The sequence below is a fragment of the Mus musculus genome, chromosome 7 (genome assembly GCF_000001635.26).
Source record: "Mus musculus strain C57BL/6J chromosome 7, GRCm38.p6 C57BL/6J".
NCBI classification, from domain to species: Eukaryota; Metazoa; Chordata; class Mammalia; order Rodentia; family Muridae; genus Mus; species Mus musculus.
Genome location: NC_000073.6, coordinates 103062924 through 103135012, shown reverse-complemented (window position 1 = coordinate 103135012; position 72089 = coordinate 103062924). Strand labels below are relative to the sequence as shown.

The 72089-nt window shown below is 39.0% G+C and overlaps 3 protein-coding genes and 1 pseudogene across 3 annotated transcripts; 1 reads left to right on the top strand and 3 right to left on the bottom strand.

The window, feature by feature from the left end:
• Olfr587-ps1 (olfactory receptor 587, pseudogene 1) overlaps positions 1–637 on the bottom strand; it is a 948-nt pseudogene extending 311 nt beyond the window's left edge.
• On the top strand, positions 12231–13184 carry Olfr586 (olfactory receptor 586). The gene has a single exon (NM_147111.1). The coding sequence runs from the start codon at positions 12231–12233 to the stop codon at positions 13182–13184; it is 954 nt and encodes a 317-aa protein (NP_667322.1).
• Positions 13185–36313: 23129 nt separating this feature from the next.
• On the bottom strand, positions 36314–37270 carry Olfr585 (olfactory receptor 585). Its single transcript, NM_147087.2, has one exon. The coding sequence runs from the start codon at positions 37268–37270 to the stop codon at positions 36314–36316; it is 957 nt and encodes a 318-aa protein (NP_667298.2).
• An 11263-nt stretch (positions 37271–48533) lies between these two features.
• Positions 48534–49493, bottom strand: Olfr584 (olfactory receptor 584). The gene has a single exon (NM_147054.1). The coding sequence runs from the start codon at positions 49491–49493 to the stop codon at positions 48534–48536; it is 960 nt and encodes a 319-aa protein (NP_667265.1).
• Positions 49494–72089: the final 22596 nt, after the last annotated feature.

Below are 72089 nucleotides of genomic sequence, written 5' to 3'. Positions count from 1 at the left end.
AATCCACACCTAGTGTAGCAATAACTACACATAGTCCATAGACGCTGTTGATCCTGGCATCAGAGCAGGACAGCCTCAGAACATCTTGGTGTAAGCAGAAGGCATGGGAGAGGGCATTGACCCGGCAATAGTGATAGCGTCTCAGTAGCAAAGGTGTAGGCAGAACAACTCCCATGCTCCGTAGCAAGCAGGCCATACCAATCTTGCCAATCACACTGTTGGTGAGGATGGTAGAATAGTGCAGTGGACGGCAGATTGCTATGAAGCGGTCAAAGGCCATAGCCAGAAGCACTGAGGACTCAAGAAATGTGAATGTGTGGATGAAGAACAACTGAGCCTAGCAAGCACTAGCCTGTATTTCTCGGACATCCAACCACAGCACAGTCAGCATTGTGGGAAGTGTAGACATAGACATACCTAGGTCAGTCAGTGCCAAGATGGAAAGGAAGTAGTACATGGGCTGATGTAGTGAGGACTCTACCCAAATAACAGAGAGAATGGTTACATTACCAATGAAGGCTACTAAATAAGCAAGACAGAAAGGTATTGAGAGCCAAGAATGAACATACTCCAGTCCTGGAAAACCCTTCAGGATAAATATGGGCTCTGTAACATCACTGCTATTCCAGGCAAGCATGGTGAGCCTCAAGTGGCTTGACGGGTTCTTCTTTATTGCTTAGTCAAATTTGTACCAGAACAAACAACACAACCAGGGCAAAAATATACATTCCCTCTATGTTCACCTTGGAAGAAAGAAGAATTTGACAGTGTTTATTATATAAGAAATATTTTCTCAAATTATGGAATATCAAGAGTGTGTGCCCAATAGATATAGTCATCTATGACAAATAACTTGACAGATCTTCATCAGAAACACCAGAAAAATACACAACATAGAAAAATACAGAAAGTTTTACTCTAAAATATAATGATAGAAGTAAAGAAAAATCAGAGTAAAAGCACAGGATTTTCACAAACTTCCTCAGAAATGCTCTGGAGTCAACTGGCAATTGCTGTTAGCCTACAACCATGAAACAGAACTTACCCCGTGACTTCAGCACATGTCTTCAAAGATCTTTATTCCACATCATAGCTTAACACATAAGTCCTTCTGATGTAGCTTTCTGTTTGTTCTCTGACAAAAAAAAATATAAAAGCAACATATTTAACACCATTGTTTATCATGCCTTAAAATATTAAATGAGAGAATGCCAGTTTGCTGTTATTCATTTCTGGGAAAGAAAGGACAAGAGAGAGAGAAAGAGAAAGAGGCAGAGAGACAGAGAGACAGAGAGACAGAGAGTCTACAAGATCAAGCCTAGAACATTGCATGTGCTAAGCAAACAGTGGATGAGCTACACTTTCCAGCACGTATGATATTTTTGATTCACTGTTTCCCCTTTCAGAAGACTGTTTATAACTTTTAAAAGAGTAGTCAATGTAAATATTAAGTGCTGTATTTGCACTTACTGGGAACACAGAGGAAGCTCAGAGATGCATCAACAGCTCAGGGTCTGCCTTATTTCTCCTTATAGACGCTGCCTCTCACTTAGGTAAATCAGCCCTGACCTAAAGGAAAAACTGCTCCAATTGAAACCTTAGCATTCTATAATGTGACTCCAACTGTTCAACAGTGATGCTGTATTATCCTGGTTGTGTTTTGTTTAAACATTATCTGACTATATCTCATTAAAGGTTCATCTTTGTTTTTAATTTTCCCTCTAATCTACCATGTGATAACAAAAGACTTAGGCTACCTGTACTTCCAAAGAAAATTTAAGTTACAGTCTACCCATCTCTCACATGATGAAAATTTCCCATTTTTCCTCATCCTCCGTGGTAGACTGAGTCCTGAGTAAGAAAAGCGTGTTTTCACTGGGCCTGTGGGCTTTACTAATACAATCTTCTCTCCTGCTAAGCAGAGCATTTACTTTCCTTAGCCACAAAGAAAATTATTCTTATTGAAGTCTCTGACATCATTTTCTCACTCAGAACGTTTTCTGTATTTCATTTACCAATTGAGTTTATGAAAACAATCTAGACATTAGCATCAACATATGTATCACATACAACAATTGTACAAAAATGCTCATATACACAGGCAAACATGTACACACACAGAGCTAGTGTTTTAGACACAATGGAAAACGTTTTCTTATTCCATGCCAGGACATTATTCTAGAGACTGCCATATCCAGGGATCCATCCCATAATCAGCCTCCAAAATATTGACACCATTGCATACACTAGCAAGATTGTACTGATAGGACTCTGATATAGCTGTCTCTAGTGAGACTACGCCGGGGCCTAACAAACACATAAGTGGATGCTCACAGTCAGCTATTGGATGGATCACAGGGCTCCCAATGGAGGAGCTAGAGAAAGTACCCAAGGAGCTAAAGAGATCTGCAACCCTATAGGTGCAACAACATCATGAACTAACCAGTACCCCGGAGCTCTTGACTCTAGCTGCATATGTATCAAAAGATGGCCTAGTCAGCCAACACTGGAAAGAGAGGCCCATTGGACTTGCAAACTTTATATGCCCCAGTACAGGGGAATGCCAGGGCCAAAAAGTGGGAGTGGGTGGGTAGGGGGGTGGGGGGGGAGGGTATGGGGGACTTTTGGGATAGCATTGGAAATGTAAATGAGGAAAATACCTAATTAAAAAAAATTTCCTTACTTTAAAAAAATTTTTTCAACCTAATTACAGATCATATTTTCTTCAATTTTCAGCTATTTCTTTAAATAACATGGGTTATGATTTTGTAATTGGCTTGCTCCTGTTCTGAATCTCCTTTTTGCTGATTTTAATGTTTGGAAATTTTTAGTTACAGGGTTGTTCACATACTGAACCAAAGAATATAACAAACATTAATACCCTTCTCTATACTTTAAAATTTTTATGGTTCATGTATTTAAAGCATGCAGCACATTCATATTTTATGTATGTAGATATAAATTATCATTATATACAAGAAAATTATCCTATCACTTTCAGATAACATTTTTTGGATGTATATATGTGTGGTAAGAGCATCTAAGATCTATTCACCAACTAAATTTGTTTAAATCAGTACATTATTTATTAAAGTTCTTAGGCTATTAGATTTCTATTATTATGCAATTTTCATCCTTTGGCCCATTTCTTCCCATTTCATATCCTTGGCTATCAGTGTTAGCTGGCATTGTACTCTGTATAGTTTTGATTTATCGTTCATCCATCTCTCAGTATACTATTTGCCATGCTTTTCACTAGCCTTGATCTCTCTATTGTTGTCCTTTCTAGGCTCGTTTTAATCTATTTTTCAAGTCACTGATTTGGTTGATTTGGGGGGGTTGAGTATAATTAAATTACACTGAGACTGAGAAATGATTGAAAAACACTGGTAGTAATGACCATTGTTAATGATAGAGGCAAAGAGAAAACACTCGTGTCACACAGTAACCTCATTATAATTAAGAGAAAACTACTGAGGACAAGATGCAGTCTTCCCACCATCATAACTGTGGTCCTCAAAAACACTTGTCAAATGGCAATTTTGTTGATATTGCCAAAAAAAATTAGAAATTTAAAAAAAAGAGTGGGACACGATGATGTGTTTCTCATTTCAAAACTGACACCACTTGCCTCAATTACATACAAATGCTTTATAATAAATTTTGTTTCTGGAAGTATATTTTAACACATAAAATGCTAAAACCCTCCCACCATTTATGTGTAATTGAAAAAACTTACCTGAGATTTATGCATAAGACAATTGAATCATCAGGAAATTTTCGTAAGCCGCCAATAGCCCATTTCACAGATGACTAATAATTGTGCTGTTTCTTTCTGATCAAACTTTACTACTGTAGTGAGTCATACTCTCTTTTTAGTATATTTATTTCTGTTTCTTCCTCTTTGATTCTTTTCATTTACTTTTTGAATGTCCCATTTGTCTCACTTTCCTAATGCTATTTCTATTTCTCTCTCTCTCTTATTTTTTTATCTAAACCTATGTCTTTTCAGCATGTGATTCTGTTTTTCTATTTATTCTTTGCCTTTGTCTCTGCATTTTTCCTTGTATTTCTGTTTCAGATCTTGGTACCTTTGGTTTTAACCCTCACCTGAGATGAGTTAAGTCTGCACTGATTGCAGATGCTCTTTGATTCTGGAAGTCTTAGGGCTTCAGATATTTATTCCTCTGCATCTATAAATATTCCTCATCTCTCCTGGGGTAGAACACAGGGGATTGTTTTTAAAATCTGCTAGATATTCAGAAGGGAACTGATGCACACAGTATTTGACCCTCAGTTAGAGAACAGAACTGCAGTCCTCAGAATGGATCCCTACTGCCATCTATGGTTCCCATGCCTTTCTTCATATGCAGTAGTTTGTTTGTTTTTTATATTTTTCAAATAAGCTCAATAAGGTAAGTTCATTAACAGTTTATTTTTTAATTTTTAAATAGAATTTTTAAATATTTATTTTATGTAAAATATAATTATAGAATTTTCCTCCTCCAACTTCTCTCTCCAGCCCTTCCCATGCTCCCCCAATTCTTCCTCAAAAATTGACCTCTTTTTCTTTAATTATTACTGATATACATATACATATACATGTGTGTATATATATATATATATATATATATACAGTCATAAAATGTTCTTTTATTCATACACATAAAATACAGACACAAACAAATATATAAATGCATACTTTTGAGTTCATTTAGTATAGCTTGTATGTGTATTTTTTATATATTTTTAGGTATGACCATTTAGTGTCAGCTAAATAATTAGGGGGCTCACCTGAGAGAAAGTCTCTTTCTCTCTAGTCAGTGTCATTACTTGTCATGCTTCATCTAGGAATGAGGTCTTGTGCTATTTCCCATTAACATGGGCATGTCAATTGGTGTTGGTCACTGTTCAGGTCTTCTTCTTTGGGTAGACATATTGTTGAGATTTCACAATGAAGCTTTCCACCATATCTAGAAGATATAATCCTGCAGAATTCCTGGTTCTCCAGTTATGATAAAGAACAAAAATGCACACAACAAAATAAATGCAGCAGGTTATGTCTATATATACTGTACATACACATCCACTGTGTGTGGCAGGAAGTGAGGGTTTCACTGTCTATGTGTGTACCAAATATAATCAAAGAAAAATCTATCAACTTGAGAGTGCTAAGGGCATAAGAATGTTTCAAAAGGGGATACCTGGGAAAGGCTGAAGTGAGAAAAAGGAACTAATTCTATTTCAGTTAAGAATGTTAATTTTTTTTTAAGTAACCAACCTAGAGAAGGCCAGTGCTAGGCCCCTTGCTGAGCATGTGTTAAGGGGACAAAGGCTCATGTTCACCTTCATGATGCTTAGATCAGATCATGGCCTCTCAGCACATTGTTGGTTTGCTTACATTCTCATCCCAAATCGTTATGGCTCCATAAGTCCCAGAAATACCTTATGATTCATACCAAGATTTAAAGTGTATAATTTTATTAAGAATATATGTGAATATGGAGAAATGTCAGATATAGATTGGATATTTCAATACAAGACCAGGGACTTTGATGTACTAAATTATTCCATTTTTCTAAGTAATTTTAAATGTTTATGCATAGAAATTGCATGCCCTAGACGAGATTCATCCTTAAGTATTTTACATTAATTTTTAATAAGATAAATTATTTTTTCTAATACCTTAATAAATAAGTGTAAAAATAAAGATAGTATATAATAGCTTTTTTTCTGGAAGAAACCCTGTATTGAGGTGCTTTGGGATAGAACTTGGTATATCACCTACATTTATTTCCCTGTCACATAGTCTTGAGTCAATTCTCCAGGGGAGATTCTAGAAAACAAGTCCTACCAAAAACTTTGATGAGGGCTTCTCTTGTCTACATTGAACCTCTAAACCCAAGTTCATGCACCTTTTCTGCAGGAAAAGCAAATTCAATGACCTGTAAATGGCCATTAATAATCCCTAGGGTTTTTCTTCAGCTCCTGACTATGATGAGGGATGGTAATATTGGCACCAAAGATCTCTGCAGCATGGAATGTGACTTCATTATAACTGAATGACTTCAGTTTGTCAGTTCTATTTCCTTCTTACTTACATAGCTTGTTCACTTCAAAGAACACACCCAATCAGCTGTACTCTAATGGTCACTCTGCTGTTCAATACAAAAGGAGTCAAATTAGGGATGAGAGTATCATTATCAAGGTAACAGTAAAAACACTTTTCAAGTCAAAACAATAAAATATATTAATTTATTTGATATGTAAGATAGTTCCACAAACAGAAAATACAATTTATAAAGTATTTTTAAAAGGAAGGCAAGATAGCTATTAAGAATGAGTACAACCATATGCACAAGAATTTCATAAATTCATTCTTTTTAATAGCTGATTAGTACTCCATTGTGTAAATGTACCACATTTTCTGTATCCATTCTTCTGTTGAGAGACATCTGGGCTCTTTCCAGCTCTGGCTATTATAAATAAGGCTGCTATGAACATGGTGGAGCATGTGTCTTTCTTACCAGTTGGAACATCTTCTGGATATATGACCGGGAGAGGTATTGCTGTATCTTCCGGTAGTACTCTGTCCAACTTTCTGAGGAACCGCCAGACTGATTTCCAGAGTGGTTATACAAGCTTGCAATCTCACCAGCAATGGAGGATATCATCCTGAGTGAGGTAACCCAATAACAAAAGAAGTAATTTGATATGCACTTACTGATAAGTGGATATTAGCCCAGAAACTTAGAATACTCAAGATACAATTTGCAAAACACAAGAAAATCAAGAAGGAAGACCAACATGTGGATACTTCATTCCTCCTAGAATAGGGAACAAAATACCCATAGAAGGAGTTACAGAGACAAAGTTTGGAGCTGAGACGAAAGGATGGACCATCCAGAAACCACCCCACCCAGGGATCCATCCCATAGTCAGCCACCAAACGCAGACACTATTGCATATGCCAGCAAGATTTTGCTGAAAGAACCCTGATATAGCTGTCTCTTATGAGGCTATGCCAGTGCCTGGCAAATACAGAACTGGATGCTTACAGTCATCTATTGGATGGAACACAGGGTCCCCAATGAAGGGGCTAAAGAAAGTACCCAAGGAGCTGAAGGGATCTGCAACCCTATAGGTGGAACAACAATATGAACTAACCAGTACTCTCCAGAGCTGTGTCTCTAGCTGCATATGTGGCAGAAGATGGCCTAGTCGACCATCATTGGGAAGAGAGGCCCCTTGGTATTGCAAACTTTATATGCCCCAGTACAGGGGAACACTAAGGCCAAGAAGTGGGAGTGGGTGGGTAGGGGAGCAGGGTGGGGGAGGGTATAAGGGACTTACTTTCAGGATAGCATTTGAAATGTAAATGAAGAAAACATCTAATTAAAATTGAAAAAAAAAAAAAAAAGAATGAGGACATCCTAAGTTTTGCAGGCAAATGGGATGAGAAAATATCATCCTAAGTGAGGTAACTCAGACCCAAAAGGGCATGAATGGTATGTAGTCACTAATAAGTGGATATTTACATAAAAACACAGAATCCCAAACTACAATCCACAGAACTCAAGAAGATTAACAAGCAGAAGTTCCCAAGTGAGGATGCTTCAATTCCACTTGGGAGGGAGAAGAAAGCATTCACGAGGGTATGTGGGGGGGAACAGAAGAAGGGAGGGGAATGGATGGGAAAGGAGGGGGTGGAAGGGGAACATGATCAGGTACTGGGGGGGGGAGAGAATCCTTGAGGGCCAGCAGAATGAATGTTAACAGGCAACCTCGGGAGATGGGAAGTTGGGGGAACCCTCCAGAATGTACCAGAGACCTCGGGAGGTGAGAGACTCTCAGAACTCAAAGGGAGGGGCAATAGATGAAATGCCCAACATTGGGAAAAACTTGCAGAGTCCACCTCCAGTAGAAACACAGGGCATCAAGTGGAGGGGTGGGGATACCATCCCATAGTCAAAAACTCACTCAGAATTGTTCCTGTCTAAAAGAACTGCAGGGACAAAAATGGAAAAGAGATTGAAGAAAAGGAGACCCAGGGACCACCCCAAATTTGGGATCCATCTCTCAAGGAAAGGCTCCAAGGCCTCCTATTACTGATGCTATGGTTTACTTACAGACAGGAGTCTAGCATGGCTGCCCTCAGAGAGGCCCAATAAGCAGCTGACTGAGACAGATGCATATACTTACACCCAACTGACCAATAGACTGAAGTCAGGGACTCCTGTGGCTGAACAGGGAAAGGCTGGAGGAAGTTGAGGAGTAGGGTGACCTCATAGGAACCCGGACCCCTGAGAGATCTCAGACACTGAGCACCAACCAAGCAACATGCACTAGCTGGTACAAAGCTGGGACACATATACAACAGAGGACTGACTGGTCTGGACTCAGTGAAAGAAGATGCACCTAACCCTTGAAAGACTTGAGACCCCAGGGAGTGGGGAGGTCTGGTGGGGATACAGGGATGGGGTGCAGTGGGGTGCAGACATCCTCTTGGAGAAAGGGGAGAGGTAAAAAGGGATGAGGAACTGTTAGAGGGGACCAGGAGAGGAGATAATGACTGGACTGTAAAAACAGATTAAATATAATAATAATAATAATAATAATAATAATAATAATAATAATAATAATAAAGAAATACCACAATGTAGTTTAAAAAAAAAAAAGAAGGCAAGAAAGAAAGCTCAATGATTTAAGGACAGTTATTTAGCAGAGGACCAGAGTTTGCTTAACAGCATAAGCAAGATCACAACCAACAGTAGTTTCAGCTCCTGATAATTTAACTCCATTTTCTGGCCTCAGTAGACACATGTATGGATACATTGGATACATGCATGCATTCATGCACATCAGGACACAGCCAAATGAATGCACATAGCTAAAATAAAATTTAAAAAGCACTCCTACAAACATATAAAATAAAATTGGAAAGTGATGTAAGTAGATTGCCCTTCCAAAGGGGGGGGGGGGCAGCGTTTATTATTTTATAGAGACAGTTACATTAATCAGGAAGGAGAAAAAGTAAATTATCTCAACTATAGTCAACAAACTCAAAAAACAAAACTATCTGGCAAAAGATGGTGTGGCCAGTTCTCCAAAAGGATATAAAAGTACAAGAAAAAAAATTAATTTATTTTGTTAGATGAGCAGGAGTGAGTTTATAGACATTTAAGCATAAACATCCAAATCTTCTGCACACTGGGAATTGAGCTGAACCGCTCTTCAGTGTGCTTTCACCTGCATGAGAGACCAATGGGCATTTCAGTCCCTCTGAGTATAGCGTAGTGCGTCATCATCCCTAGGGCCTTTAATCTACTAAAATGGCTTCAGAGGGGGAAGACATAGAATCAACCTTTCAGAATGTGGTGAACAGTCAATCTGGGGTAGCATTATTCTGATTCATCTCTGTTTAGTCTTGAGGTACAGACCAGGTAAGACACATCTTGTTAAGTGCCTGAAAACCCATGGGTTCCCTCTATAGACAACCATCAGTTAGTAACACTATGGGAAGCACCTTACCTTTATTCAGCTATGTTTTTTGCCATTTAATACTCATTTCCAAGTAAGCTATTGGAGAACATGAAAAACAAAACCCTTATAATACATAGCTGACCCCATTAAGCATCATCCCACTATTAGTATAACAAACACAATAAATGATCTCATCTTTAACTTCAACTTAATGCTGAACGTCATGCTAACTCTACTCTTTGAAAACCTTCAAGGTCTCTTACTGTAATCATTTTTCTTGCATTTCTACAAACTAGAGAATTGAATTTTGAAAGCTCTTCTAAACTACAGATAGACCTAGAAAACCTTCTATGCAACATTCTAGCTTTCTTGGTTTTTTTGTTTTGTTTTGTTTTGGTTTTGGTTTTGGTTTGGTTTTTCGAGACAGTGTTTCTCTGTTTAGCCCTGGCTGTCCTGAAACTCACTCTGTAGACCAGGGTGGCCTCGAACTCAGAAATCCACCTGCCTCTGCCTCCCAAGTGCTGGGATTAAAGGTGTGTGCCACCACGCCCGGCGCATTCTAGCTTTCTTTAGCTTCTCTGAAAGTCATTCTTTTTATAGCAAAACAAAAGATTCTTTCTGGAAATGTAAAGAACATTCTAGTGAGATCCATATTTTTTCACTGTGCTAAACACTGGGTTGTTTGTCATTTATAATGAGCAGAAGTCAAAAAATGAATGAAAATGTTCTTACTCTATTTTTCTAAATTGATTCTTAAACATGTAGTTTTATTGTATTAAGAGAGCTGACATAAACTGAAAGCTACTAGTTGGGCTTGGTGTAGAATGATTTAAACCCAAACCTTTAACAGCATTAAAAGGTTTCAAGGTTAAAAATTAAAAGATCTTGTCAGTCATAACATGCCCCCAAAGAATATCAATATCTAACTAAGCTTAGTATTAACTTTGAGAGTAGAGCTTTCTAAAGAACAACTGAAAGGAAATTTAAAAGACACAAAATCTCTTTTTCTGCAGGAAAGACTGGCAGACTGAGTGGCAAAGTAGCTGAAGGAGTGACGCCTGAGCTGATCTGTACATGAGCCCAGCAGGAGAGGACTCTAAGCAGCAAAAGCCCTACATCCCATTTAATATTTCATTTACCTCCACAAAATAAACATTAAACACTCTTTGAGGGCTCTATCCTGGAGAAAATAAACAAATCAAAATAACAACCAATAACAAAACAAAACTTCTAACGACTCTGTTTAGGCATGTGGACCAAAGAAGCAGATAACATCTCCTGCCTGATCATTTTGCACTGTCTTTTTCAGCTTTCCATAAAACATTTCTCGTTTTTTCTGGTCAGCATTAGAAGTACATCTTGGGAGTTGGAGTATACCAGCCAGGACAAACAATTCTTTATTAGCAACTAAGATACTTAACAGATCTGGTAAGGTAGACAAATATCATTAGTCACAACTAATATTGCTCCTATGTAATTTATTTGAAGAAACAATAATTTCTCATTGTGCAGGTACATTAAAATAGCACGTTGTCCCATAAACAAATTCAAGTAAAAAAAAATAAAAATAAGTTATAAGTAGTGTGAAAGTATACTAATAATTGAATGGAAAATAATGAAGTTATTAGTAAATGTAAGCAGGAATTCATAGTGATTTAAAATAATTCACATTTAGAAGAAAAAAATTGTGAAAGTGATTAATAATTCTGATGCATTAGAAACCAAACACAAATTTTTAAAAAATTAAATATGACAGACAAGTAGTATATACATATACATATATAAAACAGTGAAAGAAAACAGGGAGGAGGGCATACAGGAAGCTGAAGAGGGAGGAAAAGGAAGAGGAATATGTTGCTAACTATATTATAATGCCAAAAATTTAAAAATGAATTTTAAAATGAAACAAAAATTCAACATGAATGAATGGGAAGTTACATTAAAAGCATGTACTGTAATGTTTCAATGAAACTATTTTATACAATTAATCTGCACTAATAAGTAGTATTTAAAAAGAATATACATATATACACATATACATACACATATACATATGAAGCTATCTAACAGGGTTAAATCTAAATATCTAAGAAAATTCAACTAAATAGATATTTCAAAAGAGAGTATTTAATGTGATAATGATTGACAATATCAAAAGTAGTATAACAAATGACTGTTCAGTTAAAAATGTTTAACATAAAAATGAGTTGTACATCTTCAACTAAGTACTGTATATAAAAGTGCAGAATATCCATTTTATGGAGACTATGCTAATCCAGGGTACTAGCAAATAATAACAACAGGAAAGAAAGACAAAGAGACAGTGAATCAACTGAGACCTGCCTATTGGATGATCACTTTTAAAAACTGAATGTGTTTAGAGAAAACAGCAAGCACAGGCTCACTCATGAATCTGTCTCACAAAGTAATGTTAAAGAGATCAGAATAGAGAGAAGTAATGAGCTCCAACCAGAGTGCTCCTTCCTATGAGTAGTAATCATTAAGATTTAGATATTAATTGGTTATACTATGCTTTGATATACATACTGACATGTACTACATATTTGTTTATTGATATGGTTACTTCTGATATGTTTTACCCCATGTTAGGTGCATTTCTAAGAACAATTTCTATCTCTCTTGGTTTGTGAGCATCTTAAAGATTTCAACAGGACAAAGTCAGGCGTTTAAGCCATTTTACTCTCAGTACCATAACACACCTCTTTGGAGCCATCCATCTTGATTCCATGCATACTGGTATGTCCATTTTCAACCTCTCAGTTACTGAAGTTTCTACGTTCCATTTGGTTGGGTTCCCAGGGATGGAATCTGCCCACATTTGGATCTTCATCCCCATATGTCTCCTGTACACTGTTGCCATCCTGGGAAACTGCACTATCCTCTTTTTCATAAAATCGGAGCCTTCTCTGCATGAACCCATGTACTATTTCCTCTCCATGTTGGCTCTCTCTGACCTGGGACTGTCCATTTCCTCTCTTCCTACCATGCTTAAGGTTTTCCTGTTCAATTCTCCAGACATTTCTCCTAACGAGTGTTTTGCCCAGGAGTTTTTTATTCATGAATTCTCAGCTATGGAGTCATCTGTGCTTCTCATTATGTCCTTTGATCGCTATATTGCCATCTGTAACCCTCTGAGATACACTTCCATCCTTACCAGTGCCAGGGTCCTTCAAATCGGGCTTGCTTTTTCTCTCAAGAATGTGCTGTTGATCCTGCCTTTCCCTGTAACTCTAGTGCGTCTAAGATACTGCAAGAAGAATCTCTTGTCACATTCCTATTGCCTTCACCAGGATGTCATGAAACTGGCCTGCTCAGACAACAAGTTCAATGTCATCTATGGCTTATTTGTGGCTCTCACAGGCATCCTTGACATAACCTTCATTTTCATGTCATATGCACTCATCCTGAGAGCAGTGCTGGGCATTGCATCCCAAAGGGAAAGACTCAAGGTCCTCAGTACTTGTGTCTCTCACATCTGTGCTGTGCTCATTTTCTATGTCCCTGTCATCTCCCTTGCTGTCATCTATCGCCTTGCGAGTCGTAGTTCCCCCATATCTAAGATTCTCATGGCTGACATTTTCTTGCTTGTGCCTCCTGTAATGAATCCTATCATATACTGTGTGAAGAGCCAACAGATAAGAAATGTGATTCTAGAGAAACTGTGTCAGAAACAAAGCTGATAATTTGTTCAAGCTCAAGAAAATCTAATCTGTGATGTCAGAAAATCGCACAGAATGAATCAGTTAAGGGCTCATGCTGTATGTTAACTTCTCACATCACCCCTCTATATATTTACCAGTTCAAAGAATCAGCTTTGCACATTTCTTGATTTAATATATAATATTGAGATATTAATGTAAACATCAAATATATCCCTGCTTTTACCAAGTTGGCAATATCTGTCTTGTCACACATGTCTGGGGAATCATTGGAAACTTAGTGAGTGACCTTAGAGGTCTCTGCACTTCCTACTTTGTCACCTCTCTGATACTCCTTCCCACTGTGTCTGCTCCTCTGTCCCCCTTTAGTTATCAATTTTCCCTTCACTTCCCTCTTGTCCTTCCACATGCCACTCTGAGATTCTAACATCATCCATCCCTTTGTGTCTATCTCTGGCACATTTTCCTCCCCTCCTTGGCCCATGAGCTTCCCATCACTGCTGGAATATTAGACTTCTAAACTCACTGAAAACCACAAGAGACTCATGCCTCCCTACAACCAAAATAAATGTGCCCATCTGAGCATGATTGCTTGAAACTAACTACTTATGCACATTGGCTTTGGAAACAATCAGCCTGCTGTTGGATGCTTCCTCAAACATAATTTTAAGTGTAGTTCAAAAACTTCAGCTGATAATGCCTTACAGCCAAAATCTTAAAGTTACTCTCAAAAATCTTAATTAAATAATACAGCAAAGCATGATGGTTTACACCTGTAATCTCAGCACTCAGGAGGAGAGGTCAGGAAGATGAAGATTTCAAGGTCATTTTCACAACATAGTGTCTTAAAAGCTAGCCATGGCTACATGAACTATGTCTCAAAAATCATTTATATAATACATTATATATATTTAATATATTATAATGTATTTATATAATACATTATAATATATTAAACAAATTTCTAATCTATACTTCATTCTTTCATAAGTCAGTAGACTCAATTTGTCACATGTTTTTGTCAGAAAAAATATTAAAAGTATAAAAAAACAAAAACAGTATAAAGTAGAATACATCTGAGATATAACTTTTATATAACCAATAAGTTTTACATTGCTATTTTTTACTCCAAGCTAAAACTAATATTTGTGAGATTTTCATATATATATATATGTGTGTGTGTGTGTGTGTGTGTGTGTGTGTGTTATTTATAAGCAATATTTTATACCTCTGGCTAGCATTACATAATTAATGTAAATACTCTAAATGAATTCTATCCCTATTGATTTAGAAATAATTGAAGTGTCTACACAAATTTAATATTCTGTAACTCACCAAAACAGAGAAACTAATTTAAATGTTTTAGGTAACTAATAAATGAGACTGCCTTAACACAATTGGTTTGAAATAACTGTTGTGCCTACTTAGTTGTCTGCAACAATTAAAATAGGGGCATAGTATTTTTTTTCTATTTAGTTGTCTTATTTATTAGTTGTAAGACAATAATGTACCAAATGGATTGTTTAAAAAGTAATAATCCTACCTAAAGACAAATGTATGGATATAAGATCAGTAAAAGTGATTGCTTAAGTTTATTACTTACCACTAAACATGCACACCAAACTTGATATCAAATCAAAAGCCCATGAACTTTTATTTTGTAATGTTTGTCCTACACATATACATTGTAAAAGCGGTTAATAGAGAATTACCCGGGATTATGGCTAAGTTTAGTGTTATAATTTACATAACTAAAATACTTTCTAAATTATTCTGGGTGTTTTGCAACCTTCAAATTATGCTGTCTTAAATGAACAGGTATTTGATAAATATGTAGAGAAGAACACATTCTACACTTTGTGTACTTTAAGCAACTTACCTTTTTATATAGTAGACCAAACTAAATAGTTGAAATGCATTTATACCTCACTGAAAAGCCATGATAAAAAGATTCACATGTCTCCATCAATTACAAAAGTATCAATAATGAATTTTCTAAGCTATTACAAAACTTTAGTTTGTGATGTTTCCTAATTATCTTTTTCCTATGTTTCTCTGTAAAAGAGTAGTTGTTGATGGTTAACAACTGTAACTATATGCAAAGGGAACTAAGCAAAAAATAGTAGAAATGCTCCGTAAAAACGTATACAAAGGGCCTGTGGGTATATCTCACTTAATGTTGTACTGTGTGGCATGTAAAAGCATGGGTTTGATCCTCTCTGTCTCAGTAACCTAATGTGTTAGTGTGCACTGGGTGGCGCTGCAATCCCACTCAGGAGGAGAAGCTGGAAACTGCATAGCAAATTCAAGGCCAGCATGAGTGGACATAGCCTGCTGCAAACACCAAAAAGAAGGGTGGGGAGAGGGTACAAAAGGGATTCCAGGGATGGTATCTGGGGCTGAGGGGAGAAAAGCAAAAGGGAGAAGAATTGTAATTTTAATATAATTAAAAACATTTTTGAACTCCCTGGGGCCTCCAGTCTCTTGAGGGTTAGAAGTACATCATCTCTGAATGAACACAGACCCAGCAGTCCTCTGCTGTATGTATGTTTGGGGCCTCATATCAGCTGGTGTATGCTGCCTGTTTGGTGGTCCAGAGTTTGAGAGATCTCCGGGTTCCAGATTAATTAAGACTGCTGGTCCTCCTACAGGATCACCTTTCTCCTCAGCTTCTTTCAGCCTTTCCCTAATTCAACAACAGGGATCAGCTGCTTCTGTCCATTGGTTGAGTGCAAATATCTGCATCTGACTTTCAGCTGTTCGTTGGGTCTTTCAGAGGGCAGTCATGATGGATTCCTTTTTGTGAGTGCTCCTTACCCTTAGTAATATTGTCAGGCCTTGGGGTCTCCCCTTGAGCTGGATCCCAGTTTGGGCCTGTCGCTGGACCTTCTTTTCCTCAGGCTCTTTTCCATTTCCATCCCTGCAGTTCTTTCATACAGGAACAATTATGGGTCAGAGTTTTGACTGTGGAATAGCAACTCCATCCCTCACTTGATACCCTGTCTTCCTGCTGGAGGTGGGCTCTATAAGTTCCCTCTCCCTTCAAGATGAAATGTCTGGCATTTCATCTAATATCCTTCCCTTTAAGTCCTGAGAGTCTCTTACCTTCCAGATCTCTGCTGTATTCTGGAGAGTCCCCCACCCCCACCCCGCACAACCTCCTACCTCCATATAGAGGTCAGGTGGGTGGAGAGTGGGGAACATACATGTGGAGACAGGGGGTGGGGAGGAGGTATAGGATGTGTAAGTCAGATGGTGGGTGGGAGGGGGAAATATAGAGCATAAAAAATTAATTTTAAAAATATTGTTAAGCAAGTCATGCTCCAATAAAATTAATAAATGTCAATGGAAAAAAAAACATTTTTGAAGTTAAAAAAAGCATGCAAGGAGAATATAATGTGTCTTAAAAAATGAAAAGAATGAAATATTTAATTTTGTTCAGGGAAGAATAAAATGGAATTTTTTTAAAAAAAAAAAATTATAATGCTTTGGTGTGTTCCAAAACAAGAAAGCAAAAGATTTGAAGGGATTTTTTTTGAAATATAGTAAATCTGTAAAACCAACTTTAGAAAAGAAATTTTAAGTGCTATTAAACTGACTTTATATTCCAATGGCTGACTTGATTAAAATTACCTGTTGGTTTGAAGTTGAGTAAGTTTTCTTTCTGGAAGGATAAGAAAATTCAGACTATGTTAGGGACAGAGAGCAGAGGGGGACTCACTCAAATCTGGAGGTATCATAAGTGAGAATCAAGCTCTTAGATCAGATCACATTCTTGAAAAGCTATTCAAAAATCAATTGATAGAATCAACATAGTGAACATGGCCATTTAACCAAAAGCAATCTACAGATTCAATGCAATTCTCATAAAAATTCCAACACAATTCAACTTCATATGGAAAACAGAAAACAAATCAAAGCGAACAAACCAGGACAGCTAAAACAATCCTCTACAAGAAAAGAACCTCTGGAGGAATCACCATCCCTGAATTCAAGCTGTACTACAGAGCAATAGTGATAAAAACCACATGGGACTGGTATAGAAGCAGACAGGTTCATCAATAAAAGACCCATAAATAAACTCCCACATCTATGGACACTTGAGTTTTGTCAAAAAATTCAAAATTATACAACAGAACAGGGAGAGCATCTTCAACAAATAGCGCTGGTCTAACAGGATATCTGTATGTAGAAAAATGCAAATAGGTCCATCCTGATTACCCTGCAAAAAATTCAAGTCCAATTGAATCAAAAAACTCAACATAAAACCAGATACACTAAATCAAGTAGAGAACGAAGTGGAGAATATCCTTGAACTCGTTAGAACAGGAGACCACTTCCTAAACAGAAAATCCATGGCTCAGGCACTAAGATCTGCTGATTTGTGTGTATTTAATAAATGGGACCTCAGGAAACTGAAAAGCTTATTTATGCAAAGGACACTGTCAACAAGACAAAATGACAGCCTACAGATTCGGAAAATATCTCACCAACCCTACATCTGACAGGAGGCTAATATTCAAAATATATAAAGAATCCAAGAGGTAAGACCCGAACAACCCAAATAACCCAATTAAAAATGGGTACAGAGCTAAATAGGAAAATCCTGCCTCTGACTAGGTCTAACTGAAGACTAATCGGAAACTTTCCTAGTGATGCCTTGGCACTCTATGAAGGGACTGCAACTATCCAGCCACAGTATTTTTATCCTGATTACACTTTATTAAAAGTTCGTATTTATTTTTATTTTTCCCTCTAATATACAACAATCAGCTTAGGCAATAATACCACCTATACTTCCAAAGAGGATTGAGGTTACAATCTGGCATTTCTCACATGATGACAATATCTCTAGTTTTTTCAGAGTCATGTTTTCCCTCATTCTTTGTGTAAGAATCAGCCCTGCTTCTCCAATCCAGTCCTGAATACTGGAACTGCACTTCCTCTGGGCCTGTTGGCTTTATTAAAGCAGTCTGCCCCCCTGGCAAGCAGAGCATTTACTTTTCTTACCTACAAAGAAAATAATTTCTATTAAAAATTCTAGCTTTATTAATTTCCTCACTCAGAAAGTCTTTTATTTTCTGCTTTGCAATTGAGCTTATGAAAATAGTCTAGACATTAGCACCAACATATGTAGCACACACAAATACACAAATGTGTGGGCACACATGCACACACACGAATACACACACACGCACGCACGCGCACACACATATACACAGAGCTAATGTTTTAGACACAATGGGAAATTTTCCCTTATTTCATGCCAAGACACTATCCTATGCAAATTCTTTCAAGTGAATGCAAATAGCATTTTCTTTAGTTTTCAGATGTTTCTATAACTAAGGTGGATCTTGTTTTATGTCTTGCTTCTGCTCTGAGTCGCTTTTATGTTGATTTTAATGTTTGGAAATTTTAGTTGCAGACCTGTCCATATTCTGAACTGAAGAATATGACAGACAGTAATATCCCTCTTTATAGGTGGTATGTGTGTGTGTGTGCAATTATTAGTCAATCAAATTATCCCATCACTTTTCATAAATACCATCCTTTAGAGGATTTTTATTTTATTTTTATTATTTCGCCATCATCATAGCTGTAGTCCTTGAAAACTGTTTTACAATAGCAAATATATCTAAGAATAGCTGAAAAAATATTAGAAGGTACATGATGATGTGTCTCTCATTGTTAACAAATTGACACTACTGCCTAAACTATAATTTACCTTATAATGATTTTGCTTTTGGAAGTATATGTAATGTATAATATATTAAAATTACATTTTTTACAATTAAAACAGCTGAGGTTTATGCATAAGATAACTGTGTCATCGGGAGATTTTAGTAAGCCACCATTAACCATTTTTCAAACAACCAATAGTTGGGTTTGTTTCTTTCTGACTAGATAGACTTTCCTGCTGTAGATAAGCCGTCTTGTCCGTCTGTTTCGTGTGTGTGTGTGTGTGTGTGTGTGTGTGTGTGTGTGTGTGTGTGTGTCTTCCTCTTTGTCTCCTTTCATTTACTATTTGTCTAATTGTCTCTCTTCTGTTTTCTATTGCTGTTCCTATTTTGGTCTTTATATAAACGTAAGTCTTTTCAGCTTGCAATTCTAGATTTTCATTTCTTCTTTGTCTTTGTCTCCACCTTTTCCCCTATATTTCTGTTTCACTTCTTACTATCTTCAGTTTAACCTACACCTGAGATGAGTTAAGTCTGCACTGATTTCAGATGCTTTGATTCAGGGAGATTTAAGTCTTCAGTTAGTCTTCTATCTATATAAATACTTCTCATTTCTCCTGGTGTGGAACATGAGGGATGGTTTCAGACTCTGATAGATTCCAAGGGGGGAAATGCTGCATCAACATTAATGTGAATAGAGTATACAACCAACCCTTAGAATACATTCCTACTGCCATCTATGATTCCTGGTCATTCCTTCACAAGCAATAAGTTTTAACATTAGTAGTATTAGAGAGGTATTCATGATGTGTTTATTTTTTTACTTTTAAATTATATTTTATAAATTTATTTGAATTGTAATTACATAATTTTCTTCATCATCTCATCTTTTCAACCATTTCCTCATTCTTTCACAAAATTTTGGCCTATTTTTCTTAATTATTACTGTTATGTATCTAGGTATACAAACTAAATTAATATATAACTATAACCTGCTGAGTCCATTTATTATGTATATGTTTTAGAGATGATGCTCAGTATTGAATAATGAATTAAGGTCCTCATCCCTAGGGAGGAATACTTTTCATTAATTAATCACTTATTGCTTGTCTATCTTTCTTCATCTAAGTCTGGAGTCTTTTTTTTTTCCATTTTTTTATTAGGTATTTAACTCATTTACATTTCCAATGCTATACCAAAAGTCCCCCATATCCACCCACCCCCACTCCCCTGCCCACCCACTCCCCCTTTTTGGCCCTGGTGTTCCCCTGTACTGGGGCATATAAAGTTTGCAAGACCAATGGGCCTCTCTTTCCAGTGATGGCCGACTAGGCCATCTTTTGATATATATGCAGCTAGAGTCAAGAGCTCCGGGGTACTGGTTAGTTCATAATGTTGTTCCACCTATAGGGTTGCAGATCCCTTTAGCTCCTTGGCTACTTTCTCTAGCTCCTCCATTGGGAGCCCTATGATCCATCCATTAGCTGACTGTGAGCATCCACTTCTGTGTTTGCTAGGCCCCGGCATAGTCTCACAAAAGACAGCTACATCTGGGTCCTTTCAATAAAATCTTGCTAGTGTATGCAATGGTGTCAGAGTTTGGATGCTGATTATGGGGTGGATCCCTGGATATGGCAGTCTCTACATGGTCCATCCTTTCATCTCAGCTCCAAACTTTGGCTCTGTAACTCCTTCCATGGGTGTTTTGTTCCCAAATCTAAGGAGGGGCATAGTGTCCACACTTCAGTCTTCATTCTTCTTGAGTTTCATGTGTTTAACAAATTATATCTTATATCTTGGGTATCCTAGGTTTGGGGCTAATATCCACTTATCAGTGAATACATATTGTGTGAGTTTCTTTGTGAATGTGTTACCTCACTCAGGATGATGCCCTCCAGGTCCATCCATTTGGCTAGGAACTTCATAAATTCATTCTTTTTAATAGCTGAGTAGTACTCCATTGTGTAGATGTACCACATTTTCTGTATCCATTCCTCTGTTGAGGGGCATCTAGGTTCTTTCCAGCTTCTGGCTATTATAAATAAGGCTGCTATGAACATAGTGGAGCATGTGTCCTTCTTACCTGTTGGGGCATCTTCTGGATATATGCCCAGGAGAGGTATTGCTGGATCCTCCGGTAGTACTATGTCCAGTTTTCTGAGGAACCGCCAGACTGATTTCCAGAGTGGTTGTACAAGCCTGCACTCCCACCAACAATGGAGGAGTGTTCCTCTTTCTCCACATCCACGCCAGCATCTGCTGTCACCTGAATTTTTGATCTTAGCCATTCTGACTGGTGTGAGGTGGAATCTCAGGGTTGTTTTGATTTGCATTTCCCTGATGATTAAGGATGTTGAACATTTTTTCAAGTGCTTCTTTGCCATTCGGTATTCGTCAGGTGAGAATTCTTTGTTCAGTTCTGAGCCCCATTTTTTAATGGGGTTATTTGATTTTCTGAAGTCCACCTTCTTGAGTTCTTTATATATGTTGGATATTAGTCCCCTATCTGATTTAGGATAGGTAAAGATCCTTTCCCAATCTGTTGGTGGTCTTTTTGTCTTATTGACGGTGTCTTTTGCCTTGCAGAAACTTTGGAGTTTCATTAGGTCCCATTTGTCAATTCTCGATCTTACAGCACAAGCCATTGCTGTTCTGTTCAGGAATTTTTCCCCTGTGCCCATATCTTCAAGGCTTTTCCCCACTTTCTCCTCTATAAGTTTCAGTGTCTCTGGTTTTATGTGAAGTTCCTTGATCCACTTAGATTTGACCTTAGTACAAGGAGATAAGTATGGATCGATTCGCATTCTTCTACACGATAACAACCAGTTGTGCCAGCACCAATTGTTGAAAATGCTGTCTTTCTTCCACTGGATGGTTTTAGCTCCCTTGTCGAAGATCAAGTAACCATAGGTGTGTGGGTTCATTTCTGGGTCTTCAATTCTATTCCATTGGTCTACTTGTCTGTCTCTATACCAGTACCATGCAGTTTTTATCACAATTGCTCTGTAGTAAAGCTTTAGGTCTGGCATGGTGATTCCGCCAGAAGTTCTTTTATCCTTGAGAAGACTTTTTGCTATCCTAGGTTTTTTGTTATTCCAGACAAATTTGCAAATTGCTCCTTCCAATTCGTTGAAGAATTGAGTTGGAATTTTGATGGGGATTGCATTGAATCTGTAGATTGCTTTTGGCAAGATAGCCATTTTTACAATGTTGATCCTGCCAATCCATGAGCATGGGAGATCTTTCCATCTTCTGAGATCTTCCTTAATTTCTTTCTTCAGAGATTTGAAGTTTTTATCATACAGATCTTTCACTTCCTTAGTTAGAGTCACGCCAAGATATTTTATATTATTTGTGACTATTGAGAAGGGTGTTGTTTCCCGAATTTCTTTCTCAGCCTGTTTATTCTTTGTATAGAGAAAGGCCATTGACTTGTTTGAGTTTATTTTATATCCAGCTACTTCACCGAAGCTGTTTATCAGGTTTAGGAGTTCTCTGGTAGAATTTTTAGGGTCACTTATATATACTATCATATCATCTGCAAAAAGTGATATTTTGACTTCCTCTTTTCCAATTTGTATCCCCTTGATCTCCTGTTGTTGTCGAATTGCTCTGGCTAATACTTCAAGTACTATGTTGAAAAGGTAGGGAGAAAGTGGGCAGCCTTGTCTAGTCCCTGATTTTAGTGGGATTGCTTCCAGCTTCTCTCCATTTACTTTGATGTTGGCTACTGGTTTGCTGTAGATTGCTTTTATCATGTTTAGGTATGGGCCTTGAATTCCTGATCTTTCCAAAACTTTTATCATGAATGGGTGTTGGATCTTGTCAAATGCTTTTTCTGCATCTAACGAGATGATCATGTGGTTTTTGTCTTTGAGTTTGTTTATATAATGGATTACATTGATGGATTTTCGTATATTAAACCATCCCTGCATTCCTGGAATAAAACCTACTTGGTCAGGATGGATGATTGCTTTAATGTGTTCTTGGATTCGGTTAGCAAGAATTTTATTGAGGATTTTTGCATCGATATTCATAAGAGAAATTGGTCTGAAGTTCTCTATCTTTGTTGGATCTTTCTTTTTTTTTTTTTTTTTTAATTAGGTATTTAGCTCATTTACATTTCCAATGCTATACCAAAAGTCCCCCTTACCCACCCACCCCCCACTCCCCTACCCACCCACTCCCCCCCTTTGGCCCTGGCGTTCCCCTGTACTGGGGCACACAAAGTCTGCGTGTCCAATGGGCCTCTCTTTCCAGTGATGGCCGACTAGGCCATCTTTTGATACATATGCAGCTAGAGTCAAGAGCTCAGGGGTACTGGTTAGTTCATAATGTTGTTCCAGCTATAGGGTTGAAGATCCCTTTAGCTCCTTGGGTACTTTCTCTAGCTCCTCCATTGGGAGCCCTGTGATCCATCCATTAGCTGACTGTGAGCATCCACTTCTGTGTTTGCTAGGCCCCGGCATAGTCTCACAAGAGACAGCTACATCTGGGTCCTTTCAGTAAAATCTTGCTAGTGTATGCAATGGTGTCAGCATTTGGAAGCTGATTATGGGGTGGATCCCTGGATATGGCAGTCTCTACATGGTCCATCCTTTCATCTCAGCTCCATACTTTGTTTCTGTAACTCCTTCCATGGGTGTTTTGTTCCCACTTCTAAGGAGGGGCATAGTGTCCACACTTCAGTCTTCATTTTTCTTGAGTTTCATGTGTTTAGGAAATTGTATCTTATATCGTGGGTATCCTAGGTTTTGGGCTAGTATCCACTTATCAGTGAGTACATGTTGTGTGAGTTCCTTTGTGATTGTGTTACCTCACTCAGGATGATGCTCTCCAGGTCCATCCATTTGGCTAGGAATTTCATAAATTCATTCTTTTTAATAGCTGAGTAGTACTCCATTGTGTAGATGTACCACATTTTCTGTATCCATTCCTCTGTTGAGGGGCATCTGGGTTCTTTCCAGTTTCTGGCTATTATAAATAAGGCTGCTATGAACATAGAGGAGCATGTGTCCTTCTTACCAGTTGGGGCTTCTTCTGGATATATGCCCAGGAGAGGTATTGCTGGATCCTCCGGTAGTACTATGTCCAATTTTCTGAGGAACCGCCAGACTGATTTCCAGAGTGGTTGTACAAGCCTGCAATCCCACCAACAATGGAGGAGTGTTCCTCTTTCTCCACATCCTCGCCAGCATCTGCTGTCACCTGAATTTTTGATCTTAGCCATTCTGACTGGTGTGAGGTGGAATCTCAGGGTTGTTTTGATTTGCATTTCCCTGATGATTAAGGATGTTGAACATTTTTTCAGGTGCTTCTCTGCCATTCGGTATTCCTCAGGTGAGAATTCTTTGTTCAGTTCTGAGCCCCATTTTTTAAGGGGGTTATTTGATTTTCTGAGGTCCACCTTCTTGAGTTCTTTATATATGTTGGATATTAGTCCCCTATCTGATTTAGGATAGGTAAAGATCCTTTCCCAGTCTGTTGGTGGTCTTTTTGTCTTATAGACAGTGTCTTTTGCCTTGCAGAAACTTTGGAGTTTCATTAGGTCCCATTTGTCAATTCTCGATCTTACAGCACAAGCCATTGCTGTTCTGTTCAGGAATTTTTCCCCTGTGCCCATATCTTCAAGGCTTTTCCCCACTTTCTCCTCTATAAGTTTCAGTGTCTCTGGTTTTATGTGAAGTTCCTTGATCCACTTAGATTTGACCTTAGTACAAGGAGATAAGTATGGATCGATTCGCATTCTTCTACATGATAACAACCAGTTGTTTCAGCACCAATTGTTGAAAATGCTGTCTTTCTTCCACTGGATGGTTTTGGCTCCCTTGTCGAAGATCAAGTGACCATAGGTGTGTGGGTTCATTTCTGGGTCTTCAATTCTATTCCATTGGTCCACTTGTCTGTCTCTATACCAGTACCATGCAGTTTTTATCACAATTGCTCTGTAGTAAAGCTTTAGGTCAGGCATGGTGATTCCACCAGAGGTTCTTTTATCCTTGAGAAGAGTTTTTGCTATCCTCGGTTTTTTGTTATTCCAGATGAATTTGCAAATTGCTCCTTCTAATTCGTTGAAGAATTGAGTTGGAATTTTAATGGGGATTGCATTGAATCTGTAGATTGCTTTTGGCAAGATAGCCATTTTTACAATGTTGGTCCTGCCAATCCATGAGCATGGGAGATCTTTCCATCTTCTGAGATCTTCTTTAATTTCTTTCTTCAGGGACTTGAAGTTTTTATCATACAGATCTTTCACTTCCTTCGTTAGAGTCACGCCGAGATATTTTATATTATTTGTGACTATTGAGAAGGGTGTTGTTTCCCTAATTTCTTTCTCAGCCTGTTTATTCTTTGTGTAGAGAAAGGCCATTGACTTGTTTGAGTTAATTTTATATCCAGCTACTTCACCGAAGCTGTTTATCAGGTTTAGGAGTTCTCTGTTGGAATTTTTAGGGTCACTTATATATACTATCATATCATCTGCAAAAAGTGATATTTTGACTTCCTCTTTTCCAATTTGTATCCCCTTGATCTCCTTTTGTTGTCGAATTGCTCTGGCTAATACTTCAAGTACTATGTTGAAAAGGTAGGGAGAAAGTGGGCAGCCTTGTCTAGTCCCTGATTTTAGTGGGATTGCTTCCAGCTTCTCTCCATTTACTTTGATGTTGGCTACTGGTTTGCTGTAGATTGCTTTTATCATGTTTAGGTATTGGCCTTGAATTCCTGATCTTTCCAGAACTTTTATCATGAATGGGTGTTGGATCTTGTCAAATGCTTTTTCTGCATCTAACGAGATGATCATGTGGTTTTTGTCTTTGAGTTTGTTTATATAATGGATTACATTGATGGATTTTCGTATATTAAACCATCCCTGCATCCCTGGAATAAAACCTACTTGGTCAGGATGGATGATTGCTTTAATGTGTTCTTGGATTCGGTTAGCGAGAATTTTATTAAGAATTTTTGCATCGATGTTCATAAGAGAAATTGGTCTGAAGTTCTCTATCTTTGTTGGATCTTTCTGTGGTTTAGGTATCAGAGTAATAGTGGCTTCATAAAATGAGTTGGGTAGAATACCTTCTACTTCTATCTTGTGAAAAAGTTTGTGCAGAACTGGAGTTAGATCTTCTTTGAAGGTCTGATAGAACTCTGCACTAAACCCGTCTGGTCCTGGGCTTTTTTTGGCTGGGAGACTATTAATAACTGCTTCTATTTCTTTAGGGGATATGGGACTGTTTAGAAGGTCAACTTGATCCTGATTCAACTTTGGTACCTGGTATCTGTCCAGAAATTTGTCCATTTCGTCCAGGTTTTCCAGTTTTGTTGAGTATAGCCTTTTGTAGAAGGATCTGATGGTGTTTTGGATTTCTTCAGGATCTGTTGTTATGTCTCCCTTTTCATTTCTGATTTTGTTAATTAGCATTTTGTCCCTGTGCCCTTTAGTGAGTCTAGCTAAGGGTTTATCTATCTTGTTGATTTTCTCAAAGAACCAACTCCTCGTTTGGTTAATTCTTTGAATAGTTCTTCTTGTTTCCACTTGGTTGATTTCACCCCTGAGTTTGATTATTTCCTGCCGTCTACTCCTCTTGGGTGAATTTGCTTCCTTTTTTTCTAGAGTTTTTAGATGTGTTGTCAAGCTGCTAGTATGTGCTCTCTCCCGTTTTTTCTTGAAGGCACTCATAGCTATGAGTTTCCCTCTTAGAAATGCTTTCATTGTGTCCCAAAGGTTTGGGTACGTTGTGGCTTCATTTTCATTAAACTCTAAAAAGTCTTTAATTTCTTTCTTTATTCCTTCCTTGACCAAGGTATCATTGAGAAGAGTGTTGTTCAGTTTCCATGTGAATGTTGGCTTTCTGTTATTTATTTTGTTATTGAAGATCAGCCTTAGTGCATGGTGATCTGATAGGATACATGGGACAATTTCAATATTTTTGAATCTGTTGAGGCCTGATTTGTGACCTATTATGTGGTCAATTTTGGAGAAGGTACCATGAGGTGCTGAGAAGATGGTATATCCTTTTGTTTTAGGATAAAATGTTCTGTAGATATCTGTCAGATCCATTTGTTTCATCACTTCTGTTAGTTTCAGTGTGTCCCTGTTTAGTTTCTGTTTCCATGATCTGTCCATTGGTGAAAGTGGTGTGTTGAAGTCTCCCACTATTATTGTGTGAGGCGCAATGTGTGCTTTGAGCTTTACTAAAGTTTCTTTAGTGAATGTGGCTGCTCTTGTATTTGGAGCATAGATATTCAGAATTGAGAGTTCCTCTTGGAGGATTTTACCTTTGATGAGAATGAAGTGTCCCTCCTTGTCTTTTTTGATGACTTTGGGTTGGAAGTCAATCTTATCAGATATTCGGATGGCTACTCCTGCTTGTTTCTTCATACCATTTGCTTGGAAAATTGTTTTCCAGCCTTTCATTCTGAGGTAGTGTCTATCTTTTTCTTTGAGATGAGTTTCCTGTAAGCAGCAAAATGTTGGGTCTTGTTTGTGTAGCCAGTTTGTTAGTCTATGTCTTTTTATTGGCGAGTTGAGACCATTGATGTTAAGAGATATTAAGGAAAAGTAATTGTTGCTTCCTGTTATTTTAGTTGTTAAAGGTGGCATTCTGTTCTTGTGGCTGTCTTCTTTTAGGTTTGTTGAGGGATTACCTTCTTGTTTTTTCTAGGGCGTTGTTCCCGTTCTTGTATTGGTTTTTTTTCTGTTATTATCCTTTGAAGGGCTGGATTCGTGGAGAGATAATGCGTGAATTTGGTTTTGTCGTGGAATACTTTGGTTTCTCCCTCTATGATAATTGAGAGTTTGGCTGGGTATAGTAGCCTGGGCTGCAGTTTGTGTTCTCTTAGTGTCTGTATAACATCTGTCCAGGCTCTTCTGGCTTTCATAGTCTCTGGTGAAAAATCTGGTGTAATTCTGATAGGCTTGCCTTTATATGTTACTTGACCTTTTTCCCTTACTGCTTTTAGTATTCTATCTTTATTTAGTGCATTTGATGTTCTGATTATTATGTGTCGGGAGGAATTTCTTTTCTGGTCCAGTCTATTTGGAGTTCTGTAGGCTTCTTGTATGTTCATATGCATCTCATTCTTTAGATTTGGGAAGTTTTCTTCAATAATTTTGTTGAAGATGTTTGCTGGACCTTTGAGTTGAAAATCTTCATTCTCATCCACTCCTATTATCCGTACGTTTGGTCTTCTTATTGTGTCCTGGATTTCCTGGATATTTTGAGTTAGGATCTTTTTGCATTTTCCATTTTCTTTGATTGTTGTGCCGATGTTCTCTATGGAATCTTCTGCACCTGAGATTCTCTCTTCCATCTCTTGTATTCTGTTGCTGATGCTCAAATCTGTGGTTCCAGATTTCTTTCCTAGGGTTTCTATCTCTAGTGTTGCCTCGCTTTGAGTTTTCTTTATTGTGTCTACTTCCCTTTTTAGGTCTAGTATGGTTTTGTTCATTTCCATCACCTGTTTGTATGTTTTTTCCTCTTTTTCTGTAAGGACTTCTACCTGTTTGATTGTGTTTTCCTGTTTTTCTTTAAGGACTTGTAACTCTTTAGCAGTGTTCTCCTGTATTTCTTTAAGTGATTTATTAAAGTCCTTCTTGATGTCCTCTACCATCATCATGAGATATGCTTTTAAATCTAGGTCTAGGTTCTCAGGTGTGTTGGGGTTCCCTGGACTGGGCGAAGTGGGTGTGCTGGGTTCTGGTGATGGTGAGTGGTCTTGGTTCCTGTTAGTAAGATTCCTCCGTTTACCTTTCGCCATCTGGTAATCTCTGGAGTTAGTAGTTATAGTTGACTCTGTTTAGAGATTGTTCTTCTGGTGATTCTGTTACCGTCTATCAGCAGACCTGGGAGACAGATTCTCTCCTCTGAGTTTCAGTGCTCAGAGCACTCTCTGCTGGCAAGCTCTCTTACAGGGAAGGTGCGCAGATATCTTGTATTTGGACCTCCTACTGGCCGAAGAAGAAGGCCCAAAACAGGACCTTTCTCAGACAGTGTGTTGCTTTGGCAGTTCCCAGGTGGTACAGACTCTCACCTAAGCAGACTAAATTCCTAAGTTCCTTGGAGTCCCGGGACCACGATGGCGACCGCTGCTGCTGTGGCTTAGGCCGCCTCCCCAGCCGGGTGGGCACCTGTCCTCCGGTCCGGAAGGTGGCCGGCTGTCCCCGGCCCACACAGGGTGCTGCCTCAGCGCCTCTGTGCTTCTGCCTGTTTCAGAAGCTGTCAGGTTCTCTGGCGCACCCTCTCACCTGTTCAGACTAATTTCCTAAGTTCGGCGGGTCCCGGACCAAGATGGCGACCGCTGCTGCTGTGGCTTAGGCCGCCTCCCCAGCTGGGTGGGCACCTGTCCTCCGGTCCGGAAGGTGGCCGGCTGTCCCCGGCCCACACAGGGTGCTGCCTCAGCGCCTCTGTGCTTCCGCCTGTTCCAGAAGCTGTCAGGTTCTCTGGCGCACCCTCTCACCTGTTCAGACTAATTTCCTAAGTTCGGCAGGTCCCGGACCAAGATGGCGACCGCTGCTGCTGTGGCTTAGGCCGCCTCCCCAGCTGGGTGGGCACCTGTCCTCCGGTCCGGAAGGTGGCCGGCTGTCCCCGGCCCACACAGGGTGCTGCCTCAGCGCCTCTGTGCTTCTGCCTGTTCCAGAAGCTGTCAGGTTCTCTGGCGCACCCTCTCACCTGTTCAGACTAATTTCCTAAGTTCGGTGGGTCTCGGACCAAGATGGCGACCGCTGCTGCTGTGGCTTAGGCCGCCTCCCCAGCCGGGCGGGCACCTGTCCTCCGGTCCGGAAGGTGGCCGGCTGTCCCCGGCCCACAAAGGGTGCTGCCTCAGCGCCTCTGTGCTTCCGCCTGTTCCAGAAGCTGTCAGGTTCTCTGGCGCACCCTCTCACCTGTTCAGACTAATTTCCTAAGTTTGGCGGGTCCCGGACCAAGATGGCGACCGCTGCTGCTGTGGCTTAGGCCGCCTCCCCAGCTGGGTGGGCACCTGTCCTCCGGTCCGGAAGGTGGCCGGCTGTCCCCGGCCCACACAGGGTGCTGCCTCAGCGCCTCTGTGCTTCTGCCTGTTCCAGAAGCTGTCAGGTTCTCTGGCGCACCCTCTCACCTGTTCAGACTAATTTCCTAAGTTCGGCGGGTCTCGGACCAAGATCTTGTTGGATCTTTCTGTGGTTTAGGTATCAGAGTAATAGTGGCTTCATAAAATGAGTTGGGTAGAGTACCTTCTACTTCTATTTTGTGAAATAGTTTGTGCAGAATTGGAATTAGATCTTCTTTGAAGGTCTGATAGAACTCTGCACTAAACCCATCTGGTCCTGGGCTTGTTTTGGTTGGGAGACTATTAATAACTGCTTCTATTTCTTTAGGTGATATGGGACTGTTTAGATGGTCAACTTGATCCTGATTCAACTTTGGTACCTGGTATCTGTCCAGAAATTTGTCCATTTCATCCAGGTTTTCCAGTTTTGTTGAGTATAGCCTTTTGTAGAAGGATCTGATGGTGTTTTGGATTTCTTCAGGATCTGTTGTTATGTCTCCCTTTTCATTTCTGATTTTGTTAATTAGGATTTTGTCCCTGTGCCCTTTAGTGAGTCTAGCTAAGGGTTTATCTATCTTGTTGATTTTCTCAAAGAACCAACTCCTCGTTTGGTTAATTCTTTGAATAGTTCTTCTTGTTTCCACTTGGTTGATTTCACCCCTGAGTTTGATTATTTCCTGCCGTCTACTCCTCTTGGGTGAATTTGCTTCCTTTTTTTCTAGGGCATTTAGATGTGTTGTCAAGCTGCTAGTATGTGCTGTCTCCCGTTTCTTCTTGGAGGCACTCAGAGCTATGAGTTTCCCTCTTAGAAATGCTTTCATTGTGTCCCATAGGTTTGGTTACGTTGTGGCTTCATTTTCATTAAACTCTAAAAAGTCTTTAATATCTTTCTTTATTCCTTCCTTGACCAAGGTATCATTGAGAAGAGTGTTATTCAGTTTCCACGTGAATGTTGGCTTTCCATTATTTATGTTGTTATTGAAGATCAGTCTTAGGCCATGGTGGTCTGATAGGATACATGGGACAATTTCAATATTTTTGTATCTATTGAGGCCTGTTTTGTGACCAATTATATGGTCAATTTTGGAGAAGGTCCCGTGAGGTGCTGAGAAGAAGGTATATCCTTTTGTTTTAGGATAAAATGTTCTGTAGATATCTGTCAGGTCCATTTGTTTCATAACTTCTGTTAGTTTCACTGTGTCCCTGTTTAGTTTCTGTTTCCACGATCTGTCCTTTGAAGAAAGTGGTATGTTGAAGTCTCCCACTATTATTGTGTGAGGTGCAATGTATGCTTTGAGCTTTACTAAAGTGTCTCTAATGAATGTGGCTGCCCTTGCATTTGGTGCGTAGATATTCAGAATTGAGAGTTCCTCTTGGAGGATTTTACCTTTGATGAGTATGAAGTGTCCCTCCTTGTCTTTTTTGATAACTTTGGGTTGGAAGTCGATTTTATCCGATATTAAAATGGCTACTCCAGCTTGTTTCTTCAGTCCATTTGCTTGGAAAATTGTTTTCCAGCCTTTCACTCTGAGGTAGTGTCTGTCTTTTTCCCTGAGATGGGTTTCCTGTAAGCAGCAGAATGTTGGGTCCTGTTTGTGAAGCCAGTCTGTTAGTCTATGTCTTTTTATTGGCGAATTGAGTCCATTGATATTAAGAGATATTAAGGAAAAGTAATTGTTGCTTCCTTTTATTTTTTTTCTTAGAGTTGGCATTCTGTTCTTGTGGCTGTCTTCTTTTTGGTTTGTTGAATGATTACTTTCTTAGTTGTTCTAGGGCGTGATTTCTGTCCTTGTATTGCTTCTTTTCTGTTATTATCCTTTGAAGGGCTGGATTCGTGGAAAGATATTGTGTGAATTTGGTTTTGTCGTGGAATACTTTGGTTTCTTCATCTATGGTAATTGAGAGTTTGGCCGGGTATAGTAGCCTGGGCTGGCATTTGTGTTCTCTTAGTGTCTGTATCACATCTGTCCAGGCTCTTCTGGCTTTCATAGTCTCTGGTGAAAAGTCTGGTGTAATTCTGATAGGCCTTCCTTTATATGTTACTTGACCTTTCTCCCTTACTGCTTTTAATATTCTATCTTTATTTAGTGCATTTGTTGTTCTGATTATTATGTGTCAGGAGGAATTTCTTTTCTGGTCCAGTCTATTTGGAGTTCTGTAGGCTTCTTGTATGATCATGGGCATCTCTTTTTTTATGTTTGGGAAGTTTTCTTCTATTATTTTGTTGAAGATATTAGCTGGCCCTTTAAGTTGAAAATCTTCATTCTCATCAATTCCTATTATCCGTAGGTTTGGTCTTCTCATTGTGTCCTGGATAACCTGGATGTTTTGAGTTAGGATCCTTTTGCATTTTGTATTTTCTTTGACTGTTGTGTCGATGTTCTCTATGGAATCTTCTGCACCTGAGATTCTCTCTTCCATTTCTTGTATTCTTTTGCTGATGCTCGCATCTATGGTTCCAGATCTCTTTCCTAGGGTTTCTATCTCCAGCGTTGCCTCGCTTTGGGTTTTCTTTATTGTGTCTACTTCCCCTTTTAGTTCTAGTATGGTTTTGTTCATTTCCATCACCTGTTTGGATGTGTTTTCCTGTTTTTCTTTAATGATTTCTACCTGTTTGGCTGTGTTTTCCTGCTTTTCTTTAAGGGCCTGTAACTCTTTAGCAGTGTTCTCCTGTAATTCTTTAAGTGACTTATGAAAGTCCTTCTTGATGTCCTCCATCATCATCATGAGAAATGTTTTTAAATCTGGGTCTAGATTTTCGGTTGTGTTGGGGTGCCCAGGACTAGGTGGGGTGGGAGTGCTGCGTTCTGATGATGGTGAGTGGTCTTGATTTCTGTTAGTAGGATTCTTACGTTTGCCTTTCGCCATCTGGTAATCTCTGAAGCTAGCTGTTTTAGTTGTCACTGTTAAGAGCTTGTTCTTCAGGTGACTCTGTTAGCCTCTATGAGCAGACCTGGAGGGTAGCACTCTCCTTAGTTTCAGTGGGCAGAGTATTCTCTGCAGGCAAGCTCTCTTCTTGCAAGGCAGGTACCCAGATATCTGGTGTTCGAACCAGACTCCTGGCAGAAGTTGTGTTCCACTCACTAGAGGTCTTTGGATCACGTGTGGAATCCTGTGTGGGCCCTTGCGGGTGTCAGGCGACTCAGCTGGCAAGGTAGCCCGGGGCTCGAGTGGAGTGGAAGGGGTTTGTGCCCCAGATCAAGCCCGGGTAGCCTGCTTCCCTATGTACTGCAGTCTCAAGTTCCGCGTGATTGGATTGGGGCAGGCGCTGTGTTCCACTCCCCAGAGGTCTCAGGGTCCCGTGGGGAGTCCCGTGTGGGCCCTTGCGGGTGTTGGGCAAGACTCTGCTGGCAAGGTAGCCCGGGGCTCGAGTCTCGAGTCGAGCGGAAGGGACTTGTGCCCCAGATCAGGCCCGGGTAGCCTGCTTCCCTATGTACTGCAGTCTCAAGTTCTGCGTGATTGGATTGGGGCAGGCGCTGTGTTCCACTCACCAGAGGTCTTAGGATCCCGTGGGGAGTCCCGTGTGGGCCCTTGCGGGTGTTGGGCAAGACTCTGCTGGCAAGGAAGCCCGGGGCTCGAGTCTCGAGTCGAGGGGAAGGGACTTGTGCCCCAGATCAGGCCCGGGTAGCCTGCTTCCCTATGTACCGCAGTCTCAAGTTCCGCAAGATTGGATTGGGGCAGGCGCTGTGTTCCACTCATCAGAGGTCTTAGGGTCCCGTGGGGAGTCCCGTGTGGGCCCTTGCGGGTGTTGGGCAAGACTCTGCTGGCAATGAAGCCCGGGGCTCGAGTCGAGGGGAAGGGACTTGTGCCCCAGATCAGGCCCGGGTAGCCTGCTTCCCTATGTACCGCAGTCTCAAGTTCCGTGCGATTGGATTGGGGCAGGCGCTGTGTTCCACTCACCAGAGGTCTTAGGGTCCCGTGGGGAGTCCTGTGTGGGCCCTTGCGGGTGTTGGGCAAGACTCTGCTGTCAAGGTAGCCCGGGGCTGGGGCTCGAGTCTCGAGTCGAGGGGAAGGGACTTGTGCCCCAGATCAGGCCCGGGTAGACTGCTTCCCTATGTACCGCAGTCTCAAGTTCCGCGCGATTGGATTGGGGCAGGCGCTGTGTTCCACTCACCAGAGGTCTTAGGATCCCGTGGGGAGTCCCGTGTGGGCCCTTGCGGGTGTTGGGCAAGACTCTGCTGGCAAGGAAGCCCGGGGCTCGAGTCGAGCGGAAGGGACTTGTGTCGTCTGGAGTCTTTGTATAGATATAGGTCTTCATCTAGAAGTCCTCACTGGGATGCCAATTGGTGTTGATCGTTATTCAGGTCTTGTTTGGGGAGACATACTTTTGAGATTTACAGTAGGTCCCTCATCCTATCTAGAAGATATAAAATTGCAGAAGAATTCCTGAACCTCTGACTCTAATAAAGAACCAAGATACACAAAACAACAAAACAGACTTATAAAGTTGTATCTCTCTGTATCTCTGTCTCTGTCTCCATCTCTGTCACCCTCTTCCTCTTCCTCTCCCACTCTCCCTCTCTCCCTCCCCCTCCTCCTCTGCCCCCTCCCCCCCCCCATTCCCTCTGGTTCTCACTCTGTGTATAACAAATATAATAAAAGAAAAAAATGTTCATCATCCTTAATCATCAGGGAAATGCAAATCAAAACAACCCTGAGATTCCACCTCACACCAGTAAGAATGGCTAAGATCAAAAATCCAGGTGACAGCAGATGCTGGCTAGGATGTGGAGAAAGAGGAACACTCCTCCATTGCTGGTGGGATTGCAAGCTTGTACAACCACTCTGGAAATCAGTCTGGCGGTTCCTCAGAAAATTGGACATAGTACTACCGGAAGATACAGCAATACCTCTCCTGGGCATATACTCAGAAGATGTTCCAACTGGTAAGAAGGACACATGCTCTACTATGTTCATAGTAGCCCTATTTATAATAGCCAGAAGCTGGAAAGAACCCAGATGTCCCTCAACAGAGGAATGGATACAGAAAATGTGGTATATTTACACAATGGAGTACTACTCAGCTATTAAAAACAATGAATTTATGAAATTCTTAGGCAAAAGGATGTATCTGGAGGATATCGTCCTGAGTGAGGCAACCCAATCACAAAAGAAGTCACTTGATATACACTCACTGATAAGTGGATATTAGCCCAGAAACTTAGAATACCCAAGATACAATTTGCAAAACATAAAAAAATCAAGAAGAAGGAAGACCAACATGTGGATACTTCATTCGTCCCTAAGATAGGGAACAGAATACCCATGGAAGGAGTTACAGAGACAAAGTTTGGAGCTAAGACAAAAGGATGGACCATCCAGAGACTACCCCACCCAGGAATCCATCCCATAATCAGCCACCAAAAGCAGACACTATTGCACATGCCAGCAAGATTTTGCTGAAAGGACCATGATGTAGCTGTCACGTGTGAGGCTATGCCAGTGCCTGGCAAATACAGAAGTGGATGCTTACAGTCATCTATTGGATGGAACACAGAGCCCCCAATGAAGGAGCTAGAGAAAGTACCCAAGGAGCTGAACGGGTCCGCAGCCCTATAGGTGGAACAACAATATGAACTAACCAGTACCCCCAGAGCTCATGTCTCTAGTTGCATATGTAACAGAAGATGACCTAGTCAGCCATCATTGGGAAGAGGGGCCCCTAGGTCTTGCAAACTTTATATGCCCCAGTACAGGCAAATGCCAGGGCAAAGAAGTGGGAGTGGGTGGGTAGGAGAGCAGGGCAGGGGGAGTATATAGGGGACTTTTGGGATAGCATTTGTAATGTAAATGAAGAAAATATCTAATAAAAAAATTGGAAAAAAAAGGAAAAAAAAGAACAATGGCTCATGTTTACCATCATGATGCTTATTTCAGATCACGAACTTTCATCACATTCTTCTTCTTGTAATTATTTTATTAGTTGAATTAATATCCAAATTACTTTTTTAAAATTTTATAAGACATTTATATATTCATATAACATGAAATTTTGTGAAGTAACATCAGTATGTTAATTTTGCTTTGATTTTTCCTATAATGACAATAACATACATTGTATTAAATTCTTAATGAATCATTGTTCATCATATAAGCTATATATTAAAGAATATAAATTTCTTAATCAGCCATTAAGAAACAAAGCAACCTCTGTTCTAAGATTTCCTCCATTTACTTGCTGGTCTCATCTGTACCCGGGTTCCACTTCATTTATCAAATAAAGAAATAAATATCCCTAATGTCCAAAACTTTCTTTTGACTATTACTTGCCTGAACCATTTATTCTTATCATGAATATCCTGCATTGTCTCTGAACACAACAAGCTAAGTAGTTTTGAAAAGGCTGTGAAACATTGAAAACTGAGGCATAGATTCATGGTGATGCACACTTTACTCCTTGCCATGGAGGATCTGTCCTGAGAGCATTCAGCAGAAACTCTGTGTTCATTTTGCAAAGAGCAAACTAAGAATAGCCTTTCTTATTTGCTTTGTTTTCACACTGTAGATGATGGGGTTGAGCACAGGGGGCAAAAGAAGATAAACATTGGCCATCATTGTATGGACTACCTTGGGCACTGACCGACCATAGCGATGCACCAGAGACAGGCTAAACATAGGGATGTAGAAAACTGCAACTGCTGCAATGTGGGACACACAAGTGCTGAAGGCCTTGTGTCGTTCTTCAGATGAGGCAATATTGAGGACAGAACGAATGATCAGAATATAAGATAAGACAATGCAGGGAATATCTAGCCCTGTCGTCAGAATGAGATCAACTAGTCCACAGATGTTATTTGCCCGAGTGTCTGAACATGCTAACTTAATCACATCTGGATAACAGTAGGAGTGGGAGAGGGTATTCCTTTTACAGAAAGAGACAGGCTTAAGGAGCAGAAGTAGTGGAATTATTAAAAGTAGAGTGCGCATTATCACTAGGAAACCTATCTGAATGATTCTAGAATTAGTAAGAATCATAGTATATCTAAGAGGTTTGCAGATCGCTACATAACGATCAAAAGCCATAGCCACTAACACTCCAGATTCTGTACATGTGAACCCATGGAGAAAAAACATCTGAACAATGCATAAATCTAGACTGATTTCATTTGCCTGAAACCACAGGATTCTCAAGGTGGTTGACATTGTAGAAAAAGTCAAACCCAGGTCAGTGGCAGAGAGCACGGAGAGGAAATAGTACATAGGTTCATGCAGGCTATGCTGGGTCACAATGATGAAGAGGATCATGCTGTTGCCAGAGAGGGCAGTGGCATAAAGACAACAGAAAGGGATGGAGATCCAGCCGTGAGCAGACTCTAGTCCAGGAATGCCAGTCAACAAGAAGGTTGATAATTTCGATGTGAAGTTGCTTAGGAATTCTGTGTTGTCCTGCATTTGTAGCATTTGCCTTTACTGTGCTCACATCCTAAGAAGTAACCAAAGAAATGTTGTTATAACTGTACTGTTATAAAAAATATTTAAATGGTTTTCTGATTAGTAAAACTACTCTAGGATATAAATTCCATTGTTCAGAAAACTAAAATTTATTAATTTAGCAATTAAAATTAGGAACATTTAGAATATACAATGCTTTCATCCTTAAACTAAGAGACTATAATCACATAATCTTATACTTTATATATTACTTTTATATTTATAGACTTCTAAATTCCACAAGATTTTGTGCATAAATGGTGACTTCTAGAAATGCAAACAATAAAAACCTTTCAATGTGGGAGACTCAGTTCTTGGAACACAGAATAAGCACATTTAATTTTTAATTTGCCAGGCTTAAAGTGAGCAGGAGAAACCTTCTCAAAGACTGTTTCTCTGGATTGGTCCTGCTGGTGTGACTCTCCACACATAGAATTCTAGAAGCAATCACTTTGATCCCAAATTATGGGTGAATAGCAAAAGAGAGTTGCTTATTGAAAGGAAAATAAGGAAGCCAGCATATTGTAGAAATTTATGGGAAAGATTATATTTCCTAAACCATGGGAAGTCTGAATGGTTTATGAGAACTATAAAAAAAATGAGAGTACTGTATTCCCCTATGTTTGACAACAGTGCTGAACTACTTGAGCAGCCAACTCTAGTAAGCGTTGAAACATTCAGTGTATTTCAGAGTAGTTGATCTTGGGAAATGCAGGTATACTTGCTAACTGAAACAATCAGTGGGGTGCATTGGAGATCTTGTGGTGCTGCTATAGTTTGTTTCATTTTCAGAAACTTAGCAATTATGGCAGACAGAGATAGTATAATGAAAGGATGAGTGTTTTGCAAAAGGGAGGATTTAGATAAATATACAAATTATAGATACAGTTAACAGTCATGAACTTTAGATAATGAATGAGAGGATGTAGTTGATATATAAAGGTTTGACAGCATCTGGTTATTGAGCTCAGCACAGGAGAGTAATTAGATCTCCGAAAGATGAGGTTTAGCAATTTTATTGACAGTAGGTTGTGTCAAGTAGTAGCCTGATAGAAAATTATTCCTGGGAAAGTTTTACTCAATAACTATAATTCTCTCAGGAAATTATGAAGAATAGATTTTGGTTTTGATTCAGTAGTATCGAAATAGTTTTATTTTGACTTAAGGACAAGATAGAAGATACAGTTAGACAGAAAGATGATTTTACTGCCATGTTTAGAATTTATTCAATTAAAATTATAAATTACATAATTAATTTCTAGAATGACTAAAAATATTACTTACCTTGTTTAGGTTTTCAGGCAAATTTGCTTTGTGTTAATAAATAACATATAATCAACTTTGAATTATCCATGTTTTCTTGCTATTTCTTCTTTATAGTTAAATCACTAAATTCGTGAGTTTCAACTGTATCTGAGAGGAATCATTACAATACACAGCCACAAACTGTTTGGTAGTATTATATGGGAATCCAAAGATATGGTAGAATATAGAATTACTTGAAAATTCTGTAAGCTTGTTTGAATATTTATGTGTAGGTAATAAACATATACAAAGACAACACAGTGAGCATTGTTATCTATCTTACCAGGGCTTTGTGGAAACAGGAACTTTTTATGTCTTTACTAGCAGAGACAGAACAGGCTATCATGCTGGAACTTATGGAGTTTTTAGTATTGAACTGTGGGATTATATGCAAGATCTGGATCTCTCTGGGGAAATTGACAAAGAACAAACAACATATTTAAAGATGTGAGGCATTACCACTGAATCCAAGAAGGCTCTAAGCTACCAACTCCAGTGAACTGTAGTACCTAGGAGTCCTGAATAATAAACAAAGGAAACCAGAGCATTCACAAACAGTTGGCTCTCTATATTGATGTACTGTTTCTGTGAATTCTGTCACACTCGTTGTGAGTTTATATTTACACTGCTTTGTCTGAAAAACACCTTTTCTGGTCTTTATCCATCATCACATCTGCCTCAGTGGTATTTCCACACTCTCTTCTGTTATAATCCCAGTCTTGTGTGGAAGGATGAAATATGGATGTTGCATTTAGGACTTAGTACTCTATTTTCTCTTATTCTCTGATCACAAATGGGTCTCTGTTCTAATTGCAATCCACTACAAGTTGAAACTTCTGTTATGATGATAAATGCATTAATCTATGGGTATAGCAAAAAAATATTAGGAATCATTTTAATTATATGCTTACTTAGCATAATAATTGTATGTTCTTCTGTAGGACCTATACAATACCTAGCCATAGGTTCTTCCTTCCAATAATGCTGCCAGGCCTGAGTTCTATCTACTGGAGAGACCCTTACATATGATCAAAAAGCAGTCAGTTACTCCCATAACACTGAACCACTATTGTATCAGTGAGCATAGCTGTCAAGGTATCATTGTTGTTGCTCATAAAGTACACAGAAGAGTAAGATTGTGACTAGAATCCTCTAGATCAATAAAAGCTAGCCAGGAAGAATGAAGCTTTAAGATCAGCACTCAATGATTTCTCTATGTTTCATGACTCATATATGTGGTATCTTCAGCAACAGAGCATGATAAATTACAAGTGTACAAAATTGTGGTGTGCAATATGATACTTTAAGACATGAATATAAAGTGTGAGATCAAGGCAATTAGTATATACATTACCTCAAATATTCTCAATGTAAAAACTTTTCTTCTATGCGTTTTGATGTTTGATGTTTTGTGACTAAATAATAAGGATAAAATGTAAGAATAACTTGACTCTATAAATAATGACCATGAAATCATTCATATGCCTACTCTTTGAAACTGTATACCTAATTAAATACAAGTGCACCTATTTCTCAAAGGTATATACTGTACAAAGCAAATACAGATAAAAAAATCAAAACAACTGGAATTATATCCTGAGTAACAGTTTTTCACTTAGAGAGAAAGAGTTATAAGAGGCCTATAACAGTGCCCTACTGTCCAGCCTCTAGGCCTTTACTTACTGTTAGCCATATAATTAAGAAAAACTATTTATAAACATTTTATCAATCTGTTTCCTAAGCAAATTGGTTGCTACAATGCATTGTTGTCAAATCTCAACTGATCTTGGGATGTAGATAGGATCTTATTGAATAGTTCATTTTATATGTTATTCTAAGGGAAGAATGAGAAAGAAATGGACACTCTAGCTCTTTGTGGTCACAAAGAAAGTAATCTTTAATAGAGTAAAATAGCTATCAATAGAACACAGGGCATGAGAAAAGTCTAAGAAAATAAAATGGAGGTTAACCCTCCTGTAATCTCTGAGCTCATTAGTGTTCCATCACAGTGACTAATATATGAAGAAAAAACAACCTTTGAAGAGGAGGATTTATTTGGCTCATACTTAGCAAGTTTTACTGCTGAGGACCTTGAGTGAAGCTGAAATATAGCATGAGCATCTGGTGGAGAATAGCATCTTACCAAATGGTGAACAGAAAGCAGAGATGAAAGATGGGAAGAGACCATAGAAGGTCACTGCAAGAACAGTATTCCAGTGACTGATTTCATCTAGCCCTGTTCTGCCTCCAAAGTATCACTAATAACTGGAGAACAGATCTTGGACACGGGTCTTGAGGGAGACATTTTATATTCCACTATATCTGCGAGGGGTGATCTCTGACTGAGCTGGGACTGTTTGCTTGCTGATTCCCATGGGCCAATTGACTCATGGTCTGTTTCATCACAGCAATATAAAATTATATGTGGTGTTATTATAACAATTTTTTTTATTTTAACATCTTAAAATTTCTACTGAACTGATATAACAGAATTTTAAAAATGGAGTAATTATCTATCTTGTTGATTCTCTTAAAGGACCAGGTTTTGGTTTTGTGTCTTTGTATTGTTCTCTTTGTTTCTATTTGGTTGATCTTACCCTGAGTTTTGGATTCTTTCCTGCCCTCTACTCCTCTTGTGTGAGTTTCTTTTTTTTTTCTAGAGCTCTCAGGTGTGCTGGTAAGTTGCTAGCGTAAGATATCTCCAGTTCCTTTACCAGGACACTTACTGCTATGAATTTTCCTCTTAGCACTACTTTCATTGTGTCTCATAAGTTTGGGTATGATGTGTCAACACTTTCACTAAATTCCAGGAAGTCTTTAATTTCTTCTTTATTTCTTCCCTGACCAAGCTATCATTGAGTAGAAAGTTGTTCAGTTTCTACATAAATGTGGACTTTCTGATTTTTTTGTTGTTGTTATTGAAGACCAGCCTTAGGCCATAGTGATCTGATAGGATACATGGGATTATTTAATCATCTTGTATCAGTTGAGGGTTGTTTTGTGATCAATTATGTCATCAATTTTGGAGATGGTAGCATGAGGTGCTAAGAAGATAGTGTGTTCATTTGTTTTAGGGTGAAATGTTCTGTAGATACCTGTTAAGTCCATTTGGTTCATAACCTCTATTAGTTTCACTGTATCTCTGTTTTTGTTTCAATAACCTGTCCATTGGTGAGAGTGGGGTGTTGAAGTATCCCACCATTATTTTGTGTGGTTCAATACATGTATTAAATTTTAGTAAGATTTCTATTATGTATGTGGGTGCCCTTGCATTTGAGGCATAGATGTTCAGAACTGAGATTTTTCTCTTGGTGGATTTTCCCATTGATAAATATAAAGTGTCCTTCCTCATAACGCTTGATAACTTTTGGTTGTAAGTCTATTTTATTGGATATTCAGATGGCAACTCCAGCTTGTTTTTTGGAACTATTGGCTTGGAAGACTTTTTCAATCCTTTTACTCTGAGATTATGTCTGTCTTTGTTATTGAAATGTGTTTCTTGTATGCAGCAAGATTCTGGATATTGTTTTTGTATCCAGTCTCTTACCCCAAGGCAAACTAACTAAAGGGCCTAGAGGAAGTATTCAAATTAACACAATCAGAAATGAAAAGGGAGACATAACAACAGAAACTGAGGAAATTAAAAAAAAAATCATCAGATCCTACTACAAAAGCATATACTCAAATAAAACTGGAAAATCTAGGTACAATGGATGATTTTTTTTAGACAGATACCACATAGCAAAGTTAAATCAAGAGCAGGTAAACTATCTAAACTGGCCCATATACCATAAGGAAATAGAAGAAGTCATTAAAAACTTCTCAATCAACCCAGGGCTAGATGGATTTAGTGTAGAATTCTACCAGACCTTCAAAGAAGATCTGATACCAATATTCCTCAAAGGAGTCCATGAAATAGAAACAGAAAGAACACTACCTAATTCATTCTATGAAGCCACAATTACTCTGATACCTAAACCAAAGACCCAACAAAAAAAGAGAACTTCAGACCAGTCTCGCTTATGAATATCTATGCAAAAATACTCAATAAAATTCTTGCAAAACAAATGCAAGAACACATCAAAAGCATCATTCACTACAATTAAGTAGGCTTCATCCCAGGTATGGAAGGTTGGTTTAATATACGAAAATCCATTAACATAATTCACTATATAAACAAACTCAAAGAAAAAAATCACATGGTCATCGCCTTAGATGCAGAAAAAGCATTTTACAAAATACAACACCCCCTTCATGTTAAAAGTATTGGCAAGATCAGGAATTCAAGGCTCATACCTAAACATAATAAAGCAATTTACCACAAACCAATAGTCAATATCAAGTTAAATGGAGAGATACTTGAAGGAATCCCACTAAAATTGGGAACAAGGATGCCCATTTTCCCCATATCTATTCAATATAGTACTCAAAGTTCTTGCTAGAACAATAAGACAACAAAAAGAAATCAAGGGGATACAAATTGGCAAAGAGTAAAAAAGATATCACTATTTTCATATGATGTGATAATATACATAAATGACCCCAAAAATTCTACCAGAAAACTTCTCCAGCTGATAAACTACTTCAGCAAAGTGGCTGAATATAAAATTATCTCAAATAAATCAGTAGCCTTCCTTTATACAAATGATAAACAGGTTAAGAAATTAGGGAAGCAACTCCCTTTATAATAGCCACAAATAAAAAATATCATGGGGTAACTCTAACCAAACAAGTGAAAGATCTGCATGACAATAACTTCAAGTCTCTCAGGAAAAGAAATTGTCTTTCCACACTGTTGCTTATGGTATTGAGATTTTTTTTTTGAGAACTTTCCTTATGATAACATTATCAACTTTTATTTTTTCATTCTCATTAGTCAAGGACCAACCAAGTATAAATGAGAAAATTCATCACACTTAACTTGTTAAGTTTCATTCAAAGACACTTCTGCATATTGCCTAGTAGTAAGTTCTCATGGGACCCTTGGAGATGAAAGCTCAGGGATCCATAGCATGAAACAGGGTCTTAGTCTTAGTACTGTGTTTTAATGCATTTGCTTTATCATAATCTTACTACACAGAGGACTTTCTTAGGACAATGTATAGAAGAATTCAGTGTATATTTTGCAAGGACTATATTAACACATTTACTTTGATTCTAAAATGAACATTATGAAGTTTGTCTATATCTAGTTTAGTCTAGTAGAAATATTTATAAGCCATGAATCCAGATTGATTTATAAAGAATAGGCATTTCACATGTGGCACTTCTAGGTGAAAGTTTGTCACAGTAAATGTTGCATTAACCATTGTAAAATTTTGCACCATAAACATCAGTTACAACCAGAGTAAGAAATCAGTTTTTCACTCTGTCTTTGGGCAGGTCTGAATATACCTTCCATTTATACACACAGTTAAATCGAAAGGTACTAGAAAAAAATCAATAAACTCAAATTAATAAACTCAAAACATCAAAATAGGAGAGGAGAGTATGATGTGTTCATTTAAGTCACACACACACAGAGAAAGAGAGAGAGAGAAAGGGAGAGAGAGAGAGAGAGAGAGAGAGAGAGAGAGAGAGCATGATGTGTCAGAATCCTTGATCTGGGGTCAGATCTATCTCAGGTTTTTTCTTCCCCCTTCTAGAAGCCAAGGTTTCAGAAGAATTCTGATAAAAAAAAATTCTATCAGAATGTCTCTTCTGGCCTCATTTGAGATTTCCTGGTTGAAACAGAAAGGGATCTCTCCATATCCTGTAAGCTAAATACAAGCTCCTCAGAACAGAGCCACTGTATTGGGCTCTGCTGAAACTTTTTCTGAAATCATATTCCTATTCTTCTAGAAATCTCATGGTTCATGTCTATCCAAATACCAAGTACTCTATTTCACACCTCTTTCCCACTAGTATATATGTGATGAATTAAAACTACTTTTTATAAGACCCAGAACAGTCACAATTTCTTTTTTTAAAATAACATTTCTTGGTTTCAATTATAACTTTTCACTCATTTTTATCCTATGTCCAAAGTTGTCAGGAGCCATAATAAGACAAGCTAATAACTAGCAGGTGATCTTCCTGAGATGGTCTGTTTTGGATTACAATATAACCTGCAACAGGTTCGCTCCTATTGAGCTAGGCCATAAGAGAATCCATTTTAGGAATGATTCCTGCTATTAATATGCTTTTCCTGTCATTATTACACATATAACAATAACTAAGCATTAGCCCACCCCTTTGGAGCAGATCTCTGCAGATTACTGTCTTGTACTGATGCTATATAGACAAATAGATGACTTCTTAAGTCTTAATGGTGAGTCCTGTAAGAATTCCTAAAATTATATCAGTGATTATTATGTCCTTTTATAGTGGTACTGCTATTAGGTCCTTTTCCGATAGTCAAAACTTCATCGAGAACTCTGACAGTCTCCCAGGTGTCACCAGTTAATTGCTCTTAGATAGTAACTAGACTTTCTCCTACTCAGAGAACATTCCAAGAGGTTGTAAAACAATTAACCAATGATCATAAAAAGGGAACTAACAATTTATTATAGGTGTAGGATAGAAGATAAAATATTGACTTGGTTTATCGATTCAAAACTTCACTAATAACTTAGTTATGGTTGTAAACCTTCAATGATCCTGTGGAGCTGTGTGACAGGTGATGGGTGTTTAACCAGATAATTACTCCTAATGGATATGCATGTAAACATTCTCTGTTGTAAATTTCTATTTCAATCTATGATTTGATTTTTTGCGTGAACTTGTGTTGAACTTTTTAACATGTGATCATGTATCCCGAAAGAGGTGCAAGTAGTGAGAACAAAGGAGAGGCAGATAGAGGAGAATTTTTTCTTTCCCTCAGGAGAATTTTCTCCCTTTCCCTACTTAGAATTTTTCTCTTTCTGCATTTAGGATCTTTCTGCCTTCCTCCTTAGATAGCTTTCTTAGGAAACTTCTTAGAAGGTAAAACAAAATACTCATGGGAACAAACACAGAAGCAAAATGTAGAGCAGAGACAGAAGGAAAGGCCATTCAGAGGCTGCCACACCTGGGGATCCATCCCATATACAGTCAACAAATGCAGACACTATTATGGATGCCAAGCAGGGCATGATGACAAGAGCCTATTGCTGTCTCCTGAGAAGCTCTGCCAGAGTCTGACAGAGGAGAATGTTCACAGCCAACCATTGGACTGAGCACAGGTTCCCCAAAGGAGGAATTAGAGGAAGGACTAAAGGAGCTGAAGGCATTTGCAACCCCATAGGAAGAACAATAACATGAAAAACCAGACCCTCCCATCCCCCAAGAGCTCTCAGGGACTAAACCACCAATCAAAGAGTACACATGGAGGGATCCATGGCTCTAGCTGCAGCAAAGGATGGTCTTGTCAGGCATCAATGGCAGAAGAGGCCCTTGGTACTGTGAAGGCTTAATGCACCAGTGTAGGGGAATGTGAGGGCGGGGAGGCAGGAGTGGGTAGGCGAGTGGGAGAATATCCTCATATAATCACTTTTTGAATTGTCCCTTTTTCTTTCTGTGACTTCCAACTAGCAGGCTGAAAGTTAGAGCCTCACAGTTCTTGTTGAGGTAGAACGAAGGCCACATCACTTAATCTCCCACTGTTAGGCTGCAGGTGTGAATGGCTAAGCCAGCAGCCTTTTACCTTCAGAAAGTGCAAGAACGTTTTTAGGAGTTTAAAAAAGTTATCATCAACATTTCAGTATAGTTGGAGAATGCTAGAATGTCCAGAGACCTTCAGACTTTAAAGCCACACCAAAGTCCTATTCTGTGCCCTGCCACTACCCTCTCCATGCATGGAGGCTCTTGGCGAAAAGTCCCTGTGGAAAAGGGATCACCTGTGTTGCATTTTTCTCATTTTTCATACCTTTTTATCTTGACTAGATGATAAAAATCTGAGCGCAATGAATGGTTTTATATCCCACATGTTTGTGAATAATCAACACATTCTCACTGTCCAGTATAATACTCTTGCTTTTGAATAGCCACCCTGACATTTCGGGCCAGTTCTCTGTCTCCTAGTCTTCCATATAATGAGAGAAATAATACGTTAAAATTCCACATTTTGTGGGAGGATTTTTTTATTCAAGTCATATTTTCATCATCATAACAAGTTACCTGAGACACAACTACAGAGGAAGAAAGTCCCAATTTGGCAAGTGGATACAGTGGTCAGGACCTGCTCACCTGGCTCTGTTGTTTTGAGCCAACTCATCATGGCAGGAGTGTCTGCTGGAGGCCTGGCCATTTCATGCCAGTTGGGAGAAAAGAGACATAGTGAGCTGGGATCCACCATGCCTCCTCAAATCACCTCAGTAATAGAGCATTCTTCTTTGGGTCCCATCAGCTTCCATTGCCTTCCTGTACTACCAAAGCCTTATACTAAGTGTCCTTCATTAGTACACACAATTTATCTTGCCCTTAATTCATATCAAAATTGCACATATATCAGAATGTCTTTTTGTAATTTATTAGTAGTAAAATATTTTACCTATTACTATTAGTAAAATAGTATATCTCTTTTGTATACCTATGAGACCAGGTCATTTAAGCCTTATCTCAATAATCTTTTATAACAAAATTAAACTTCAGCAACTAAAGTTTTAAAAAATACTATTGTGAAAAACAAAACAAAACAAAACAAAACAAAAAAACAAGAAGACCCTAAGCTTTATTTACCACAGTGGGTATTCCTAGCATTTAGGTGTCTTTATTAAATAAGCTGTAATTTTGTCTGAAATTATTTTCCTATTTTTCTAGAACTCTCATGTTACATGTCTATGCCAATGCCAAGTGCTCTATTTCACTCCTCAGTTAATAGTATGGAGAATGATGGGAACTAAATTTATTTTCTTTAAAACTTAACAGCATATCAATAATTCACCATATCAATAATTCACCATATCAATAATTCACCACATCTTTACTACAAATAAAACAGCACCTGGTGTCCAATCACATTTCGTCATTGGTTTCATTTATTTTCTTCTCAGCTTCCTTCCCACTTTCATTTTCTTCTCTCCTCAGTCTTCCCTTTCTTCCATTTCCCCTTCCTTTCCTTCTTCTCACTCCCTCTAACCTTCCCCTCTACTTTCATTTTATTTTATTGGGATAAAATGTTTCTATGTATTCTAGGCAGGTCTCAAATTCACAGTACTCCCACCTCGGATTCCCTGTTGCTATGATTCTTGTCACATGCCATGACACTCACTTCCTATAGGATGACAGGTATAAATTCTGTTGATTATTAGATATTGATTTAAAACTAATATTAAACAAATATCCATTTATAAAATAATATTTTCTGATAGAAATTCCAGATTGAAGAAATATGTATATTTTAACTGCTTGATGAAATGTCTAGATTCATTTTAAATTGTGTGACCTTCAACTTAACTCATGACAATTAGGCAAAATATTAACTGATCCATGAGAAGTCTCCAGAGTTTGAAGTCAACAACAGATTAAGGGGTAAAATTCTCATATGAATAAAGAGACAGAGAAAAGAAACAATTATGACAATAACTAAAATTATATTTCACCAAACAAATCCACAGTGGATTTGTCCTTTTTAAATACTTATTTTACTAAACAGATCAAATTCAAATTGACCTATTGTCAATTTGACCAAAGAACTGAAGATTTAATAAATAAATTTTGTTAATAAATAGTCTTTCCTTTCAGGAGGAATATATCAGTTAAACCTGTATTATGTAACATAGCTCTCAGATCTCTTGATATGGATACCATGAAGTTAAATCTTTATTGTTCTAGAAGGTTTTTAGCCTGTAAGCTAGCTGTTCTCACAGGGATGACTTTGTGATGTTAGGTAAAAAGCCTGTGAAGTGTTTCTGACCTGTGGTGATGTCAGTGTGGGTAAATCAAGACAGGATATGCTGTGGTCCCTGGATCATGAACCTTTTACACAAAACCCTCGGGTAACCCTGTCTCTGATCTGTTTGGTTCTAACTCCATATATGATGGGATTGAGCATAGGAGGAACTAGAAGATAGACATTGGCAAACATGATGTGAACAACTCGGGGCACATGGTGACCAAAGCGGTGGGTGAGGAAGGTGAAAAGGGCTGGGATATATAAGGTTAATATGACACCAATATGAGAAGCACATGTACCAAAAGCCTTGAGGCGAGCTTCACCTGAGGGCAACCTCAGCACAGCTCTCAGAATCATCACATAAGATACACTGATGACAATTATGTCAAAGCCAACAACAGAGAAAGCCACAAAGAGTCCATATCCACGATTGACTCTGGTATCAGCACATACCAACTTAAGCACAGCCATGTGCTCACAGTAGGACTGGGGAATGATCTTGTTGGGGCAGAAGGGCATCCTGGAGACCATGAAACAGAAGGGGCTCACCCACAGCAGCCCTCTCACCATCACAACAGCACCTAGTTTGATGACTGCAGATGTGGTGAGGATGCTGGAATGTCGGAGTGGGAAGCAGATAGCCACATAACGGTCCAAGGCCATGGTCATGAGCACCCCAGACTCCACAGAAGAAAAGGCATGTATGAAGAACACCTGGATGAGGCAGGCATGATATTCAATCTTATGATCATGAAACCAGAGTATAGCCAGCATTTTGGGTTGTGTGGAGGAGGACAGGACAAGGTCAGTGGTAGCCAGCATGGCCAGAAAGAGATACATGGGCTCATGTAGGGTGTGGTCAATTCGGATTATGTGAAGGATGGTGATGTTTCCAGTCACTGCCACAATATACATGACACAGAATGGAAAGGCAACCCAGAATTGGTAATTCTCCAGTCCTGGGATTCCAAGCAAGATGAAAAATGTAGAGTGGGAAGAGCTGTTCCTTGAAGCCAACATGAGAGAATACATCATATTTCCTTTGTGGTGAAGTTACTCTGCTTTCTGAGGATTATAACATCCAAGGCATGGATGATTATTTACACTTGTGTAATTTTACAACTTTATTCAATATTAAATTGTAGTAAAAACCACCCTTTATAATAAACATTTTGTAACAAATATGATAGTACTTTTTTAGTATTTATAATATTTAAAATATTAGAACATGTCAGGATTGGGGGCAATTATTTCCTAAAGAAAATATTTTCCTAGAGGTAGAATCTGTTGAGTGAAAACAAGTAAGACAAAGAAGTTACAATCAACTTTGTCATTTTCTCTTTAGCAAATTACTTGGTCTTCCTTTCAAACAGTTCCATTCATCTCTGTGTCATGTCATTTGAGCAACTGTAGTTCATGATAGGAAGGAAGAATGAAATAAGGGACCATAGTAATTTATTTTCATATTTAGCACAGTTACCATCTTGGTTCTAGCTTAGAGAAAATGACATAGTGTATTTATTGAAAATCTTAGACCATGAACACCTTATGCTTTGTGAGGGATCCACTCTTCTTAAATCAGGGCCCTTTTCTTGTGTATTGTAACAGTAGACACAGACAGCTTGTTGGTGCCTGTCTGCAGCTATATTCTGAAACAGATTTGTTTATACAAACTCAACCTGGCCTTGATTTGCAGATTACAAATTATTCAGGGATGTCACAGATGATAAATTACACAAGAAGATGGCTTTGAACCTGACACTCTGTTTAGCACATCTCTTCTTGATAAATAGAAGTTGAGTAAACGTATAGTGAGTGAAATATCAAGTAAAGTCCATTATTCAGATGTAACAGACCCACTAAGTGTTTCTCAATATCATCTACTGAACTTTGATCATAGAATCCCCTCATTTCTACGTGAGCTATGCTAATTAGATTTAAGGCTATTTCTTATGCTAGAAATTAGGGAGGAATTTACTGAGTGCCAGCTTTTGTATGTTCTTGCTTAATGCACTTGTTTTTTTCACATCTGAGCTCTCCAAGGAATACAACTTGTCACACACACACACACACACACACAGAGAGAGAGAGAGAGAGAGAGAGAGAGAGAGAGAGAGAGAGAGAGAGAGAGAGAGAAAGAGAGAGACTTAAGACATAGGTGACAGATTAATTGCTTCTTACCAAACATCTTTTCTCTTTGTCCTTGCTATCTTGTGCTAGTGTTTGAGAGCCTCACTTTTCACCTCTTTCATTATAGCAAACCTCAGGTGAAAACAGTATCCTCACTGTCTCCCTTAACAAATGTTTGCACACTAAAGAATTTTATTTAATAGGTGTCTAGTATTCTAAAAGTTCATTTCAAGATCAAACAGTCCTCATATCTTCCTTAGTCCCCTTCATCTATAATGGCTGAGAGCAATAGGGCTCAGATTTTAGGAGTCTTCTCTACACCACAAAGCTTACCAACCGTCCTAGCTCACCATGAGATTGCCCAAGTACTCCTGTGAAATCTGCAGTTACAGTTCAGATAGGCACATCATCTGGTGCTCAGGGTCTCTGCTCTTCCATTTACCAGATTCAATCTCCACAAACAGTACCACATTTTCTGATTAAACCAGGGGTTTCATCCTTCCCTGCCTGTATGTAACTCTCACTTTCTGAGGACTAAAGGTGATTTAGACAAACATACTTACATCATCTTCATTCTGGACCACAGTTGTTGGACTGGGTGCTACAGGCCTACCTTGTCAATGTGGGTAGTTATTTCTGATTAATTGTTGGGGACAGGTTACTGGTTTTCGAGACCTTTCACTAAAGTTTCTTAAAATTTATTGTTCTAACTTATGTAAAGTTTCTGTATCATCAATTATCATGAGAAACAATAAGAGCCCAGAATTGTTAAAAGATCTGTCAATGATCACATGGAAAATTATGTCTGAATACATATCTCCTAGACCAGGGCTCGTAGAGAAATACAATACCTGTCTCTATTGGCAACAAATAGTTGAGAATCCTGCTTAACATGGATCTGGCAAATTGCTAACCCATTGTAACAAATGCCAATGTACAGAGTACTTACAAAATATACTGGATTGGAGAATTTGAACTCAGGATTCTTCTACTTCCCTAGTCCAGCGCCATGATCAAGCTCTAGGTGGTTTCTTTAATATCTCTGGAAATATATTGTTCTCTCTGGGGTTCTCTCTCTCTCTCTCCCCCTCTCTCTCTCTTTCTCTGTACTTCTTTCCTTCCTTCCTTTCTTCTCTATTTTCAGATCCTCTCTCTCTACATTCCCTTCCATCTCAGCAGGGTCAGAATACTGGAATTTTAGGAATGTAGCATAATGCGAGGCAAGAAATCACCTTCTCACTGGCTTCTTCCCATTAGTCTGAGTAGGGAAATCACTTATTTACAGTTTGAAAATTGGACAGCACACACACACACACACACACACACACACACACACACACACACACACAGCGTTGCAGAGCTTAGTTGGAAATCCAGTATTCCTCCTTTCCTCTCTCTAAATGTTTTCCAGATCCAGAACTCTCATGTTAAGAGACATGCCTCAGTATTTCTCATTCTATTCTGTCTGCTCTGAATTTACATTCTTGCTGTTTATTTCTTGGTACAACACCAGAATAATAGAAATGAAATGAAAGCTACATTTGATATAGGAGATGTGATCTTCTACTCTGTTCCCTTGCTGAATTTTTTCTCATGTTTTATGAAATCTGTTTTCTTCATTGGTGGGATTTCCCATCTGTTTCCCTTTCATTCTTAGGACTTGAACACATAAAAATTTGTCCCTCTGTCTCTCCTTCTCTGTCTCTCTCTGTGTGTCTCTCTGTGTCTCTGTCTCTGTCTCTCTGTCTCTGTCTCTCTCTCTCTCTTTCTCACTCCCTCTGTCTCAGTAGAATAGAATACAGCTATTCATAATGGACAGGTGTTTGCTGATCCTTTGTCATTTGTGTTACGTAAGGAAGAATTTCCTTAGGAAAAGAACAAGTTGTCATCTTGCTTTCGTTTGAAAAATGGTGTTGTACATTCCTTAGACAAGAGGAAAAAGAAATTTAATTTTCCTTTTGCCCCGTATTCCTTGTTCCTCTATTATTCTATAACATGTACTGTTCTTAGTTTTACATGATATAACTACTATTAGCATACTATACAATACTGCTCAACAGGAGATGACATTAAGTTGTATACTTGTAAAACATTAATGAAAGCATGCTGAACCTTTGAGTCTCACTGTGGACTATCTGAATCTAAGTGCAGAGCCTGTGAGATTCACATTCATGCTGCTGCTGGAGAGCCTCTGCCTGGAAGGTATCTTCCTACCTTTCTAAGTTTGCCACAGGAAGCCATGATTCTTCTCCCCATCTCAGAGTGTAGCTCAGTGGGCTTAAATTTCTAGACAAGTTGCTCGCATCAAGCCCGTGCTCTCAATATAGTACATCATTTTCTTTCTGTATTCTTGAAGAGGACACGCCTTCCACTGATTTCTGAGAAGGAAAAAAAATTGCCTTTAGCAAAAAAATTAATTCACCCAGACTTTGCTGTATCTTCAACAAGCTAAATATGGCTAAAGATGCTGTGGTTGACCCTGGTATTCAGCCTTATTTAGAGACTTTGGTTCAGGGTTTATTTAAGGAACTGTATGTTCTGTCTGTTTCCCCAAGCACTGAATCTTTTCCTCTTTCTGTATTCACTACCTCATATTTTCAATAACCACAATTATTCCCTCTGAGACTAGCAGCTGTAGCTGGGAGAATTAACCCCTAACTTTATTCTCTTAAATGTATATAGGAACACAAAAACAGGTTTACACGAATGCAGAAAAAGGTGGGTTATTGGGATTACATAAATGAGTTTATGCTTTTATTAAAACATTTTATTAAAATATCTATGTCTCTCACTTAAGGTATATTATATGCAACATGAAAGCTCATTGAGACTTCACATATGTTTAGGTATAACAATGAGAGGTGTGCCTATAAACATGAAAGGCAATCAGATGTATGTGAGCATATGTGTATATATGTGGAAGTGTTGAAAATTACTTGTTTTAAGTATGTATAATTAATATAACCCTCTAGTTCTATGAGTTCATGTGTACAATGCACAGCTTTTGTTTAAGTACATGCCTCCTTATATTCTTAGTCTAAAAAGGCAAATCAAGATGTACATAAGTATATGGCATTATTTTGAAATAGAACCATTTTGAAATGATGATGAGATAAAGCTCACATAGAGTACGATGAATTTTAGTCCAATATGACTGAAGTTCTTATCTAAACATAAAATCATATATGTTCATGTATATGTGCGCATGCATATACACACACATACACATACAGACTGTGAACAGGAAGGCAGAGATTGAGGTATTGTCCCTATAAATGCTGGTTTTCATCAGAAGCTAAAACAGAAGGACAGACTAGATTCTGCTCCCACAAAACCAAGAGAATGAACCACATGTACTAACTCACTAATAACAGACTTGAAGCTCCTGGATCTATGACAAAGGGACTTCTGTTATTAAGCCACTAAGTTGGTGATCCAAATAGAGGCTGAGGACAAACATAAAAAAAAAAGATAATGGCATAATGATGCTCCTGCTTTATAGGATCACTTAATACTTGCCAATAATAAGCCCTAGAGTTGCTGAGATAAAAAAGAAAAAATCCAAATATTAAAAGAATGCATTGAGGTAACTAAGAACTATAAAAATGAACTTCAATGCTGCTTGAATAGGCATAAACAAGAGCTCGTTAAATTGCAAAAAATGACTATTAAAAAGTATTATACAGGAAATGTAAATGAGCTAAATACCTAATAAAAAATGGAAAAAAAAAAGTATTATACATAAAGCTAACTTTCTCACATAAATATAGCCTGTATGTCTAGACATGGCAACCACAAATGCTGTGCCCAGAAAACAGCATAGGACTTGCTATGTAAAAAAAATTAAAATTAAAATATACACTTGCTGTCTAGTTAATTTGCCTCAATGTGCTCTGTATTTCAGTTTCTATTTCTAAGAGTCAAGGGGCTAAGGCCTTATAAAATGCTTATTCATGGAATGATCAAAAGGAAACCTGGGGTAAATGTGTAAATTTCAGAGGAGGTAGCTTGGACAATTGCTGTAAATAAAAGACTGGGCTTTAGTCTGCAAGAGACAGCTGTCTTGAGCAGGTTACAGAGCTGTCAATTGGCATCCATCACGGACTTCTTTTATTTTCTTTTTTTAGTATCTTCTCCAATTTTATTACATATATGTTTCATTTAATAGTTTTCATAAGGTAAAATAGGACTATAAATTCTATGAGAAAATACAGCTGAAGACACAGCTAAATTTTAAAGTAGATACATAAATATGTAACATAACAATGTATTTTCAAACCAACACTTTCTGTAGAGACATTTTTATGTGAGTGAATCCTACTAGCTATAAGCAGTAAGTAGAGAGGAATGGGGTAGGAACTAATGTCTGAACAGAGACAGCTTGTGAGGTGGAAGGTCCCAGAACATGGTTCCCCTCCTTAGGTTCCAACTAACACAGATGCCTGGAACAGCATTTGTCACTCATGATTCCCATGAAAATGAGTAATTAGGTAATTACAATGCTATAGGGACAAGGTAGTCCTACTTGGCATAATAATAATAATAATAATAATAATAATTATTATTATTATTATTATTATTTAATCTCTTTTTGCAATCCAGTCATCATGCCCCTCCCGGTCCATCCTCCAACTGCTGCCCATTGCACTCTTCCTCACTGTCTCAAAGATGTCCCTATCCCCTACCCCACTAGACTTCCCCACTCCCTGGGCCTCAAGTCTCTGGAGAGCTAGGCACTTCCTCTCCCTCTGAAGCCAGACCAAGCAATCCTCCACTGTATATATGTCTTGGGCCTCATAACAGCCAGTGTATGCAGCTGGTTGGTGGCCTAGTATCCAAGAGATCACACAGGGTCCAGGTCATTTGAGACTGCTGGTCTTCTTATGGAGTCACCCTCCTCCCCAGTTTCCTCCAGTCCTCCCACACCCTAATTCAACCACAAGGGTTCCCGGCCTCCTTTAAATGGTTGAGTGTAAGTATCTACATCTGACTCTTTGAGTTGCCTGCTGGGCCTCTTGAAGGGAAGCCATGCCAGACTCACTTCTGCAGGCACACAACAGCATCAGCAACAGTGTAGAAAGACAATTTCTTTTCTTGAGAGACTTGATCTCGTGTACTATCGTCTCGCCAGCAAGAACACACACACGAACAACCGGATCCTTCTGCAGCAACTCTTTATTACGCTAGCTTCAGCATGAAGAGGAAGACCCCAAGCACTAAAAAGGCGCTGCTTATATACACCTTAGTGTGGCGTGTCCATACCTGATTGGCTGCTCTCCCAGAGCCTCATTACCATGCCCCGAGATGGGCCGTGACTTGGTGCAAAAACAATCTCGCACATGCGCACATTGCTTGTTTACCAATTAGGCCACACAGGCACAGCGGAAACCACTTCCCACATCTCCCCCTTTTTGTTTTATTAAGATGATGCTGGTCTAGGCCTCTGCAGTTACGTCCATCTGCTGTGGCTCCTGTTTTAGATCGTTCCTCTAATGTCACAGCCTTACCCGTCATAGGGTAACCCTATCACCACTGGGCCCCATGTCTTAGGTTGGTCTGTGCACGAGGAAAGTTGCCCATCTCTGGATACCACAGTGCTGTGTGACAATAACTGCTAGATGGCCTAGGGTGAACTCTACAAGCAAGGCCAGCCAAGCTGTAGTACAGAATTAATAAGGCAATCATGATCACCCTATCGCGTGCAATGAGGAAACTGCTGCAATGTGCAAGGGCTGATCAATGATCATTGAGTCTCTCTCATCCCAGTGCAATGGATCTATAAATCTGTGGGGTGCAAGAGCAGAGAACTCAGATGCCAATTAAGTCTTAAGCATGGATAGCCAAATTTCAGGGGAGGCCCCTTGTTCAATGGCCACAAGTGCTTGAGTGATCATGACCTTGTCACGTTTCTGTTGAGATCTGAGTTTGCAAACCAACCATAGCATAAACACTATCCCACAACATAAGGCTGCGCCAAACTATTTAAACCCCACCCACTCCTTAAAATAATAAAATGCAGAGGTAAGCCAAGAGGTAAAGTCTCCAAGGGTCACTGGTTTCACCCTGGTCCCATTGAGGTTCAGGATTTGTATCTGCAGCCTCGTCTGCAACCTTTCCAGCTCCTGCGACCAGTTCCCCTTCAGGTAATTCGATAGGTCTGTACTTCTAATAAAAGAATCATTAATATACCTAACAGGAGTAATGCTGCCCAATTAAAGATAATCTACTCTTATACACCTGTGGCTCTTGAGGAGTTTGTCGTGCATAAGGCACATCCAAAAAACATTCCTTTGCAAAAAACAAAGGCAAGGTAAAAAAAAAAAATGGAATGTACCGGTAAAGGTACTGGCCATGATCTTACTATGGCCCCCAAAGGTATACTTATCCTGGTCTCAATCATCAGGAGCAAGAGTATCATCTTGGGGTTCATCTTGCTCTTTTACGGTCCTTGTCAGTTGTGTCGGGACCCAAAGTGGATTTTCTTCACCCTGTGGAAAAACACAAATAGCTCCCCGGGATCTAATTAAGATAGGATCCGGGCCATACCATTTATTATCAAGGACATTTTTCCATTTGACCATTTCCTTTGGCCTATCGGGCTCCAAACTATGATGATCAGCCGCAGAGTGACCATGCTCATCAAGATTTTAAAAATTAATAGTAAAGAGTGCCATGGAAACAGCTACTCTTGGTACTGGGGATATCGTGTCTTCCACAATTCCCCTTCTTTGTTTTATTAAATAAGCTTTTATAGTGCGATGAGCATGTTCCACAATGCCTTGTCCTTGTGGATTGTAAGGAAGGCCAGTCAGATGTGAAACATTCATTTGATGGCAAAATTGTTGAAACTTATTAGAGACATATGCTGACCCATTGTCAGTTTTTAGAATTTTAGGTTTACCCCAAGCACTCCATGTCTCTAGGCAGTGCTGTATTACATGTGAGGCTATTTCACCTGTCAAAGGTGTGGCAAACATGATGCCAGAACAAGCGTCAATGGACACATGCAAATATTGGCTTCTTCCAAAGGAAGAAATGTGTGTGACATCCATTTGCCAGACCTATAATGGCCTAATACCACGTGGGTTTATTCCCACATGAGGGGTAGGTAAGAATTCACAGCAATTTTGGCATTGAGTAACAATTTCTCTAGCTTCTTTTCTAGTTAATGCAAAGCGGCGGCATAAAGCTTCAGCTGTCACATGAAAGCGTTTATGAAATTCTTTTGCAGCTTCTGCTTGGGAAGACAGAGCAACAGCCACTATCTTAGTGGCTTTATCCGCCAAATCATTTCCTAGAGACATAGGACCAGGGAGGCCCGAATGTGCTCTGACATGAGTAATATAAACAGAGAACCTTCTATTTAATAAGGCAAATTGTATTTGTTGAAAAATGTTGGTGACTCTACTGGAGGGTTTTATTACCCCAGCTGTCTCAAGAAGATTAACTGCATTAACTACATAGGAAGAATCAGACACAATATTAAGCGGTCCTGGGAAGGCCTCAAGAACCTCCAGTACCACTAAACATTCCAAACTTGAGGTAAGGTTTCATTATATTGCTTAGATACTACCTTACCATTAACCGCATAAGCACCTATACCAGTTTTTGATCCATCAGTATACACTACAATCCCATCTGTGAGTGGATTCTTGGCTGTTACTTGCAGAAACACTATAGCCTGACTCAGGGCAAACTGTAAGATTGGATGCTTTGGGTAATGATTGTCAATCTGTCCTGAAAAGGAGGTGACTAAAATTGCCCAATCATTAGATGTAGCTGCCAAGGTCTGAACTTGTACAGAGGTATATGGTACAATCAAAAGATAAGGTTCTCTTCCAAAATGAGTAATAGCTGCTTTTAACCCTCGAAGTGTGAGTTGTGCAACTGCATTAGGGTACCAATCTATTATTTTAGCAGGAGATGCATTTGGATGAACCCATAATAAGGGCCCATTTTGCCACAAAACTGCTGTTGGCAATTGGGCTGTCTTAAAGACACACAAGTTAAAAGGCTGTGACTCATCAATGCATTGCAATTGAGCTTCCTGCAAGGCATTTTCTACAATTTGTAAAACCTGACCAGCAGCGGGGGTAAGTGCCCTGGGGGAGGAGATGTGTCTCCTTCCAGGATATCAAATAAAGGCTTTAATTCTGCAGATGAGATTTTCAAAAATGGTCTCAACCAATTTATATCCCCTAACAATTTCTGAAAATCATTTAAGGTATAAAGACAATCTCTGCAAATTTCTACTTTCTGTGGAACAATCTTTTCAGGATAAATGACTGACCCCAAAAATGTTCCCATCTTAGCAATTTGCACCTTTTCTGTGACTACATGCAATCCCCATTGTTCCAATGTTCTAATCATAATGGGGAATGCTTCTTGTAATATATTCAAATCTTTATTACACATTAAAATATCATCCATATAATGCACCAAAAGCAAGGAGGGAAACTGTTCTCTAATTGAACTTAAAGCTAGCTGTACATATAATTGACACATAGTGGGACTATCTGCCATCCCCTGAGGCAGAACCTTCCATTGATATCTCTTGTCAGGTTCTAAATGATTAATTGCCGGGATGGTAAAAGCAAATCTTTGTTTATCCTGAGGACACAAGGGGATGGAAAAGAAACAATCTTTAATATCTATCACTATAATTTCCCAATGCTTAGGTAGAGCTGAGAGCAGTTGCAATCCTCGCTGAATCAAGCCAAACAAGCACATTTGAACGTTAATGGCTCTCAGAGCATGCAAAAGTCTCCATTTTCCTGACTTCTTTTTGATTACAAAAATAGGAGTATTCCAAGGTGATGTAAAAGGTTCTAAATGCCCAAGCTGCTCATTGACCAATTTTGTAGCTGCTTCTAATTTTTCAGAGGATAACGACCATTGAGGAACCCACACAGCTTTCTCTGTGAGCCACAGTATGGGTATTGTACCCTCAATGGCCCCTAGGAAAAACCCAGGCCTCTTCTTCCTATATTACCTTCTTGAGGGATTGAATCCAATCTACCCTGTTCTTTCTTTCCCAGCCCTTTTCCTTCCTTATAACCCATCTTCATCATCATTTGTGTGGCCGGCAAAGAATATTCATTAGCCAAGACCAGTCCTAAAGCTTGTAAGATATCTCTTCCCCAAAGATTAACAGGGAGAGGTAAAACATAAGGAACAAATTGTCCTGATTGACCTTCAGGAGCCTGCCACCTTAAGGAGCGTGAACTAATAGTAGGGCTGGCCTCATACCCTAAACCTTGTAAAGAATGAGATGACTGTGTGACAGGCCAAGATTTCGGCCACCAATGAGAGGAGATAATACTCTTATCAGCTCCTGTATCTAAAATGCCTTTAAAGGTTTTTCCTTCTATTAATAATTCTAGGGAGGGTCTGGACTCAAGATTCATGATCAAATAAGCTGAGTCATTTCCAGAGGAGCCAAACTTTCTGGTTCCTCGAGGGAGACCAGAAGAGGGAAATTGGTCATGAAGACTTGGCAGGACTACTAATTGAGCAATCCTGTCTTCTGATGAAATGTAGAAAACACCCTGAGGGCTAGAACAGAGAACTTGAAGTTCCCCCTCATAATCTTGATCTACAACTCCAGGGTGAACAATAAGCCCTTTTAAAGTTAGGGAAGTGACCCAATATCAGCCCCACACTTCCTCTTGGCAGGGGTCCTTTAAAATCTGTGGGGACAGGCTGTACACCCATTTGTGGCATTAACATGATACGGGAGGCGGAACAGATGTCCAATCCTGCTGAGCTTTCTGTTGCCCTACAGACCGTGGGGTCCGTCTGTTGATCACTGGAGTCCCATATGTTTCGGGGCCCTGAGACCTGGGGCCCTGATACCTGTTTTTTGACTCCTCCTCACTTCCTTTCCTCTGAATAGGCTGTCCTCTAATGTCCCTAACTGAATGGCACTCATTGGACCAATGATAACCTTTTCCACATGTTGTGCACAGCCCTGGTGCCCGCCGCCGGGCGGGGGCACAACAATCCTTCTTCAAATGTCCTGGCTTACCACAGTTATAACAAACTCTGCGCTCTGCTATATTTGAGTGCTTTTGCCCTTGCAGAATGGCGGCCGCCAAACCTGCATTAGAGAGTGGTCCTCCAAGCTCTCGGCAAATCCTTCGATAGTCCTGTAATCCTTTGCTCTTTCTAGGTGTAATTGCTGTCCTGCACTCCTGTGTATCCTGTTCAAAGACCAGCTGCTCTATTGGGGGCATTACCTGCTCTGGATCCCCAAAGATTCTTCCTGCAGCATCCATCATCCTGGCTACAAATTCTGAAAATGGCTCTTGAGGTCCTTGTATAATTTTTGTCAGATGTCCTCCTGCCTCTCCTTTCCTTGAAAGTGCTTTCCATGCTTAATGGCAGCAGCTGAAACCTGAGAATATGCTCCCCAATTATAATTTGTCTGATTGGCTGCATATGGTCCCTGACCTGTCAGTAGATCAAACGTCCAATTTCTCCGATCACCTTCAGCAGTGGCATTAGCCCTTGCTTGTGTTTGAGAGGCATCATACCATAAGGCCTTCCATTCTAAATACTGCCCCATATTAGTGAGCACAGCCTTTACCACCATTTGCCAGTCTCCCGGAGTCATGGCCAAAGTAGCAAGTCTTTCGACTTGAGATAAAGTAAAATTGGCACTAACTCCATAATTATGGCCCGACTCGGCAAATTCTTTGATCTGTATGTGCCCCACAGACGCGTGAACGCGTCCTTCATCCGCTGCCTCAAAGACAGGAAACATCTGCTGTAAGTTTTGCCGCTCCTCTCGAGGGATAAAAGAATCTGAGCAAAATTTTTCTGCATAAGGCAGAGGGGCACTAGGGCCCGGAGGCCGAACCATGCCCTGACTTAAGCCACCATTTCCTTTTAACTTCCTCCTTGGCTCGCTATTTCTACCCTCATCAGGGTGGTATCTTTCTTCCTCATAGCGGGCTGCTTCTTCCTCTAAGTCTTCTTCCTCCTTTTCTCTCTCCCTTCTCCTTTTTCTCTCCCAGGGTGTCCTTTCCATTTTCTCTCTCTTCCTCAGATCCAGAATCCTTGGAAGGGCCTTTTTTCTTAGGTATAACCTTTTTTCTTTGAGCTCCCAATGTTTTACCCCGCTCTGTTTCTGACATGCTGTCTTGAACCTCCTCCAGCACTCCCTGTCCTGCTTTCACTATAAAGAAAAGGATAAGTGCCGCAAGAACAATTACGAAGGCTTCCACTGCTCCTTCTAATTGTGGAGAAAGACCAGAATCAAACATGCCTCTCAGAGCTTACCTTGAAAAACTTAACCTGGCTGCAGTTCTGAATCCGCCCTGTGAATGGAGGGTCTCCTCGGCGCTGGCAATGGTAAGGCATTTCCTGGGTTTCAGCGCCACTTCTCAAGTGCTATCATCTCGCCAGCAAGAACACACGCACGAACCTGATCCTTCTGCAGCAACTCTTTATTACGCTAGCTTCAACATGAAGAGGAAGACCCCAAGCACTAAAAAGGCGCTGCTTATATACACCTTAGTGTGGCGTGTCCATACCTGATTGGCTGCTCTCCCAGAGCCTCATTACCACGCCCTGGGATGTGCAGTGACTTGGCTCGAAAACACTCTCGCACATGCGCACATTGCTTGTTTACCAATTAGGCCATGCAGGCACAGCGGAAACCGCTTCCCACAACTTGAGGTTCTTTTTTTTTTTTTTAATTGGGTATTTATTTCTTTTACATTTCCAATGCTATCCCAAAAGTCCCCCACATGCTCCCTCACCCACTCCCACTTCTTGGCACTGGCATTTCCCTGTACTGAGGCAAAATAAAGTTTGCACGACCAATGAAGTTCTTTTCATACAGATCTTTCATGTGTTTGATTAGAGTCACACCAAGATATTTTATATTACTTGTGACTATAGTGAAGGGTGTTCTTTCCCTAATTTCTTTTTCAGCCTGATTATCATTTGTATAAAGGAAGGTTACTGATTTAGTCGTATTAATTTATACCCAATGACTTTGCTGACGTTTATCACATTTAGAAGTTCTCTGGTAGAATTTTTGGGGCTGCTTATGTATACTATTTTTTCATCTGCCAGTAGTGATACCTCAAATTTTTGTTTACCAATTTGTCCCATTGATTATCTTTTGTTATCATATTGCTCTAGCTAGAACTTCCAGTACTATAATGAATAAATAAAAAGAGACTGGGCCTCCTTATCTTTCCCTAATTTTAGTAGGATTTCTTTAAGTATCTCTCCCTTTAATTTGCTATTGGCTGTGGGTTTCCTGTATATTGCTTATATTGTGTTTACGTATGGGCCTTGTATTTCTGATCTCATTGATGCTTTTTACATGAAGGGGTGTTGTATTTTGTCAAATGCATTTTTAGCACCTAAAGAGATGATCATGTGATATTTTTTTGAGTTTGTTTACATAGTGTATTATGTTAGTGGATTTTCATATATTCAACCAATTGCATTCTTGGGATAAAGCCTACTTGATAGTGGCGAATGATGGATTCATTTTACAAGAAGTTTACTGAGTATTTTTGTGTCGATATTCATAAGTGAGATTGGTCAGAAGTTCTCTTTTAGGTTGGGTCCTTGTGTGCTTTAGGTATAAGAATAATTGTGCCTTCCTTCATAGGAGGAATTGGGCAGGGCTCCTTCTGTTTATATTTTGTGGAATAGCTTGAGGAACATTGGATTAGCTCTTCTTTGAAGGTCAGGTAGAATTCTAAACTAAAGCCATCTGGTCCTAGGCTTTATTTGGTTGAGAGGTTTTTATTGATTTCTTTAATTTCTTAGGAGATGTGACCCTGCTTAGATAGTTTATCTGATCTTGATTTAACTTTAGTATGTGGGATCTGACTAGAAAATCATCCATTTTACCTAGACTTTCCAGGTTTGTTGAGTATAGGCTTCTGTAGCAGGATCTGAGGATTTTTTTTTTTAATTTCCTCAGTTTCGGTTGTTATGCCTCTCTTTTCATTTCTGATTTTGTTGATTTGAATACTGTCTCTGGGCCCTTTAGTCAGTTTAGCTAAGAGTTTATCTATCTTGTGGATTTTCTCAAAGAACCAGCTTTTGGTTTTGTTAATTCTTTGTATCATTCTCTTTGTTTCTATTTGTTTGAGTTCAGCCCTGAGTTTGAATATTTCCTGCTGTCTACTCTTCTTGGGTTCTTTGCTTCTTTTTGTTGTTGGGTTTACAAACATGTTGTTAAATTGCCAGTGTAAGTCTCTCCAATTTCTTTATGAGAGAACTTAGTGCTATGAAATTTCCTATTAACATTGCTTTCATTGTGTCACATAATTTGGGTATGCTGTGTCATCATTTTCATTGAATTGCAGAAAGTCTTTAATTAATTTATTTATTTCTTCCCTGACCAAGTTATCATTGAGTAGAGAGTTGTTCAGTCTCCATAGGTATATACTTTTTCTGTTGTATTTGTTGTTATTGAAGTCTAGCCTTAGTCTGTGGTGATCTGATCAGTTGAGGCTTGTTTTGTCTTTGACTATATGGTCAGTTTTGGATAATGTACCATGAGGAGTAGCAAGGAAAGTATATTCTTTTGTTTTAGGGTGAAATGTTATATATATATATATATATATATATATATATATATATATATATATATATATTCCATTTTGTTCATAAGCTCTATTAGTTTCACTGTGTCTCTATTTAATTTCTGTTTCTATGATCTGCCCCTCAATGAGAGTGGGGTGTTGAAGTCTCCTATGATTATTGTGTGGGGTTCCATGTGTATTTTGAGCTTTAGTAAAGTTTCTTTTATAAATGTGGGTACCCTTGCATTTGGGACATAGGTGTTCAGAATTGAGACTTTCTCTCAGTTGAGTTTTCTTTTGATGAATATAAAGTGTCCTTCCCTGTCTCTCTCATAACTTTTGATTGAAAGTATATTTGTTATGTGCATTTAGTGTTTTAATTCTGTGATGAGTGGATTTTCTTTTCTTTTCCAGCGTATCTGTTGTCCAATAGACTTCTTGTACATTTATAGCCATCTCTTTCTTTAGGTTGGGGGAAGTTTTCTTCTATGATTTTGTTGCAGATGTTTTCAGGTCCTTTGAAGTGGGATTCTTCACATTCTTCTATTCCTATTATTTTTCTTTTCTAATCTAAGTGGGCAGCTTTTATCATTGTCAATTGGTTCTAAAATTATTATATTAGCATCTTGTGAATTGAGAATGTATTGATACTTAAATCTGACTTGTTAATTGTAAGCTTCTAGAGTTTTGTTTCTACCAGGTAAATGGGTGCTGTGACACCTGACCATAGGATGGAAAGTCTTGTGTGGGGCTGGCAAGAAGCAAAGGGAACTCTGGAGCTCCAGACCATGGGAGTTGGCAGGACCATGCTGGGGTGGAGAGTTTCCAGTGGTAGCATATGAACTTGCTGTTTTGTTTTTTGTTTTTTAATATTTCCCACAACAGTACCTTGATTAGTTGTATGTCTCTGTGTTAACCACTACATTTATTTCTAATTGTGGTGATTGTAACATGAAATCCTTAATATGAAATTCTGAGGAGGACACGGATTTACTTGTTATATTGAGAGGATTTTCTCTCATGTATCAGAGCATAAGATGAGACCCTGATCTTAGCATAGCAAACTTGTCTTCTCTTGACATTTCTCTAATACTACAATTTGGCCTCTTTGACAATAAAGATATTATCTGGAATTAGTTTTCAACCTGTTCCTAATCTCAGAAGAAATGGGACAACTACACAGATGCAGGCTTTCACATATGCTGTACAACTGTCAGTTACTCACCCCAAATTTTCAGAAATCTGTCCACAAAGCAAGACTGCATCTCACATAGGGTTCCCAGCATCAATTCTGACCAAAGGATCTAATTTGCAGCAGAGAAAATATAATGGATAGAAGCTTCCAGTGTTTTCTTGCCCTGACTTAGAACAGTGCACCTTCCATTTTTCTACTTGAAGTCTCATTTACCTGAGAAATTTTAATGTGATACTGTGTGTATATACCTACAAAATAAAATTAAAAATTTGCCTAAGAATTTCATGAATTCATTGTTTTTAATACCTAAGTAGTACTCCATTGTGTAAATGCACCACACTTTTTGTATCCATTCATCTGTTGAAGGACATCTGTGTTCTTTCCAGCTTCTGGTTATTATAAATAAGGCTGCTACGACCATAGTGAAGCATGTGTTCTTGTTATATGTTGGAGCATCTTTTAGGTATATGCCCAGGAGTTGTTTAGCGGGGTCCTCAGGTAATACTATGTCCAATTTTCTGAGGAACCACTAGACTGATTTCCACAGTGGTTTTATCACCTTGCAATGCCATCAACAATGTAGGAATATTCCTCTATCTCCAAATCCTTGCCAACATCTGCTGTCATCTGAGTTTTTGATCTTAGCCATTTTGACTGGCTAAGAAGGAATCTCAGGGTTGTTTTGATTTGCATTTATTGCTGATAACTAAGAATGTGGAACATTCCTTTAGGTGCTTCTCAGCCATTCGATATTCCTCAGTTGACTTAGCTCTGAACCCCATTTTTAATAGGGTTATTTGGTTCTCTGGAGTTGAACTTCTTGAGTTCTATGTAGACATTGGATATTAGCCCTCTACCAGATGTAAGATGGGTAATGATCTTTTCTCAATCTGTTGGTTGCCCTTTTGTCCTATTGACAGTATCCTTTGCCTTACAGAAGCCTTGCAATTTTATGAGTCCCATTTGTCTATTGTTGATCTTAGAGCATAAGCCATTGCTGTTCTGTTCAGATAATTTTCCCCTTTGCCCATGTGTTCAAGACTCTTCTCCATATTTTAATCTACTAGTTTTAGTGTATCTGGTTTTATGTGGAGGTTCTTGTCCACTTGGACTTGAGCTTTGTGCAAGGAGATAAGAATGGATCAATTTGCATTCTTTTCATGCTGACTGCCAGTTGAACCAGCACCATTTGTTGAAAATGCTGTCTCTTTTCTACTGGATGGTTTTAGCTCCTTTATCAAATATCAGGTGACCATAGTTGTGTGGGTTCATTTCTGAGTCTTCTATTCTAATCCATTTATCTACCTGCCTTTCTCTGCAATACCAGACACTTTTTACCACTATTGCTCTGTAATACAGCTTGAGGTCAGGGGTGGTGATTTCCCCAGAAATTCTCTGATTATTGAGAAGAGTTTTCACTCTTCTGAGTTTTTTGTTATTTGAAATGAATTTGAGAATTGCTCCTTCTAACTCTGTGAAGAATTGAGTTGGAATTTTGATGGGGATTGCATTGAATCTGTAAATTGCTTTTGGGAACATGGCCATTTTTTGCTATATTATTCCTGTGACTACATGAGCATGAGAGATCTTTCCCTCTTCTGAGATCTTCTTTGATTTCTTTCATCAGGGATTTGAAGTTCTTGTCATTCAGAGCTTTCACTTGCTTAGTTAGAGTCACACCAAGGTATTTTATATTATTTGTTACTATTGTGAAGGGTGTTGTTTCCCTAGAAAATATCATCCTGAGTCAGATAACCCAGTCACAAAAGAACACACATGGTATGTTCTCACTGATAAGTGGATATTAGCCCCCAAACCTCTGAATACCCAAGATACAATTTACAGATTACATGAAATTCAAGAAACAAAAACTAAAGAGTGGATGCTCCACTTCTTCTTAAAAGGAGAAACAAAATACTCACGGGAGGAAATAGGGAGACAAAATGTGGAGCAAAGATTGAAGGAAAGGCTATCCAGAGACTGCCGCACCTAGTGATCTATCCCATACACAGACACCAAACCTAGACACTCTTGAGGATGCCAAGAAGTGCTTGCTGACAGGAGCCTGCTATAGCGGTCTACTGAGAGGCTTTGCTAGACTCTGACATATACAGAGATGGATGCTTGCAGCCAACCATTGGATTGAGCGTGGGGTTCCCAATGGAGGAGTTAGAGAAAGGACTGAAGGAGCTGAAGGGTTTTGCAAGCCCATAGGAAGTGCAACAATATTAACCAATCAGACCCCCGAAGCTCCCACAGACTAAACCACCAACCAAAGAGTACACATGGAGTGACCCAACCCATGGCTCCACATTCCTAAGTAGCAGAGGATGGCCTTGTCAGGCATCAGTGGGAAGAGAGACCCTTGGTCTTGTGAAGGCTTGATGCCCCAGTGTAGGGAAATGCAAGGGCAGGGGGTCAAAAGTGGGTGGGTGGGTAGGGAGCCCCCTCATAGAAACAGGGAAAGGGGGAGGGGATAGGAGGTTTACAGAAGGGAAATCAGGAAAGGCGATAATATTTGAAATGTAAATAAATAAAATATCCAATAAAAATAAATTAAATTAAATTAAATTAAAAATTTACTGGTGAATAATTATTAAAAATGTTATTTTTAAAATTACCATGTATTAAAAACTGAAAGAGAATTTACCAGTTTAATATGCTTATTTATTTTTAGATAAACAATTAATTCTTGAGTGAATATTTGATGTTATAAGACATGGAGAATCGGCCAGCCTTGCGCAACCTTTGGTAATACCAACCAGGAGGTGGGTGCCAAGGTCCCCAGAGGACTCTCCATGCTGCAGGCCCCCTAGCACACCCAGGACCTTGGGATCACTGGTGAGTGGAACGCAACAACAATCCCAAAGAATCCCGGAGGGTCTTGTGCCAGCAGGAACAGGGACAAAGGAACCCTACATGACCAGAGGCTGGAATTCATTCTGGTTGGGGCCATCCCTGCTATCTTCCACGTGAAACCTGTGGAGGGTGCCAAGGTCCCCAGAGGACTCTCAACATGACAGGCCCTCTAGACACCCAGGACTTTGGGATCACTGGAGAGCAAGCACGTGGGCAGCAGAAGCAACAGAGCTTCTTGGACAGGGTCCCTTTGGGCCTTCATCCTCGGCCAGGAGGCAGAGCTGAGACCCAGAACCCTGGGCACCTTCCTTGCCAGAGGAGAGTCAGCCTACAGGGAGGCCTCTGACCCTAGGACTTAGGAGATGAATCGGAGCTCCAGACTGCTGGACACCTGCCTTGCAAGAGGAGAGCTTGCCTGCAGAGAGTGCTCTGACCACTGGGACTCAGGTGAGAGTTGGACTCCCAAGACTGCTGACAGAGGCTAACGGAATCACAGGAGGAACAAGGTACAGTGAGACAGCTAGAACATTAACACCAGAGATTTCCAGATAGCGAAAAGCAAATGTAAGAATCTTACTAACAGAAACCAAGACCACTGATCAACATCAGAACCCAGTACACCCACCGCAGTGAGTCCTGGATACCCCAACACACCCTAAAAGCAAGACTCGGATTTAAAATCATATCTCATGATGGTGGTAGAGGATTTTTAAAAGGGCATTTAATAACTCACTTAAAGAAATACAGGAGAACACTGCTAAACAGGAAGAAGTACTTAAAGAATTACAGGAAAACACTGCTAAACAGGTAGAAGTTCTTAAAGAGGAAACACAAAAATCCCTTAAAGAATTATGGGAAAACACAACCAAACTGGTAATGGAATTGAACAAAACCATCCAAGATCTAAAAATGGAAGTAGAAACAATGAAGAAAAGCCAAAAGGAGACAACTCTGGAAATGGAAACCCTAGAAAATAAATCAGGAACCATAGATTCGAGCATCAGCAACAAAATACAAGAGATAGAAGAGAGAATCTCAGGTGCAGAAGATTCCATAGAGAACATGGACACAACAACAAAGAAAATGGAAAATGCAAAAAGATCCTAACCCAAAACATCCAGGAAATCCAGGGCACAATGAGAAAACCAAACCTACAGATAATAGGACTAGATGAGAATGAAGATTTTCAACTTAAAGGGCCAGCAAATATCTTCAACAAAATTATAGAAGAAAACATCCCTAACCCTAAGAAAGAGATGCCCATAAACATACAAGAGCCTACAGAACTCCAAATAGACTGGACCACAAAAGAAATTCCTCCCGACACATAATAATCAGAACAACAAATGCACTAAATAAAGACAGAATATTAAAAGCAGTAAGGGAAAAAAGTCAAGTAACATATAAAGGCAGACCTATTAGAATTACACCAGACTTCTCACCAGAGACTATAAAAGCCAGAAGATCCTTGTTATACAGACCCTAAGAGAACATAAATGCCAGCCCAAGCTACTATGCCCAGCAAAATTCTCAATTACCATAGATGGAGATACCAAGGTATTCCATGACAAAACCAAATTCACACAATATCTTTCCACAAAACCAGCCCTTCAAAGGATAATAAAGGGAAAAACTCCAAAACAAGGACTGAAATTATGCCCTAAAAAAAGCAAGAAAGTAATCCTTCAACAAACGTAAAAGAAGACAGCAGCAAGAACAGAACCCCAACTCTAACATCAAAACTAACAGGAAGAAATAATTACTCTTCCTTAATATCAATGGACTCAATTCCCCAATCAAAAGGTATAGACTAACAGACTGGCTACATAAACAGGATCCAAAATTTGCTGCATACAGGAAACCCACCTCAGGGACAAAGACAGACATTACGTCAGAGGAAAAGACTGAAAAACAATTTTCAAAGCAGATGGTCCAAAGAAACAAGCTGGAGTAGCCATTCTAATATCAAATAAAATTGACTTCCAAACCAAAGTTATCAAAAAAGAAAGGAGAAACAATTCATACTCGTCAAAGTATTCAAGATGAACTCTCAATTCTGAATATCTATGCTCCAAATGCAAGGGAATCCACATTCATTAAGGGAACTTTAGTAAAGCTCAAAGCACACATTGCACCTCACATGATAATAGTGGGAGACTTCAAAACCTGATTCTCATCATTGGACAGATCATGGAAGCAAAAACTAAACAGGGACACAGTGAAACTAACAGAAGTTATGGAACAAATGGATTTAACAGATATCTACAGAACAATTTATCCTAAAACAAAAGGATATACCTTCTTCTCAGCACCTCATGGTACCTTCTCCAATATTGACCATATAATTGGTCACAAAACAGGCCTCAACAGATAAAAAAAATTGAAATTATCACATGCATCCTATCAGATCACCACAGACTAAGGCTGATCTTCAATAACAAAATAAATAATAGGAAGCCAACATTCACATGGAAGCTTAATAACACTCTACTCAATGATACCTTGGTCAAGGATAAAATAAAGAAAGAGATTAAGGACTTTTTAGAGTTTAATGAAAATGAAACCACAACATACCCAAACTTATGGGACATGATGAAAGCAGTCCTAAGAGGAAAACTCATAGCTCAGAGTGCTGCCAAAAAGAAACTAGAGAGAGCATACAGAAGCAGCTTGACAGCACACCTAAAAGCTCTAAAACAAATTCACCCAAGAGGAGTAGACTGGAGGAAATAATCAAATTCAGGGCTGAAATCAACCAAGTGGAAACAAAAAGAACTATTCAAAGAATCAACCAAACCAGGAGCTGGTTCTTCGAAAAAAATCAACAAGATAGATAAACCCTTAGCCAGACTAACTAGAGGGTACAGAGACAGTATCCTAATTAAGAAAATCAGAAATGAAAAGGAAGACATAAAAACAGATCCTGAGAAAATTCCAAAACATCATCAGATCCTACTACAAAAGGCTATACTCAACAAAACTGGAATACCTGGATAAAATGGAAAATTTTTCCAGATAGATACCATGTACCAAAGTTAAATCAGGATCAAATTAATGATCTAAACAGTCCCATATTCCCGAAAGAAATAGAAACAGCCATTAATAGTCTCCCAACAAAAAAAAAAGCCCAGGACCAGATGGGTTTAGTACAGAGTTCTATCAGACCTTCAAAGAAGACCTAATTCCAATTCTCCTCAGACTATTCCACAAAATAGAAACAGAAGGTACTCTATCCAATTCATTCTGTGAAGCCACAATTACTCTGATACCTAAACCACATAAAGACCCAACAAAAAAAAAAAAAAGAACTTCAGACCAATTTCACTTATGAATAACAATGCAAAAATACTCAATAAAATTCTTGCAAACCGAATCCAAGAACACATCAAAACGATCATCCATCATGATCAAGTAGGCTTCATCCCAGGGATGCAAGGATGATTATATATATGGAAATCCATCAACATAATCCACTATATAGACAAACTCAAAGACAAAAACCACAAGATCATCTCGTTAGATGCTGAGAAAACATTTGACTAAATCCAACACCCCTTCATGATAAAAGCCTTAGAAAGTTCAGGAATTAAAGGCCCATATCTAAACATATTAAAAGCAATATACAGCAAACCAGTATCCAACATCAAACCTAATGGAGAGAAACTTAAAGCAGTTCCACTAAGATCAGGGACTAGACAAGGCTGCCCACTCTCTCCCTACCTATTCAATATAAAACTTAAAGTCCTAGCCAGAGCAATTAGACAACAAAAACAGATGATCAAGGGGATACAAATTGTAAAGGAAGATGTCAAAATATCACTATTTGCAGATGATATGATAGTATATATAAGAGACCCTAAAAATTCTGCCAGAGAATTCCTAAACCTG

What these genes read in the sequence shown, in the direction of transcription:
- Olfr584 (NM_147054.1), bottom strand. Translation starts at nt 49,493, where the DNA reads ATGATGTATTCTCTCATGTTGGCTTCAAGGAACAGCTCTTCCCACTCT.
- Olfr585 (NM_147087.2), bottom strand. Translation starts at nt 37,270, where the DNA reads ATGCTACAAATGCAGGACAACACAGAATTCCTAAGCAACTTCACATCG.
- Olfr586 (NM_147111.1), top strand. Translation starts at nt 12,231, where the DNA reads ATGCATACTGGTATGTCCATTTTCAACCTCTCAGTTACTGAAGTTTCT.